Below are 72,089 nucleotides of genomic sequence, written 5' to 3'. Positions count from 1 at the left end.
AAGTAGGATTCTCAGCCACATAGGTAGTAGCTCACTGAAACAGGGCATTTTTACAGAGAGATGAGATACGCTATTATTAAACCATTGCATAAGAAAGGGGATAGATCTGATGCTAACAATTACCGCCCCATCTCAATTCTGAAAGCTTTATCCAAAATTCTTGAAATAGTAATGTATCCAAGAGTAGTATCACATATTTCTAAAAATGAAGTACAAACAAAATGTCGGTTTGGTATTCAGAACAGCTTTTCAACAGAAAATGCTTTATATGCTCTCATTGATCTGAATAATCAAATACCCCCACTGGGATATTTAATTATCTCTGAAAGGCTTTTGGTTGTGTGTATCGTGAAATTCTTCTAGATAGGGTTAAGTATTGTGGTATGAGTGGGACAATGCACAAATGGTTAAATTCATACTTAACTGGAAGAATTCAGAAGACTGAAATTAACAGTACAGAAAGTCTGCAAAACCCTCAGAGTCCTCTAACTGGGGAGGTATCTAGAATGGTGTCCTAGAGGGTTCAGTCTTGGGTCCCTTCATGTTCTTGATATATATTAACAACTTGCCACTCTATATTCATGAAGATGTAAAGCTAGATCTTTTTGCTGATACAAGTGTAATAATCACACCCAAGAAGGAAGAATCAGCTGAGTAAATTGCAAATAATGTGTTTCAGAAAATTATTAAGTGGTTCTCTGCAAATGGACTCTCACTAAATTTTGAGAAAACATAGTTTATACAATTCTGTACATTAAATGGCATAACACCATTGACAAATATAGAATATGAACGGAAGTCTGTTGCTAAGGCAGAATACTCAAAATTTTTGTATGTGTGCATTGATGAGAAATTGAATTGGAAGAAACACATTGATGATCTACTGAAACGGTTAGGTTCAGCTACTTATGCTATTACGGTTATTGCAAATTTTGGTGATAAACATATCAGTAAATTGGCCTACTATGCCTATTTTTATTCACTGCTTTCATATGGCATCATATTTTGGGGCAATTCCTCATTAAGAGAGAAGGTATGCATTGCACAAAAGCGTATAATCCGAATAATAGCAGGAGCCTACCCAAGATCATCTTGCAGACATTTACTTAAGGAACTCGGGATATTCACAGTACCTTCGCAATACATATATTCACTAATGAAATCTGTCATTAATAACCCATCCCATTTCAAAAATTACAGCGAAGTGCATAGCTACAACAATAGGAGAAAGGATGATATTCACTATTCTGGATTAAATCTCACTTTGGCACTGAAAGGGGTGAATTACACTGCCACAAAAATCTTTGGTCATTTTCAAAATAGTATTGGAAGTCTGACAGATAACCAACTAACATTTAAAAGCAACTTCTTCTCAATAGATGAATTCTTAGATATGAAGTAGTAGCTATAAGAAAAATTAATTAATTATTTTGTGTAAAGATAACTTATGTTAAAGTGACACATTCCACATCATTAAGAAATGTCGTATTCATGATGTATGGGACAAGAATTAATATAAGTATGTTAGCCATGTAAATCTTAGGTTCAAATGAAAACAGTAAAATAATTAGGTTCATGGGACACATATATCGCAGCAAACTGATTTTCACAACTGACCTACTTAAAAAATTTTTGTTAGTGTGATTGTAATATTGCTCATGCTGGAAGAAAGTCTCGGAACTCATACGTTTGAAATACTGTAAGTGTAAAGGGGTAATTCTGTAACACTGTTTCGTTACAGCGCATCATTGCAAAATAAATGGAAATGGTGCATAGCAAAAATGTGTTTCTGTAAATAATACTCAAACTGTGCTAATAGTTAAATACATTAGCAAGAAATTGTTTGTTAATATAGTGCACTGTAGTAATTGTTAACCACTAAACACCATGTATTTACAGTTAGCTTCTTGTATCTTTGCATGACGACGTTGAACAGTACTTGAAAACAGGTATGCGGAAAACTTACAAAAAAAAAAAGGAAAGGTTTCAGCAAAATCTGTATCAAATTACGACAAAAGTGTAAGGAAGTGCCAAAAACTGCAAATAGGAACTGCAGATAGTCGTATATTGGAGTACCAGTGTCGGAGAGCCAGGGAAGGCACACCATCATTAAATTATAATGTGTAGTTCCATCATCATGTTGCGGACTTCCAGGGACGATGGAGTGGAGTAAATGTATCAATTTTCTTTAAGGGCGTCTTGTCCAAAAATGACTAAGTCCAAAGTTTTAAGAGAAAATCATTCCGATACCTCTGACAGTGGACATCTTCAACCGCAACCTTTTTGCATTCCATATTTTCAGAGGAATCAATGGTATAGTAAACATGTGTTGTACAATGCATGCGGCAATAGCTACAAGTAATTGTTAAGTAGAAGAGACGTGTGGAAAATAAAAACAAGAGATCATAGCTCTTGAGGTATATACTTTAGTGCTCAGTTTTATTGACTTTTTTGCTGTTTTATCCTATTCAACGTCCTCCAAAAATATGGAAAACAAACAGCTTGTAATAGAAGAGGTTATCTGTGAAGGTATCTGATTGCGCCTCGTAACTTTTGACTTGATTGTTTCTGGACCAGGCTCCCTTACCTCAAACTGACACATTACTCTTGTAACCCGGCGGTAATCCAGCTAATAGGTTACAATCTCTAATACACAATTGGCCTAGAGTAATGAGGGAGAGGTTTTCTTAGTTTCCCACGTACACTCTAATGTCCAAGTGTCTGGCATGATTCAATTTTAGAAATTCAGCCCCCCCCCCCCCCCCAGTTTGGCTAGGGAAGTGGTTGGAGTAGCAGGGAGGTGGGGAAGACAGCCATCTTGGGTTATAAATTACAGCCAATAAGATTAAGCTAAAATTATATAGTTACAAATTAAATTTACGTAAACATAGCGTAAGGTCACAAGTGTGTAGTTTCTTTCCATAAAACTAAAAACATCTGGTGGCCATTTTGTTAACGTCAGGGTCACAGCATAGTAAGCCGCTTGTTTACAAACCGAGAAGAGTTTCTAGCTGTGATTTTTCTTAGATAAGAACCCCAGCCGAGAGCATAGTTTGTTTTCAGTAGAGCCATGGATTAGACTTATATGGACATAATGTAGGAGCACAGGTGAACAATTTTTTTTGAATAAGGATCATAAATGATCCCGTATCGTAATGACCCAGACACGTATGGGTTGGAAAGTGCTGCAGAACCTGCACATTTCCACCACTGTTCATCACTCCACGTCACCTGTTTCCAATCATCCACTGTCAGTGGCGTCACTCTTTGCACCAACTTAAGTGTCGTTCAGCATAGACTACAGAAATGGATGACTTATGAGGAGCTGATCGATTCTTTTAATTCCATGCCCAAAGTCATAGGGAGCTGGACTGCTTGTAGTACTTTGTAACTCACGAGTAATTGTTTCCTCATATTTCATGAGACTTTTTACAACCACCCTCCGCAATGCTCGACAGAAACTGTCCATCAGTACGTGAAGTCTTCCTGGTCTGCGTTTAGCTCAGCTTGTTTCTTCAAGTCACCACATCACAGTCGCATCAGCTGCAGTCCAATTGGGCAGCTTTAGAAGGGTAATAGTGTCAACATGGATCTGTTACCCACGTGACATCCAGTGAGTAGCTCACGTTCGGAGTCACCGAGTCTCTTGACCGATTCACTCTGCTGTTATTGCTCATATAATGACAACACAAGACCCCCCCCCCCCCCGCCTCCTCCTAGACTACGGTTCGCCACACTTGATGCCAACTGGTAAATTCCGCTTTATAGGGGTGTCTGAACACTTCTTAATAGATAGTGCAAGGCTAACGGTACTTCGCAACGCCGTTCGTCTGATTGAAGTGTTCTCCACCATATAAGAAATACGATGACGTCAGAGTTCTATGGGAAGCTCATTAACTCCAGTGGTAGCCAATCTGTTCATGTAGTACTTTGAAAACATCGCCCTGGACACGGCTCCTGGAAAGCATGTTTGCTTTTATCGTTACGTTGCCGACACGTTCGTCGTCTGGTCTCACGGCCGTGAAAAGCTGGTAGAATTCTTCGAGCACATCAGTGACATCCATGACAACATCAGGTTCACGATGGAGGAAGAGACAGATGGTGCCTTTCCGTTCCGTGATTTCCTCCTCCGCCGCAAAGATAATGGGTGTCTCAGTCACAGCGTTTACCGGAAACCGACCCACACAGATCGATATCTCCACGCAAACAGCTATCACCACCCGTCACAGAAACGTACTGTTCTGAAGAGCATAGGGCATCCCGCAACCCTCTTGGACTCCGAAAAATTGCCGATGAAACTGAGCCCCTTACGGAAAGTATTCAAGGGAAACAGCTACAACAACCGTTCGATTAAGCAAGCTATCTTTCCGAAAATACGTTAGCAAAAGACCCCGACGAGGACTCGAAGAAGTTTGCGTTCCTGCCGGTCTTTGGCTCAATAACAGGAAAGTTAAGCCGGCTCCTAAAGAGGCATAAAGTCGATTCGGTCTTCAGGGCTCCAGCAAAAATTCGACAACTCTTGAGGCCAGTGAAAGATTACGTACGCCTCAGAACGCTAGGAGTATATAAAGTACAATGTGGATGTGGACGGTTCTATATCAGACACACTGTGCGTGCCATTGAACACCTCTGTGTAGAACACGAGAGATGTTTTCGTCTACGGTACCCAGTGAAATCAGCGGTAGCAGGACATGCATTAGAAAAGGGTCGTCGTATTGCATTCCACGAAACATCTGTTATCACAAGGACTAACTGTTTTTGGGATAGTATAGTAAAAGAAGCCATCGAAGTAAAAATTTGTGACAACACGCTCAATGAAGACGGAGGCCTGCAGCTAAGCACAGCGTGGGACCTGGCCATGGGAAGGTTGAAGCGGGGGCCGCGCCCGCACAACGCAAACTTTACTGTATATGATGCTGAAGCACGTACCAGTGACGTCACGGAAGGGAGCGCTGCTACATAAGGACGGCGGCAGCAACTAGAAGACAGTCACCACTTGGCAATGGCCGAGGAGTCCTCAGCCGAAAGCTCGTGGATTTTAAACACTTGACGTGGCTGGAAGCCCAAGAAACCTTTATTAGTACATATCGCAGTGAAACTATGCGCTCCTACAGTATATTTTCCTCATAATGAAGGTAAGTTTTGCGTTCCCACCGAAAATGTTTGTTCTCGGGATTTCGTGATTTTTGTGAGTTTCAATCAATTCTTTCTAGCGTGAAAGAAACGTGCGGATTTTAAAAACGATCGGGTGTCGTATTGAACTACTGACGTACTTGTTGATTATTTCCTTCGTTACCCTGAATTTGAATTGTTATAATTATTTTCGGCCATAATGGCTATGTTTGTAAACCGTGACTGTGTGGGATATTTATTTATTTCTAATTTCTGCTACCAGTCACTTTTTTATTTTATGTTTAGTCTAACATAATACAACGAGTTTCGAACATGTTATGTTCATCTTCAGGCATTTATACATACATACATACAGAGATATCTTACTTAAAAAGAAACAGTCTTAAACAAGATTAATCTACAACTCTTTGTCCATTGTTTGTTACTGTAGCGGTTCGTGTGACATTTGGTGGGGAAGGGGGGGGGGCAGTATATGGCTACAAATCAAAATCAGTGATATCTTCTGCTGGTTTTCTTCCGTGTGGTCGACTATGTATCATATCACAGCGATATCATCTTGCTCCTTCACTTGCATCACTGATGTAATGACGGAGCTGTTGATTGACATTGCACTATTGCACGCTGTATTTTGTCACTGATTGCCAACGTAATTCACTGCACAGATTGCTTCGACGTTATGCTCACAACACAAGACTGAATTGTTATAGATGATTCCATATAAGTATAGTAGCGAGATCATTCAAAACAAGACAGATATTAAGTTCTCAATACGTCGTTCGAACCACTTTCGACATTGTGTTTGCTCTCAGTGAACGAAACTCTGCACAGAAGTTTTGTGCAAAATCCCTTTCACTCTGGCGAAGTAGGATTAGAAGAATTACGTGACCACGTCTTATGATGAAAATGCAATCCACTTTTAATGTGTTTTACGTGACCACGTCTTATGATGAAAATGCAATCCACTTTTAATGTGTTGACCGCTAATTGGGTTCAAAATTCAATTCGCAAAGAGTTATTTACTTCCTTTTTACACACGTTGACTGTATTAACGATCATACACTAGGATCAGTTTTAATACCACAGTTAATATTTGTTCGATGAGCGAAAATTACAGCGAACAAAAATAAACATAAGCTCTTTAATTAATTTTAGCTGTGAAATACTATTTAATAACATTACATACAAGCGACCAATTGGAGCACAGTAATTAGAAGTCGTCTTCTGTCATCGATATCCGTGTTTATTAGTTTACACAAATTAGTTATTTCCAGAAAATACCTCAACAGCTACGTCCGAGCAGAATGAAGAATTGCCGCTCCCTTTCATCTCTGTAGCACCTATAAATGCTGAAAGATTCTGATGCTTTGTAAGTGTTCGATTCTAATTTAAATGAAGATATTAAGTGCACCATAGGGATAGTAACATGCATCAGTGATGTATTTTTAAATGAAAGTTGCTTTACCTTGTAGTTTTAAGTGTGCTAAATCCTAATATAATTTAAATAATGTGTTTTAGCGGTTGTTAATGTGATACATTTAGTAGAACAACTGATAACCTTCGGAGAGCCGGCCGCGGTGGTCTAGCGGTTCTAGGCGCGCAGTCCGGAACCGCGAGACTGCTACGGTCGCAGGTTCGAATCCTGCCTCGGGCATGGATGTGTGTGATGTCCATAGGTTAGTTAGGTTTAAGTAGTTCTAAGTTCTAGGGGACTGATGACCACAGATGTTAAGTCCCATAGTGCTCAGAGCCATTTGAACCATTTTTTTTTTAACCTTCGGAAAGCCAGCCATGACAAAAGTCTTCCCTTTGGCATACAAGATGCATGAGAGATGAAATACCCTTAGACTTCAAGAAGAATAAAGTAATTCCAATTCCAAAGAAATCAGTTGCTGACAGGTGTCAATATTATCGATTTATCAGTTTAATTAGTCGTGGTTCCAAAATGGTAACACAAATCCTGTGCAGAAGACTGTAAAAACTGGTGGAAACCGAGCTCGGGGACTATGAGTTTGGGTTCCACAGAAATTAGAGAACATGTGAGGCAATATTGGCCCTATTACTTTCCTTAGAATATAGATTAAGAAAAGGCGACCCTAGGTTTATATTATTTGAAGACTTATAGAAAGCTTTTGACAATGTGGGCTGTAATACATTCTTTGAAATCCTTAAGGTAGTAGGTGTAAACCAGATTGACGGAAAGGTTATTTACAGCCTGTACATAAACCAAAAAGCAGCTATAAAAGTCCAGGGGCATGAAATGGAAGCAATGGTTAAGAAGGGAGTGAGACAGGTTTCTAGCCTATCCTCGATGTTATTCAATATGTACATTGAGCAAATAGTGAAAGAGACCAAAGAAAATTTTTAAGCAGGAATTAAAGTCCAGAGGGACGAAACGAACAATCTGCTGTTTGACGATAACATTATAATTCTGTCAGAGACCGCACAGGACTAGGAAAGCAGCTGAATGGAATGGAAACTGTCTTCAAAGGAGAATGTAAGACGAACATTAACAAAGGCAAACGAGGATAATGGAAAGCAGTCGAATGAAATGACGCGATGATGAGGGAGTTTGATAAGGGAACGAGACACTAAAAAGCGAATGAGTTTTGCTGTTTACGCAGCGTATCAACTAATGATGGACGAAGTAGGGAGCATATGAAATGTAGATTGGCAATTGTAAGAAAAGCGTTGCAGAAGAAGAGAATTTTCTTAACACCGAATATAGTTTTAAATGTAAAGACGTCTTTTCTGAAAGGGTTTGTATGGAGTGTAACCAAGTACGGAAGTGAAACAAGGACAATAAACAGTTTAGACAAGAAGTGAATAGAGGCTGTTGGTCCAATAGAAGAATGGTGTAGGTTAGATGAGTATCTCATGTAGCTAACGAGGAGGTTCTGATTAGAACGGGGGGAAAATAAATTTGTGGCACAACTTGACCAAAAGAAGCAATCAGTCGATAGGACACATTCTAAGACAGCGAGGGATAACAATTTTAGTATTGGAGGGAAGCGTGTGGGTGACGGGAGGGGGCGGGGGAGAAGGGTTAAAAATCATAGGACTCCAAGAGATGAACACAGGAAGCTGATTCAGAAGCCTGTAGGTTGCAGTAGTTATTTGCAAATGAAAAGAATTGCAAGGGATAGAATAGCATGAAGAGCTGCATCAGACCATTCTTCGGACTACAACCACAACAACTATAATTGGCTCTGAGCACTATGGGACTTAACATCTGAGGTCATCAGTCCCCTAGAACTTAGAACTACTTAAATCTAACTAACCTAAGGACATCACACACATCCATGCCCGAGGCAGGATTCGAACCTGCGACCGTAGCAGTCGTGCGGAACTATAATTAATAGACTAGTTGGTGAATGACGCAGCCAGCCACCATGCTTTTTAAATGTTTTATTTTAGTGCCATAACCAGTTTCGAGCTACCATGCCCATCTTCAGATGGCTGATATTTTTCGTTAGCCATCTGTAGAAGGGCATGGAAGCCCGAAACCACTTATGGCACTAAAGACGGGGTGTCTAGGAAACCTACTTTCTCGAATCGCTGGACAACAATTCAAGCAAATCGTATTACTGAGTTTCATTAGAGAAAATAAATGACAATACTTAACTTTGAGAAATACAAATGTGTCTCAAACAAAGAGCGACAGACAAAATAAGAAATTTCTTCAGTATAACAATTCCAAGTTTGAGCTACATAGAATGTACGAGCAAAGTAATGAGCTTTGACGCTTCAGTCTAGTTGCTAGTCTTCAAGCTACTGTAGAACTGGGCCGCGGGCAGTCGGGCGAGGCGCTTCTGTCCTCTTCGCATAGAGGCCGCTGCTGTCGATTTGTCATCCTGGAGAGAGGTCGGTCAGCGTGCAACTGGCTGACGTCTCCTTCATAGCCACCTCTGGTCTCTCGTTCCCGACTGGGATGCCGGCGCTTAGCTTTACACCGTAACAATATTGTCATTAACAGATGCGGCGTTCACGAGATCCCACATAGATAAAATAAGATTCAACATAATACTTCTAATAATTATAAAAATATAAAGTCGAAATTTTTGTAACAACTGGTTGCTCTGGATGATATATATCGTAACTACTACTCCACGCTCTTAGATTCTCTCACGGATCCGATAGAAAACTAAGATATCATTTCCACTCATTGATTTGTTGAAGCCTTATCGAAAGATGGCGGGTGTTTCAAGTATCTCTGTGAGAAGATTCATCAGAAACAATATGGAAAGACGGCATGTTTGTAGAAATTGACATTTGGAAAGTCTTGCTCGAGTGCAGCTTTGATTCAAAAAGACTGTGTGAGAGAGGGTCCATTGAAGGAGGTTTTTATTACGGCCTTTGATGCTGATTTGTTTCATGATCCTCAGCATTCACTTTTTTGCACAGTTTCCATAGCCTTTTTCCTGAATATTTAGATGACTGCAGTTACGGACAAGGTGAGCTAGTTTATCAAGACATCAGAGTGATGGAAAGACAGTATCAGGCCCAAAGGAACACCAACGTGATGGGACACTACAATAAGACGAAAAATGGGCAATTTAAATGAAAGAAAGCTGCATAAGCTACTTAAGGAGTAGAGAGATCTGAGATCTAAGCCATTAGACACATAATTCCGGCATAATAAAGAGTTAATTGAAACTTCTATTTCAATAACCTCTTTCTTCATACTAAAAAATTAAAATTCCTAAAATTAAGTTATTACCCCAATCACACGTACTTTAAGTGAATTTTCCGTCTGCGCTTCGCAGAACCTGACAATAAAATTAAAACTGAAAGCACTTCCTAATGTTCTGAAAAATTATATTTATTTGGTCATGATCTGCCATGCGGCTTCTTAGGCTTCTTCATGTGATAACTGAATAGCGCAAACACATATGAACATAATGGACGATGATATTATTTACGCAGAAGACAGATAAGCAACACAATGTTTACATTAAAAAACATTACATCGTTAGTCGCACAGAAGTAATTTTATAAACTAACAAAGGGACGAAATAAGACTTTATGTGGGAATACTTGTAACAGCTGATGAGAAATAATATGGGTTTACACTCAGAATCTAACATTTGTAACGAAGAACTAATTTAAGAAAGGGGAAAACCGGAATTGAGCCTTCCCGTCTTTGATACAAGTTGGCATTCTGCGCCATGAGTTGTTTGATTTCCAGTATTTTGAGTAACGTCAACTTTCTGCTTTTCCGCTTTGCTTCACACAATGCAAAACTTCACATTTTGCGTCATATGAATGGCTTTCTGGTAAAAGATGATCAGCAAAGGTGGAATACATCTTCTCTCATCTGTAGTTTGTTCCCTCATGTTCAGATAGTATAATTTACACAGATCTTCCCGACTGACCAATATATATGCAGTACTTCACACTAGAATTACAGGATTTGGTGGACACCATTGCAACTAACGGAAAAAAATATGGAATGAAAATTAACACAAATAAAACAAAAGTATTGGCAATAGGAGGAAATAAGGAAATAAAAATTGTGCTGAATGGAGAAATACTAGACCAGGTGCAAAATTTTAAGTATCTTGGAAGCAGGATAGACACCGACTGTAAGTGCTCCACAGAAATTAAAACAAGGATAGCAATGGCAAAAGAGGCGTTTTATAAGAAAAGGAGAATCTTCTGCAGCGGTATGGACAGAGAACTCAGAAAGAGACTCATAAAATGTCTTGTATGGAGTGTTCTTCTATATGGCGCTGAAACATGGACTATGAGGAAAAAAGACAGAGAAAGGCTGGAGGCTTTTGAGATCTGGACATGGCGGAAGATAGAAAGAATAAGTTGGATGGACAGAGTAAAAAATGAAGAGGTACTGAGAAGAGTGGGAGAGAAAAGACAGTTACTAGATGTAATAGAGAGAAGAAAAAGAAATTGGATTGGACATATATTGAGAAAGAACGACGGACTGATAAAAACAGTTTTAGAAGGTTATGTAGAAGGGAAAAGGAAGCGAGGAAGGAAGAGATTCCAGATACTGGATCACATGATGGACGGTACAACATACAGCAGCCTTATGAAGGAAGCAGTGGATCGCAGAAAATGGAGAGGCAAAGGACCTGCTAATATAGCAGATAACTGATGATGATGACTTCACACTGTTTGCATTTGACTTTGTACACGCCACTATGTGACAAGGGCTGTAGTTTGTCTTTCCAAGTGTGCAGTTACGAGACTTTAACCTTTTTCCAGCGTTGCTGAAAATTGACCAAATACGGGGTTTTGCGCCTGTGTTTGTAACTACTGAGTAATTTGCTATTGGCCTGGGTACAGAAGTGGTTTGATTTGGGAATTTCCTTCTTCTACTGCATTATCCATCAGGGCAGATCTAGAGCCACTGCTGGGAGCGACATGTTTGCTGCACTGTAGTTGTGTTTTAAAGCCCGATTCATATTAAGGAACAGATATTATATGATGCCCTATCGAACAGAAAACTCCCTGTTTGTTGCTGTGTGGATACGGGGAACCAGCATGGATTACCTTATCTGCAGCTATGTTTTTTTTCAGTAAATTCTGCAAAGCGTATTCTTGTTGTTATATTTACACAAAGATCCAAGAAGTTCAGAGAACATAGTCTCAGCTCAAATACAAACTGAATTTTTTATATTGAGAATTTTACAGTAACGTATCTAATTGTCTCGTGGTCCAAGACCACAATCACAGCAGAGTATTCATTTTGCAGCTCATTGGTCCTTTATTTAAGAATATGTGCTCTAAATTGCCCCTGAAAACTTCAAAAAGCATGGGGATAATAGGTGACCCAATGGTAGGCAATCATACTATGAGTTTAGAAATTGGTAGTGCTTGCATATGACTAATTTTATCAAGAGCCATATAGTGCTCAAACATTATGAACTACGTCGAAGAAAACCGTCTATTGACACACAGGCAACACGGATTTAGGAAACATCGTTCCTGTGAAACACAACTAGCTCTTTATTCACATGAAGTGTTCAGTGCTATTGACAAGGGATTTCAAATTGATTCTGTATTTCTGGATTTCCGGAAGGCTTTTGACGCTGTACCACACAAGCGGCTTCTTGTGAAATAGTGTGTCTATGGAATATCGTCTCAGTTATGTGACTGGACCCGTGATTTCCTGTTCGAGATGTCACAGTTCGTAGTAATTGACGGAAAGTCATCGAGTAAAACAGAAATGATTTCTGGCATTCCCCAAGGTAGTGCTATAGACCCTTTGCTGTTCCTTATCTATACAAACGAATTGGGAGACAATTTGAGCAGCTGTCTTCGGTTGTTTGCAGATGACGCTGTGGTTTATCGACTAATGAAGTCATCAGAAGATCAAAACAAACTGCAAAACGATTTAGAAAAGATATCTGAATGGTGCGAAAAGTGGCAGTTGACCCTAAATAACGAAAAGTGTGAGGTCATCCACATGACTGCTAAAAGGAAGTCGTTAAACTTCGGTTACATGATAAATCAGTCAAATATAAAGGACGTAAATTCAATTAAGTACCTAGGAACTACAATTACGAACAACTTAAACTGGAAAGAAAGCACAGAAAATGTTGCGGGGAAGGCTAACCAAAGACTGCGTTTTATTGGCAGGACACCTGGACAATGTAACAGATCTACTAAGGAGACTGCCTACACTACGCTTCTCCGTCCTTTTTTAGAAAACTACTGCACGGAGTGGGATCCTTACAAGATAAGATTGGCGGTGTACATCGAAGAAGTTCAAAGAAGCACAGCACGTTTTGTATTATTACAAAATAGGGAAGAGAGTGTCACTGAGATTATACAGGATTTGGGACGGACATAATGAAAACAAAGGCATTTTTCGTTGCGGCGCAAACATCTCACGAAATTCCAGTCACCTACTTTCCCCTCCGGATGTGAAAATATTTCGTTGATGCCAACCTACATAGGGAGAAATGATCACAATGATAAAATAAGGGAAATGAAAGCTCGTACGGAAAGATATAGGCGTTCGTCCTTTCCGCGAGCTATACGAGAGTGAAATAATAGAGAACTGCGAAGGCGTTTCGATGAACCTCTGCCAGGCACTCAAATGTGATTTGCAGAGTATTGATGTAGATGCAGATAGGATTTTTGATACCAAATTCGGGGCTAAAACTGGTTTGTTGTAATGAGTAGTATATCTCTTTTGCTAGAATATAATAAGGAGCAGAAAATGACGACATTACTGGGCATAACGGAACACAATCTTTATGTAGCTTAGGTAATCCGTATAATCTAGTAGCTATATTCATATTAACTAGCACACCGCTGTTGGCTTCAGATATAAACTTTTATATGATTTGGTGGTGATTTTTATATGTTCATTGAAAGGTGGAGTTGAATCTTTCTGTAGATGTTAAAAGACGGAAACATCGAGTATTTGGTTCACTTTGATAACGTAATGTTCAAAAGAGCTGAACTGTTTGATTTTTCAGCTTTGGTAGAAATAGCATTGTTGGAGATTATTTTCTTCTTAAACTTGCTTAACATACCAGTTTCATTGTGTGAGAGTTGGTCACTACGAGGAGCATCAGTTTTTGAATTGTGGTCCACCAATGGTTTCGCAGGAACATCGTCGCCTTACGTGTGCTCAGAATATACGGTTTCAGCACGTCTAGCCATTTTTCTGAGATTTTGGATCGTGAGGCATATTTACTACGTGTAAGACTTCGAGCAGATACACAGCAGGTATTACACTAGATAAGTTCTTTTTCTATCAGCAGTCAATAGTAAAGACAAATTACAATAATTGGCACGGAGCGATGTGTACAAAATCACATTCAACCAGTGTGAGAAAGTATACATCGGTCATTCAGGCAAAAATATGGCAATTCATGTCTCTGAATATGGGAGAAGTGGGAGATGAAGGCAGATTCTATCTTTGCTGACCACTTTTTAACATAAAACCATTCATATGATTCACAACGTGAGGTTTTACATTCTGTTGAGGAAAGAAGAAGTATGATCTTACTCTAAATAATGGTATGACACAGTACCATGTTAGTAATATGATCAGACTTATTTTCCTTTTTCCCATTTGTTAAATAAAGATTTCATTATTAATACCATACTCACACTGTAAATTCATTTTACTTCTCATGAGTTGTTAAATATATCGCCACATGAAATCTTTGTTTCCTCCCGCTTTTACATTACGTGATTATTTCTATGTCACAAAAAAATGTAATGTTTTCCTAAATGTTGTCCTACGTAAACAGTGTGTGTCATATGACTGTCTTCTGTACAAATAATATCTTTGTAAGTCGTACCTCATGTTTATCGGTGTTTGAAAACATTCAGTTGTCACCTGAATATGGCCTGAAAAACTGAAAGCCGGTCCGTGGTCGAATAAATATAATTTTTCAGAACACTTTTCAGTTTTAATATTGCTATCATTCTCTGATAAGCACCGGCAGAAGATTCAGTTAATGATGCCAACCTACATAGGGAGAAATGATCATCATGATGAGTAGGTCCTTCACAGACCTTCTTCCAAGCTTCTCTTTTCTTCCACAGTCTATTGTTTAGCAATCTCCTCCAGTTGCAGTTTTCTTCGATTCACATCGTCCTTTACCTTATCTATCTCTCTTGTTTGTGGCCCTCTGATCGGTATTCGTCCTGATTCTGTCCACTCTATGGCTAGCCTTGGAAGTCTTTCTGGTCTCACTGTTTTAATATGGCCAAACTTTGCAAGTCTATTATTCACGATAGTTTCTTTTAGGGAGTTCATCTGCACGATGATTCGTATTATTTCTTTCCTTATCCTGTCCCTTCTCGTCTTACGCAGGATGCCTTTTAGAAAGCGCTTCGCTTTTGCTTGTACTCTGCTTGGATCTTCCTTTGCCAAGTCCAACTTTCTGATTTATAGGTCAAAATTGGCAGATAATATTACTTGTAATTCATGATCTTTGTTTTGGCAGGTATTTTCAAATTCCCTATTATGTCCGATGTGCAATAATAAAATTTCGAACAGTTCTGTATCCTCTCCGAAATGTCATACTTCATGTTCCGTTTCTTCGTTAATTTACTTCCCAGACAGTTGAAAGCATCTAGTTCTTTATTAATTTTTACACTGCAAATCAAACCTGTTTTTCATATTTCTTGGCGATTTTCTTACTTCAGCTTTATTTCTGCAAGATATTTAGCTGTTCTTCAAATTATTGCCCACATCTGTTTACAATCAACAGTTTGCTGATCAAAATGTCACTCAGCCTTGGCAGCTTTCGTCGTATCGTTTCTCCTTCAGAGATCGTACCCTTTTGGTGTTCTTGATGCCATTGCGAGATGCGCGCACGAGAGAGGATCGGCCGAGCGAATGTACGGAGTGAGGGGGCAGTGAGTAATGGCGTGGGGTTGATAACGGAAAGCAGAGGCAACCTTTGCGGCGAGTATTGTCGCTATGAACACGTTCATTCGGGGTGGCGCCGGCTGTATTGGGCGCGTTTTGGGATGGACTGCACACCGAGGACGTCTGATGCTCTTTAATCGATTACATGTTATTGAGGGTCCTAACTCACGTCTTGTATTTCCTCATTCGTTGGAGACACATTTTCTGCCCTCCTTGTTGCTAGTGTGATGAACCTGAGACAGATTACTGGTTGATTCTCAATCAGGAAATTTTGTGCACAATTTATCTTGTGAATTTATCTTGTGGTTCATACTATCGAAACTTGTTGTGCCATTGTGACTGTAGTAATTCATGTTGGCATCTGATTGCGCCGGTATTCTGCTTAATACTGGAGGCTTACTGTGTATTCTTTCTTAATCTGAGGGTTCAGTCTGTTTCAGGAAGCACTGTGTGTCATTGGAGCGACCGATCCACCAATGTGTGGCCATTCCTCCAGATCTTTCTGCGGAGTCTTGAACGTTGTGTCCATCAAGGACGTGTAAATATTATAAGATTAATTTATCATTTTACGTCTTTGCTTGAGGCAGTCTTATGTTAATGTGATTTGAATTGCTTCTTTAAAATACTTGGGGTGTGAGTTACTGCTTGGAGGAAGTGACAATTTTCTTAATTTCTTTTGGTACTATTTTGATGTTGTTTTATTTAACGTTGTTCTAAGTGTATTGCCTTATGTATATTAGGCTATGATTATTTATTTAAGGAGTCTAAATTGTAGGGTGTTTGTTATCGTATTGGGCTGCACAAGTTGTTGTATAATAATTACTTACAATTTGTTGTATCTCTGACCTTGGGTTACGGGTCTGACGTACGCCTACAGGCTCTGGCGTGTCTTTCTTATTTAGTAGATTTTTAACGTTTTGTTGATGCTCCAGGTACACCCTGTAACAGTTTCCTATATGGAAGCTAATACCTTTTGACGGAGTGTATGTGAGACGAAGTCGGCCTGACACTCGCATACCTCGCACTATTTGTCGGGCAGACAATTGGTCGAGCGGGACAACTGGCCGTTGTCCACACTGCCTCTTGTGTACGGCGTTCGCGTCTGAACCTGGTTTACGCGTGGAGCTCAGATACATTTACGGGAATAGTTTTGTTGACTGGTCCAAGTTATACAAACATAGAAAGAATTTCTGTATACGTAATTATTCCCTGTCATTTTCAGGTGTTCGCTAAGTTGTGTTTCAGATGAAAGACTTTAACGTTTAAAGTTGCTTATTCTATTTGTTCAGTTATTAATGCGTTTGCCAAACGTGTCCTTTATAGTCTGTAAGACAATTTTGTCATTGGTCATTTGGTCTTCAGGCTAGTCCTCGAGATACTTAATACCGAAAGCAATTTATTGCAATCGCATTACTATAATCCCATAAAATTTACATACATTAACGTAAAATCTCTTCTGCCGTTTGATCTGCAACGATCGATCCGTATCATTCTACAGTTAATCATGGTACAATAATCCTATGAAAGCTGCATTAGGGTAAATCGGCTGCTGCCGTCTGATGTGTAACTAATCACTGTAACGACAAGCTGTCCAGAGAATTGTTATTTACTCCTAGCTTGTTTCTTTTACTGATTGTATCTATATCTGAATTGTTGTCTCAAGGTCGAACCTGTGCCTTTTTGGATACATGGTAACCACTCATGTGGCAAAATTTTTCTTTATATTTCTTATTTGAATTAACTGCTTACATCAATAAACTTTTGTGTGCAATAAAAGGTGACTGAGGTACTCACGCCCCAAAGTCCAGTCCTTTCACTTAGCACTTTATGGGTGTTTTATGAGGTGCCGATGTAACCCCCTATCAGTAACAATTACTATCGATGAGCTCAAAGTCCAGAAGCTACACCGTGGTCGTTACAGTGAAGTACATCGCTAGATATACACTTGCCATGAGGGAATCTATTTATTTTGTGCATACGCGTGAGTGTAGAGGATGTAGATCGAGAAGCATCATCTCCCTGAGTGATTGCAATATGCTCCGTTATACTACGGACGACGTGTTTTGTTGCAGATCATACACTATTTTTCGGGCTTTCATTGGTCCCATTACTGTTGCCATTACCATTCGTTTGCAACCCATTTGTGTAATTCTTCACTATGTTTCACTGGCTTTTTTACGGTAATTGTATCCGCTCTGCTTTCTCCTTTCACCCCATGTTAACCGCTCGGAGACAGATTTGTCTTAGTTGAAATTTAAAATTCCGAACAGTCATTGAGCTCAGTAAAGGACAATTACTTACCTGAAATGGTAATCTTATGTAAACGGCTCGGATTTTCTTTAGACTTGGAACAGAGAGAACAGACTGAAGATGTAGATACCTCGGAAACACATCTTATATCAAGTAGTTAGTGTTTCTACTAAGATTAACAGAAATCTTGTAATGGAGTAATATTAAATATCTGTTCTTTATATAGTTTGACACAGTACCGTAGTTGGCAATCACTAAACATTATTTATTTGCCACTGCCCACCAGTTCTGTAGCTTACTGCACATTAAGTCAATGTAAGTACGGAAGGGATACCTCGTACAATCAGCAATGAAGAAAAAAATTGTTAGAACAGAGACATGTTCGCCACTGGATACAATCCACACTAATTTCTAACAATACAGCAACTACACTGATCAGAAAGAACGTCAACATCACCGACATAGTACCGATATAAACCGTCCAGGCGATAGCAGCGTCAAATGGCGAGGAATGACTGCTAGTCACACGCCCGGTGCATGTAGCATCAGTGAGAATGCTGTCCTTGAGTATAATGAGGAAAGCGTGCTATCTGTCTCAGTTTGACCAAGAGCAGACTGTGGTGGCCCGGAGTCTCGGCACGAGCATTATGGAAACGGCACAATTTCTCGGGTGTTCGAGGAATGCTGTGGTGAATGTTTTCAACACGTGGTGAAATCAAAATGTAACCACGTCAGACGTCATTACAGCGGTCGGACGTAGTAGGCTGGACAAACTGGTAAAACACGACAGGTGGCGCACTAGATCAGAACTAACATCTGACATTAATGCCGGGTAAATTACAAGTGTGCCTGAAGACATATGGTGAAGTCCCATGCTCCGTGGAGCGTAGTGGACGATGCGGGAAACCCGCACCGCTGCACTGGGCAAGGTCCTTTCGGAGATGGTTTGCATTGCCGTCCTCCGACCGTAAATGGGATGAATTATGATCATGAAGACGACTCAACAACACCCAGTCATCTCGAGGGAGGGAAAAAATACCTGATCCCGCCGGTAATCGAACAGGGGACCCCGTGCCCGGGAAGCGAGAACGCTACCGCAAGACCACGAGCTGCGGACGCAGATGGTTTCGAACATTCCTAAAGACGTGTCTCCGCAGCTGACATCCCACACACGTGACACTGTTAACATCACGACATCGGCAACTTCGACTGAAGTGGGCACGTGACCATTGGCTCTGGACTTTGGCGCAGTGGCAGAGCGCTGCACAGTCTGATGAATCGCGAAACCTTCTTCATTATGCGTATGGCAGGCGCGAAATGTCGTCTTCCAGCTTCTTGATATCTGTACTGTGGGAAGGAGACAATCTGGCGGTAGCTTCCTTATACCCCAGGGAACATTCATGTGGTTATCCACTGGTCCAGTGGAGCTCGTGTAAGGCACCATGACAGTCAAAAAGCACGTCACACTGGTTGCAGACCACGTACACCCCTTCATGACAATCACGTTTCCTGCCGGCTGTGGCATTTTTCAACAAGTGATGCACCGAGTCACGAGGCCAGGAGTGTGATGGAACCCAGTGGCGAGATCCAGCTGATGTCCTGGCCCCCAGATCTGAACCCAGTCGAACATATCTGGGATGTGACTGAACGTGGCGTCAGAGCTCGTCGCCCGCGTTCTCGCAATTTACGGGAGTAAGGTGCCAGCTTCCTCCAGCGACCTATCAAGGCCTCAGTGCTCCCGTGCCACGACGCTTCGCACTGCTATCCGCGCCAAATGTGGACATACCGACCATTGAGTAGGTGGTCATAACGCTGTAGCTGATCAGTAAATGTACAGACATTTCATTTCTCTAAATATACCTTAAGTAAGGGACTGCCATAATCATGCACATCAGCATCTACATCTAGATTCGCTATTCAGCGGCTTATTAAAATACGATCAGACCAAAAAATTCACAACATTTTGACATTGACGCGACATCTACTTCTGATCCCACGGAGAAACGGTAAGTAAAATTTTTCGTAGGGATTTGTTGTCCCTTATGTTTTATGCATCGCCTGCCGGAGTGGCCGAGCGGTTCTAGGCGCTACAGTCTAGAACCGCGCGACCGCTACGGTCGCAGGTTCGAATCCTGCCTCACGCATGGATGTGTGTCATGTCCTCAGGTTAGTTAGGTTTAAGTAGTTCTAAGTTCTAGGGGACTGATGACCTCAGAAGTAAAGTCCCATAGTGCTCAGAGCCATTTTTGTTTTTGTATCATCCATCATAAGGGGTATGGTCTTCACAATGAAAACGCGCGTCCTTCTGCGTGAGAGAGAGAGAGAGAGATAGAAAGAGAGAGATACAGAGAGAAAGAGCGGGGAGGGAACACGCGCGCGTGTGAGGTAGAAAGAGAGAGAGAGAGAGAGAGAGAGAGAGAGAGGGAGAGAGAGAGAGAGAGGGCATCTCCATTTTTTTCGCATTTCAGAAATACTGTGATCCCCCATCATTTTCCTCTTTAGTGTAACAAGGGGATCAGTGGCTGCCGATCAGTGCAGAGCAGAGGGTGTAAGACTTTTCTGTGGTAGGTACTATCACTTCACCACAAGAGAACCTAATTAAATGAAAATGTAGAGTTCGACGCTAATCACACTATAATGAAGAAGATTACAAAGGACGAAACTGCAAGAGATTGAAGAAAAGAGCAGTTTGTGTCATTAAATTCAAAACTCAGCACTACGACTTCTTATAGACGACTCTGTTGAGAGGGTAATACAATTAAAGTCAAACGTTTGGCACATACGCAGTCTTGCCAAACCGTGGCAGTTTACGTCCTACTTTGGCCTTCCACAAACAGTTGTTATAATCCTCACACATTATGTGATGACAAGTTGAAGTTCCGTCTGAATATCAGGTAGTTTTCGTGTCATAATATAACAAACACCAAGTGCTTCAAATTCTCCGAATTGTGGATTTCTTAAAGATATAGTAAAGGCTTTACATCATTACTCGATGTTTGGTTCAAATTATTACAGTCTCTTTAAATGTAAGTGGTGACAGTCAGGAAAACATAGCCCTAAACGTCTCGTAAAAGAACCCTCCAAGTCTGTGGCATTCCAGTGCCTTAACTACTGTACCACTTGCGAAATAACATCGAAATGAAAATGGAACAAATGAGACGCGAATCGCTCCTGGAGTAAGGCTCATCGCATTTTGATGTTCGGATCTGCCTTCACAGTATTTTGTAACCTATGGCCTGATGTTGCGATTCAGAATGATTTGGTAACTGTCCGGGTTACGACATTTTCTACAGGTACAATCGAGTTTTTGTACTGACAAATAGTGGTTCGGGGAAGGGAAGTAAATTGTTCTCATAAGGTTCCCTACCTATTCTTACAGGGTGTTTCAAAAATGACCGGTATATTTGAAACGGCAATAAAAACTAAACGAGCAGCGATAGAAATACACCGTTTGTTGCAATATGCTTGGGACAACAGTACATTTTCAGGCAGACAAACTTTCGAAATTACAGTAGTTACAATTTTCAACAACAGATGGCGCTGCGGTCTGGGAAACTCTATAGTACGATATATTCCACATATCCACCATGCGTAGCAATAATATGGCGTAGTCTCTGAATGAAATTACCCGAAACCTTTGACATCGTGTCTGGCGGAATGGCCTCACATGCAGATGAGATGTACTGCTTCAGCTGTTCAATTGTTTCTGGATTCTGGCGGTACACCTGGTCTTTCAAGTGTCCCTACAGAAAGAAGGCACAGGGGTTCATGTCTGGCGAATAGGGAGGCCAATCCACGCCGCCTCCTGTATGTTTCGGATAGCCCAAAGCAATCACACGATCATCGAAATATTCATTCAGGAAATTAAAGACGTCGGCCGTGCGATGTGGCCGGGCACCATCTTGCATAAACCACGAGGTGTTCGCAGTGTCGTCTAAGGCAGTTTGTACCGCCACAAATTCACGAAGAATGTTGGGATAGCGTGATGCAGTAATCGTTTCGGATCTGAAAAATGGGCCAATGATTCCTTTGGAAGAAATGGTGGCCCAGACCAGTACTTTTTGAGGATGCAGGGACGATGGGACTGCAACATGGGGCTTTTCGGTTCCCCATATGCGCCAGTTCTGTTTATTGACGAAGCCGTCCAGGTAAAAATAAGCTTCGTCAGTAAACAAAATGCTGCCCACATGCATATCGCCGTCATCAATCCTGTGCACTATATCGTTAGCGAGTGTCTCTCATGCAGCAATGGTAGCGGCGCTGAGGGGTTGCCGCATTTGAATTTTTTATGGATAGAGGTGTAAACTCTGGCGCATGAGACGATACATGGACGTTGGCGTCATTTGGACCGCAGCGGCAACACGGCGAACGGAAACCCGAGGCCGCTGTTGGATCACCTGCTGCACTAGCTGCGCGTTGCCCTCTGTGGTTGCCGTACGCGGTCGCCCTACCTTTCCAGCACGTTCATCCGTCACTTTCCCAGTTCGTTGAAATTTTTCAAACAGATCCTTTATTCTATCGCTTTTCGGTCCTTTGGTTACATTAAACCTCCGTTGAAAACTTCGTCTTGTTGCAACAACACTGTGTTCTAGGCGGTGGAATTCCAACACCAGAAAAATCCTCTGTTCTAAAGAATAAACCATGTTGTCTACAGCACACTTGCACGTTGTGAAAAGCACACGCTTACAGCAGAAAGACGACGTACAGAATGGCGCACCCACAGACTGCGTTGTCTTCTACATCTTTCACATCACTTGCAGCGCCACCTGTTGTTGAAAATTGTAACTACTGTAATTTCGAAAGTTTGTCCGCCTGAAAATGTACTGTTGTCCCGAGCATATTGCAACAAACGGTGTATTTCTATCGCTGCTCGTTTAGTTTTTATTGCCGTTTCAAATATACCGGTCATTTTTGAAACACCCTGTAAATATCACGAACCATTTGCCACGATTGTAAGTACTGTGATCTGAAGGAGTGGCTGATAATATTCCCAAGCGAGAATTACCGTTTAACGCACTTCTTTTTTTTGCTATCTATGTTACAGCAGGCTTTAAGGCTGCAACGCTAATGGGAAATTATTAATAATTCTATGGATACAAGAAAAATATTAGAAAATTACTAAATATGTGAACCTGCCACATATGTTATTACTTAATTGTGCATTCTCCATCTTGTAAACATCGTATCATGAAACTCTGACAAATTGTGTTTTTACCCCAGCTTCCATGTCGCCTACTCCAGCAAGTTTCTCCAACCGCTTACATGTTTTCCTTTGAGTAACGTATGTCTTTCAGTGAAAATATTTTTTTTTCTAATTTCAAATACCGTTCACTAGAATACAAGCAGTTGATGACGTTCTTGACCAGGAGGAGAGATGTTTGAGAATTACACATCCTAACTGGAAACATTCTCCACGGAAATATACAGCGACAGATAAATTGTATGGTGAATGAAGCGTATATGTATTGTAAGCATTACAAGACGAATGCATGTAAGGAACACTGCGGTACTTGAGCTGAATAGAGAATGAATACCATGGAATTCAGAGTCGGTGACGATATGCTGTTCTTGAAAAGCATAGGGGGGAGGGAAGGGGCATGGAGATTGATGTTCCAAATCCATGGAGAGAATACTACCAACTGCGTTGCGCGACATTAGTCCGCAGAATTCTGTGAAGACATAGCTAGATATCCACCCAGGAGGAGTCTGGCGACAACTGTTAACATTTGTATTCACGATTACAGGGACAGGTAACGTAGACTAACTTTTAAGTAATGACGAATATTATTTACACTAATATATTACAGAAAGATGTAGGACCCGTTCATCGGACCTCGTCATACATATAACGTATAGAGAAGTGTATTCCAAATATCTTTCTGCTTATCTTCAGGATTTCATAGGAAATACATTCTACAATTAAATTTTTTTAATGTTTAAGACAGTAAGGCGTTTCACAAGCATATAATCGCAGCGATAAATCTATAGAGTCAAGGAGGGGGTCATAAAGGGAGCGTAGGTACTTATCCATTCTGTTGGAGAACTGGGTTATGGCTGGTGCATTTAATTACTCTCCTGGGAGCAGTTTTTCTCTTATATGGGACCATTACATTTAACTGTCTTGTGTATTTTCTCCCAGCAGCACATTAATGAGGTATTAAGATAGTAAGGTAAAGACACTGGTTGCGTACGTGCGGGTATTCTTGTTTAGATCATATTTTGCTGTTATTTTACACAAAATGGTATCACACGCTTAGTACCTAGGTGAAGCGAGTCGTGCTAAAAATATATGAACTATCACAGCAGCAATGCGAAGCTGTCATGCAGTTCTTTGATTACATGACACTCAAATCCAGAGGAACGTTCAGCTGTGGAAGGCTGTCGAAGATTATGCAGCTTTAATAGTAAATTACATAGGTCCTCCATGATATACCTTATTTATTCATTAACTCTATTTTAGGGCACCCACATATGCTCCATAAAACGCAACCTCATGTCAAACAACAATAAAGGCAGTCGAAGTTGGCGGAAACTACTTATGGGCGTAGCTAGTGTGCGCATTCCTTCGCGTTATTGTAAAATCAGTCGCTAAACTGAAGTACCAACCAAAGTAACTCGTGTATTCCTGGGTACACTATCAACTAGGTCTGAGCTTTCGAAACTGGTTGTGGCGACACCCTGGGGTGTCCAGTAATAGTATCATGGCTATCATAAGACAAGTAAATTCAGATTGTGAAACGAATTAAAAAAATTTTATAAAATGGAATGCAACTTCCGTCTTCTAAAGCAGTTTAACCATAGATCACATACGAATTGAGTCACTGGTATTTTGAATTCCACTCACAATCGATGCATGTCTTAGCGAGCTCCTCAAGTAGCAGTGGTGGAAGTATGCACACTTTTCGTTCAGTCTGTCTTGTTTGTGGCATATGTCCCTATTTCACTTCTTTGAAAGTGACAAAATCGACGGGAGTCATCAGAAATGGGTAACTTTGTTGTCAGAAAGTGACGTTCGGCATTTCATGAAGCATCAAGTGCACAGCAACAGTTCAGCTACGTGTTTCATAAAGATACAGAACAAAAATCTAATTGTGTGACTCAGACATCTGTTCCGCGCCATGAGGTGATACAGTCCGGTAGCTGTGGCGGCCATGTGCGCACGTTCTATTACGACGAGAGACTACAAGTGTCGCGTCGATGAGAGTGTTTTGGGAGCTGAGGAGGCGTGGAGACTGAGTCTGACGCAGCTCAGTAGCCATGAGAGCAACGCTTTGCATCAATAGATGGTGGTACCATTTGAGCCTCAGTGATTGGTGAACACTGAGTACGAAAAGTACCAAGGCTCATGCTCTGGCCATGTGTTCGTGAAACCCCCGGCGCCCGCACGTATGCATGAAACATGGAGGGGTTAACCCCTTGGTTGAACTGAATATTTAGAATAAATATCAGATATGATTAAATCCAACAAAAAGCGACCCAAATAATTTCAGAGATGTCAGCAACATGGTTACGAAGACTACATTAAGACGAGTGCTTGGGTGAAAATGCACCCTCCATCCAAGAAGTAGTTTGTAAGTTATTTCATGTTAATTGTTTTATGTTTAAAATGAATTTAGAAAATTAATGTCTCGACTAGACCTTAAGCGATTCCCGTAAACGGAGTGTCTACGGCTAGGTGTCACTGATCATTACTTCCTCTTCTTCGTGGATGGATCACTTAGGACCAGGCGTAATCAACATTTTTTGGCCTTCCTTTTCGCCCAGTATCCCTTCATACGCAACGAATGGGCTAGTTTTCATTGCGCATGTCGGTTACATTTTTTGTCTTCTTCCTCAAAATCCCGTGTGTCTGTGATTTTTCTGATTTCATTTTTGTCATTTAGATTTGGAAACTCTAATTCTCTGAGTTCTTTTTCCGTCTGTACCAGTTCGGTCTTGTAGTTTTGTTCCTTAAAATTGTATGGATTTTTTGTGTTAACCTGTTTGAGTCCATTCTTTATAAATGCCACATAAATCAGATTTTTCTCATGCGCATTGTGTCTGTTATTTTGGAGATATTTTTATATATTTCTGCATTGGGTTTTGGATAATGCACACCATCTTTAGTTCTTGTTTCTAGGATTTTCCTCGTTATTTTACGATCCTTCCCTTCTAATTCCCCTTTTAGTGTTCTGTGTTGAAGATATAGTGTCTCAGTGATTAATTACTGTTGCATAGTGTCGTATTTTGCAGTTCCACGAGAGACTGTTTTTGTTGTAAACGTTTTTTACAAACTGAAACGCCATCTCCATTTTCTGATCTGACAGATTTCTTTTCATTACAATTTTCTGCAATCCATTCACCTTAATATTTAAATTCTTTCACTCGACAGATGTGGTTATTACTAATTGTGGGATCAGAAGTTGCATCGTTGATGTAAGTCACAAATTTTGTTTTTTCAAATGAAATTTGTAATCCTATTTTTTCCGCCTGCTCTTGTAATAATTCTAGCTGTTTCTGTGCATCGGTAATGTCTTGGGCGATGAGTGCCATGTCGTTAGCAAATACTAAAGAGTCTAATCCTATGCCCTTACGTTTTGGTCCCAGTCTATGTGCTGGTGCACCTGCTTTTCTCCATTCTCGAACAACTTTTTCAAGGGCACAATTGAAGAGCACTGGGTACAGTCCATCCCCTTGATTACTACTATTCTACACTCCTGGAAATTGAAATAAGAACACCGTGAATTCATTGTCCCAGGAAGGGGAAACTTTATTGACACATTCCTGGGGTCAGATACATCACATGATCACACTGACAGAACCACAGGCACATAGACACAGGCAACAGAGCATGCACAATGTCGGCACTAGTACAGTGTATATCCACCTTTCGCAGCAATGCAGGCTGCTATTCTCCCATGGAGACGATCGTAGAGATGCTGGATGTAGTCCTGTGGAACGGCTTGCCATGCCATTTCCACCTGGCGCCTCAGTTGGACCAGCGTTCGTGCTGGACGTGCAGACCGCGTGAGACGACGCTTCATCCAGTCCCAAACATGCTCAATGGGGGACAGATCCGGAGACCTTGCTGGCCAGGGTAGTTGACTTACACCTTCTAGAGCACGTTGGGTGGCACGGGATACATGCGGACGTGCATTGTCCTGTTGGAACAGCAAGTTCCCTTGCCGGTCTAGGAATGGTAGAACGATGGGTTCGATGACGGTTTGGATGTACCGTGCACTATTCAGTGTCCCCTCGACGATCACCAGTGGTGTACGGCCAGTGTAGGAGATCGCTCCCCACACCATGATGCCGGGTGTTGGCCCTGTGTGCCTCGGTCGTATGCAGTCCTGATTGTGGCGCTCACCTGCACGGCGCCAAACACGCATACGACCATCATTGGCACCAAGGCAGAAGCGACTCTCATCGCTGAAGACGACACGTCTCCATTCGTCCCTCCATTCACGCCTGTCGCGACACCACTGGAGGCGGGCTGCACGATGTTGGGGCGTGAGCGGAAGACGGCCTAACGGTATGCGGGACCGTAGCCCAGATTCATGGAGACGGTTGCGAATGGTCCTCGCCGATACCCCAGGAGCAACAGTGTCCCTAATTTGCTGGGAAGTGGCGGTGCGGTCCCCTACAGCACTGCGTAGGATCCTACGGTCTTGGCGTGTATCCGTGCGTCGCTGCGGTCCGGTCCCAGGTCGACGGGATCGTGCACCTTCCGCCGACCACTGGCGACAACATCGATGTACTGTGGAGACCTCACGCCCCACGTGTTGAGCAATTCGGCGGTACGTCCACTCGGCCTCCCGCATGCCCACTATACGCCCTCGCTCAAAGTCCGTCAACTGCGCATACGGTTCACGTCCACGCTGTCGCGGCATGCTACCAGTGTTGAAGACTGCGATGGAGCTCCGTATGCCACGGCAAACTGGCTGACACTGACGGCGGCGGTGCACAAATGCTGCGCAGCTAGCGCCATTTTACGGCCAACACCGCGGTTCCTGGTGTGTCCGCTGTGCCGTGCGTGTGATCATTGCTTGTACAGCCCTCTCGCAGTGTCCGGAGCAAGTATGGTGGGTCTGACACACCGGTGTCAATGTGTTCTTTTTTCCATTTCCAGGAGTGTATTATAGAACATTTGTTATAAACATTACCTGATATGAATTAGAGGCCGGAGTGTGCATTCCGCGCGTAAAAGCGTTAATTTTCACGTAATTAATAAATGAAGATTAGAAAGTAGCGACAGTATAACTAAGGAGACATAGATTGGAAAGTCTGAAGGTATTTAGTTCCAATTGTTTGTATGTATTAGTAATGACACAGTGTAAAATAGTGTTTATTTGGACAAAATTAGTAATTGTGAACGAAGTATTTAACTCATGGAAAAACAAATAACAGCAGTAGAAGTATGAGGAATTTTACATATTAACTAATGTATGATACACGTAAATAAGATTAAATTTATTGTTATTAAGTATGTCGCGGAAGTCTGGAGTGTGTGCGCTTCACTCACGTGGAAATGAGGGCTTAAACAGAGGACACACTTTGGTTGGCATTTTTCAGTAATCGGGATTGGAGTCTGGAACAGACAGTACATGCGTTACAACAAGTCGTGTTTTGTGTGAGTCGACATTTGTCTTAAGTGTTGAGTCATAGATTTTAGAATTTCGCATGTATCGAGAGCAAATACTCCGAAACAGCAATTCAAAACCCAACCACGCATTCGCGGGGCCTACAAACAGTGATTTTCCAACTTGCTGTTTATTACTTATGCAGATGCATGTGGGGGCTCACGAGCACCATGTTGACTAAACAATTGTTTTGTCTAATCAACAAAATATCTACAAGTGTCAGATACTCTATTTTTATCCATACAGTCGAAGCGATGATGCTTTAGCAAGAACACAAGTGACTAAAGAAGAAAATTATGTTCATGTTGAACCAATATGAAGGATGCCTTACGCTGGAGAAAAATTTTGCACTGCAATGACAGTACTAAATAAATCTCCAAGCCATATATCAGCAAAACACAAACAGGTGCTACAGGAAAGTTTCGAAAAATTCGCAGAAATTCTAAGACAACCAGCAGGCTTCTTTGTTTACCACGACCTCTCAGAAAGCTGAAGAGGTTACCTTTCATTTAACTGTGTTAAGATAACAGTACAAGCTGATATAGAATTTTTTCCCGTATTAATATATTTTCTTTTATTTCTCTCTAGGAGGCTTCTTTGTTTACCAAGACCTCTCAGAAAGCTGAAGAGGTTGTAACCTCCCCCTCACTTATCGACCTTAATGACAGTGAAAAATTAAACCGCGTGTACCTAATGGAAATTTGGGAAAAGCAATCGTCACCGAAGTTAATCTGTCGGTAAAGAGGGAGGAAAGGGTTACATCTAAATGAAAGGAAAATTGCAAATGAAACTGGTGGAAATTAATTTTGAAAAGGGGTAAAGTTAATGAAGAAAGTAAATGTGCGGCCGTTACGTTAACAATTAACTAGCGGTAATTAGATATTTGAGATTTGGGGGAAATTACGGTCGCCAGTCCTAAGGACAATTACTATAGTAACTGAAAAAGAAAGGTAATTACACATATAATTAGCACTAGAAGCATGGCAACTGAAGGTTGACACGTGTAGTGTGAAAACTGAAAGTTTGTCAGAAGTAATAAATTTCGCTACACTCTGACTTAATTTAGAAAAAGAATTAATAAAACTGGAAAATCGAAAGTTAATTTAGTGACTGAAGTTAATAGTGAGCTTTCTTTCTGAAGCACATCGACATTCAGTAAAATAAGGTTAGTCTTGGACTACGTCAACAATCATTTCAAAAGCTACTTGAATCTACGCAATTTAGAAATAAGAGAATTAACTTTGAACTTGAATTAAATGATTCTGAACAATTAACAATAGTAAAATTTAGTACGTACCAAGCCGAGCTGCAGTCACAGGTAAGCTAAAATACGGTAACAAAACTCGCACTCTTAATTTGTGCTTGTGTAATCTAACTATTGTAGCCAGCTAATGCTCAAATTGAACTTTGAAATTAAGGCAGTGAAATGGAATTATGCTGGCGTTTGAATTTCAACGACACTCGGGTTCATTTCGGAAAAGGAAGGGACCCTGCTTGGCAATGCAATTGGGACAATGAGCAACAAAGGTTCATGCTAAGTTGCTGTAATTTTGCGAGGCAAATGGAACAATTTGAAAAGCTGAGGTCTGCCATACAGTTCTGAAACTTTATGTGCTTTTAGTGTTCCTTGTTGGTTGATTGAAGGTTTGAAGCCGTCGATCGAGGAGGTGGCGACAGTCACTCATTGTCGGCCGTCGCTGTTGCAGAAGCTGGATGTTGGCGCGCCTTCTTCTCGACACGGTCACCAGGCGAAACGGGCTCTTGATGTGCGCCAGCTAATGCTTCCCGTCCGCGACACCATGTCAGAAACTATCATCGTGAGTCGAGCGCAATTACATGCTGCCAAACCCCGAAAGCGCGGCAACTCGCGGGAGCGTCACACAACACCTGCTCCACTCGCTACTCCCGCCAGACTCTCACTGCTCTGCCCGCGCTCCACGCGGCAGAGTTAACACTACCAAAGATCCTACACACTTTGATTCTTCACACGACCCATCGATGTAATCGTTCGATAGCAGTTTTCCCTAGGCAAGACCCAGCGTAAAAATACAAATAATATTTACGAAACAAACCAATTATACATCGACATAAGTGCATAAATATATATATATATATCCAAACAGTAAAGCAATTACAATGTATAAAGAGACAGAAATGTCATATCTTGAGGTAACAAAACAAGGAAAAAAAATAATAGTACAATAGATGGAAATAGGAGGATATGCATTTCCGGCGTTACACGTGCCCCACATTGTCTGAGGATGTTCGTGTAACGTAAACAGACTCAGAAAATGTCCCAAAAAAGAAACAGCGGAAATGCATATGCTCAAAACATCAACAAGATTTAGCATTCGTCTAATTAATCATAAATCAATTTTTAGACCATAATAATTGAGTGGAGACACTCCTAATCTTATTCCACTCTGTCACCTTGCACAAAATAAAACAGGTTGACAACATATTAAAATTCATAGAAAATATAGAAAATGGTTTAGCTATTCCAAAATCATTAAAATTCGTAACACTATGAGAAATGGAATACTATTTGCAAAATTAATTAGATTGCATGGTCATAAAAACAGGTAGATCAAAATACGCAAATAAATAATTAAATAGACTACACATTTTATATAACCTTTTCATAATTAATATTCTCGTCACGAGAATCTACTTAACGCTAAACAAGAAAATAATATTCAGTAGATCGAAAAAAACATAAATATTGACAGCAGAATTCTTTCACATCAGCTGTCCGGGAAGAAAAACTATTCCGCCTTTCGTACTCGCAAGTACAAAGAATGCCGACAGCGGCACAAGAGCCGACAGCGGCACAAGAGCCGACAGCGACTCCGCCTCGCCAGTATTGTTGCGCCCGCCTGTGCGGCACGCTTGATCTCACTCGCCCGTACACTCCCGAGTAATCTCAAGGAGTCCCTTAATACTCTCACAGTGGATAACTCAACACTGTCCATCATCACACGCATGTACTAGCCTGAAACTTAAAACAGCGTCTAAGTACATCGGCAGTGATTAATAAAACACACATTCATTAAATCTTACAGCAAGTTACAAAATCATATTTACATTCCTTAATCTACTGTGACTCAGCTGAAAACTTAAACTAGCAGCTTGGTTTTTTCAGTTGATTAGATCATGATTAAATTGATTAAAATTAAATTGATTGATCAAAATTAATTACTTATTAATTACAACTTCTTTAATGACCTTGGTCAGTCAAAAGCATGGCAATCTAGCAAATCGTTAAATCTTACACTCTATTTTACATACTGTATAAATTACCCATTGTGTGGTATTAATCGATCCTAGGTCGGTACAATTTCAAGTCTACAATGTTCCGTATACCTAATAGTTTTCCAGAGCTTGGATACTCTGAGCAATAAGCATTTGTGTGAGGTATACCAATGACTTTATATGGTCCATTATAAACATACTTAAATTTAGAGATTTCATTGTCTATCTCGCTCGATTTCTCATGAGCTTTTACAAGTACTAAGTCTCCGATCGCAAACTTAGCAAAACGCGCTTTAGCGTCATGACGACGTATGCGAGCATCGGCTTTTAGCTTCATTACTTCTCGCAAACGATCTTTTTTCACACCAATACTAATGTCAATCCGTGGAGGGAATTTGATTATCTCTTCCAATTCACTTTCTACACTTTTGTCAATGCCGAAATTCCTCACATTACAGTAGTTCAAACTCATTCCTACGCCAATGTCATCCGGCCAGTTAACAATGTGTATAGGCTGGTATTGCCTATGCACACCGTCTCCTGCCTCGTCAAAACCAACTACCATTGTTTTATCTAGTGACATACATGTCAAAGTTTTGCTTTCGCAGTTAATCACTGCACGGTACTTTAATAGCCAATCTAACCCGATAATTACTTCCGTAGTTAAGTCTGGCACGACGACAAACTCTTGTTCAAATCGTGCCCCACATATCTCGAAGTTGACAAAAATCTGTTTTGTGACCGGTTTACTGGCCTTCCCAGTAGCACCGATAATTTTCACTCCTGTTACTGGCATAACTACGATGCCAGGTCTGTCTTTCAGTAACTCAAATATTTTCCCAGATACAGCACTCAGTTCTGCACCGGTGTCCATCTTCACGTTTAGTTGTAGGTCGTGCGTATTAACAGACACTACTATCTGTCTAAACTTGTCCTCGGCTGTTTCTTTATTTTCCCGCAGTAAATCCTCGTCTATATCCAGGTCATTCCAGAAAAAACCATCCGGCTTTGATCCTAAATCCGGTTCATCTGGCGGCTTTTTCAGCCTCTGTTCACATACAGTTTTAATTTCAACACGTCTGTCCTGAGGCTTAGTCTGTAGCTTCGCCTCCAATACCGAAACCTTTTCCTGTAACTCGTCAACTAGTGAGTGCTGCTTTGCTATCACTTCACTAATTGTCACCTTCGTTGATTCCTCTTTGGTCAGATTGATCTCATCTGCCAATCTACCTGGAAGAATGTGCCCAGTAGCATCTGAAATTACTTCCTCTGGATCTGCGCAACCCACACTGTTACCGTCTGACCGTATAACGTCAGCTCTAACCTCATACACGCTGTAATCTACGTGCTTTTCTACCAATCGTTTCCGGCTATCACTAAAATTTTCGTAATCTTTCTCCTTAATACTCTCGCAATGTTTAAACTGGATGTTCGCGTCGGATGGGTCGGCTACTTCTACCACTACAACTTTCGGTAAAGTCTGCCGGTTAGGGCCAGAGCTTTCCGTTACTACTTCAACATTCAACTCTTGCGGGACGAAACACGACGCATCTTGCTCGTGCTCCCCATTAACATAAACTATTTCTGGTAAAGTCTGCCGATTAGGGCCAGAACTTTCCATCACTTCACAATCACTATCTTCCTGCGGGACGAGACGCGGCAAATCCTGCCCGCGCTCCCCATAAACACTTCTCCCGTACAGGCCCCTATATTCTCTTAGTTCGTCGTATAAGCGACCGAACTGCCTTAACCAGACCTCATCCCTCTCTGCATCCCCTCGCTCGATGACGGACGTTTTATCCGACATCTGATCTTCTTTCAACACTTGCGAATCATTCTTAAACTCAATCTCCAGTTCCGCTGTGGGTATTACAGCTGCCACTTTATAATCGATTTCCGGAACACAACTTAAATTGTTCTTACTGACAGTGAATGTACTTCCTACTGCCGTGTCTACAGCTGATCTACTACTTGTGGGCGCACTCCTTTCTCCTAACACTGGCACACTCTCCCGCCGTTGATTATTCCATACGGAATTTTCATAACGACGACACCTGGGTTTTCTCCTGTTATTGGGCCGCCAAAATTTCTCCACGCCCGGTCGGCCCCTCACCGGCGCGGCTAATGGTTTCCCTGTCTCGTCCCAGCAGATACGCTCCCCGGATACTGCTGAGGCGGCTGGTCACACCCTCTGGCGTTATTACTATTCTGCGCAGCCCGTATCATGCTAGTATGATACTGGTGTCCGTCATTCCGGTTATTATTTGCATTGTACCGATTGTCATTATGGCCCGAACCATTATTGTTATTGCTGCCAAGATTGCGGTATGCATTATTCCCATAGTTATCGTTGTTGTGGTTCCTGTTGTTGTTACCACGGCCTCCACCACTGTCGCGATTATTGCGCCAATTGTCCTCGTCCTCAACTCTTTCCAGGAAATCATTGATTGTCCTGTAATTGCTTCCTACGTAGCGTTTTGTATCATCTGGAAGCTTCTTGTAGAGTTCCCAGACTATTTCGGATTCCGTGCGGCGATCACGCAAATATTCCAACTTGCGGATCCAGCCCTCACAAAACTCCTTCATCGAAACGCGCGAATTCGCATCGAAAGGCCTCGATACGACAAATTCGCGCCAGACACCTTGCTGTTTCTGCTCTGACCAGTATTCAGCCAGAAACAAATTTTTAAACTCGTCAAAAGTCAGGTTCGTAATGTTGAGGTTTAAGCCCCAACGCTTGGCATCACCAGCCAACACATCAATAACCGCATTAATTTTTCTCTCATTAGTCCATGATCTGGGTAAAACTCTTTCACAATTTTTAATGAAATCCGTCGGGTGTATACCGCCTTTTTTCAAGGGGTCGAACCGCTCCTCTTTCGTCAACAACTCCGAACTATGTGCACAGATTGGCACATAGCTCTGTTTTTCGTCAAGTTTCCTTTCTAATTCCGACACCCTCGTAATCACTTGGCAAGTGGTTGTCGCAAGCGTTTCCACTTCCCTCTTTTTCTCTTCGCAGGTATTAGCCTGCTTCGTCACTTTGGTATCTACTTCGGATACTAAAGCCTTTAAAGTTTCCACCTTCTGATGATCCTCTTTTCTCACTAATTGAATTTGTTCCGTCACCTTATTCTCGATGATCGGAGCAACTGCGTCTCCTACACTTTTCTCGATTCTGCTAATTTCGGAATCAAAACGAGTATTTATGCTCGCAATTTCCGCCTGAACGCCTATTATTTCCTGTTTAAGATTACCGATTTCGGTGTTAATTACAACAATATCTTCTTTGATTTTATCAACATTTGTGTTAACAACTCCAACATTGTTGATAACAACGCTAATAGCTTTGTTCTGATTGTCTAGCATCCGTTCAAATTTTTCAGACTGAGCTTCTTGCTTGGCAGCCTGAGCTTCTTGTTTGGCAGCCTGATCTTCTTGCTTGGCCGATTGACTCTTGATTTCGTTAATCAAAACATTCAATAAATCAGTTAAATTCCCGGAAACTACCGGTTTTTCTTCCGTAGCGGCTTCCTCTTTAATTGTCCCCCCGTATTCGTCATCAAGGGATTCAGATTTGATTTTCACTTCTGATTCCGAAACATTTTCTAAACTTTGGAATTCCATTTCTGCTCTTTGTTGCGTTTCGGCGGTCGCGTCTTTCATGCTAGCCGCCTGCCCCTGAACAATGGGTACCGCGGCGCGCGTTTCCCACTGTTCGACCGATTGTTCCGTATCCAAGTTTACCAAATTTTGGCAATTGTTGCCTTCACTCATTTTAATAATTTTCAATATAACTGCCAAATCTCAAATATAATTAGGATTACTCCCACTACTTATTCTCGCTGACGTAACGGCCTGTACGTAACCAGTACTTTGTTACAAGATTTGCAACATACAAAATTCGTGTCCAGAACAACCTCAAATCTGAAGATTGTCCTGTCACGGTCGCCACGTGTAACCTCCCCCTCACTTATCGACCTTAATGACAGTGAAAAATTAAACCGCGTGTACCTAATGGAAATTTGGGAAAAGCAATCGTCACCGAAGTTAATCTGTCGGTAAAGAGGGAGGAAAGGGTTACATCTAAATGAAAGGAAAATTGCAAATGGAACTGGTGGAAATTAATTTTGAAAAGGGGTAAAGTTAATGAAGAAAGTAAATGTGCGGCCGTTACGTTAACAATTAACTAGCGGTAATTAGATATTTGAGATTTGGGGGAAATTACGGTCGCCAGTCCTAAGGACAATTACTATAGTAACTGAAAAAGAAAGGTAATTACACATATAATTAGCACTAGAAGCATGGCAACTGAAGGTTGACACGTGTAGTGTGAAAACTGAAAGTTTGTCAGCAGTAATAAATTTCGCTACACTCTGACTTAATTTAGAAAAAAGAATTAATAAAACTGGAAAATCGAAAGTTAATTTAGTGACTGAAGTTAATAGTGAGCTTTCTTTCTGAAGCACATCGACATTCAGTAAAATAAGGTTAGTCTTGGACTACCTCAACAATCATTTCAAAAGCTACTTGAATCTACGCAATTTAGAAATAAGAGAATTAACTTTGAACTTGAATTAAATGATTCTGAACAATTAACAATAGTAAAATTTAGTACGTACCAAGCCGAGCTGCAGTCACAGGTAAGCTAAAATACGGTAACAAAACTCGCACTCTTAATTTGTGCTTGTGTAATCTAACTATTGTAGCCAGCTAATGCTCAAATTGAACTTTGAAATTAAGGCAGTGAAATGGAATTATGCTGGCGTTTGAATTTCAACGACACTCGGGTTCATTTCGGAAAAGGAAGGGACCCTGCTTGGCAATGCAATTGGGACAATGAGCAACAAAGGTTCATGCTAAGTTGCTGTAATTTTGCGAGGCAAATGGAACAATTTGAAAAGCTGAGGTCTGCCATACAGTTCTGAAACTTTACGTGCTTTTAGTGTTCCTTGTTGGTTGATTGAAGGTTTGAAGCCGTCGATCGAGGAGGTGGCGACAGTCACTCATTGTCGGCCGTCGCTGTTGCAGAAGCTGGATGTTGGCGCGCCTTCTTCTCGACACGGTCACCAGGCGAAACGGGCTCTTGATGTGCGCCAGCTAATGCTTCCCGTCCGCGACACCATGTCAGAAACTATCATCGTGAGTCGAGCGCAATTACTTGCTGCCAAACCCCGAAAGCGCGGCAACTCGCGGGAGCGTCACACAACACCTGCTCCACTCGCTACTCCCGCCAGACTCTCACTGCTCTGCCCGCGCTCCACGCGGCAGAGTTAACACTACCAAAGATCCTACACACTTTGATTCTTCACACGACCCATCGATGTAATCGTTCGATAGCAGTTTTCCCTAGGCAAGACCCAGCGTAAAAATACAAATAATATTTACGAAACAAACCAATTATACATCGACATAAGTGCATAAATATATATATATATATCCAAACAGTAAAGCAATTACAATGTATAAAGAGACAGAAATGTCATATCTTGAGGTAACAAAACAAGGAAAAAAAATAATAGTACAATAGATGGAAATAGGAGGATATGCATTTCCGGCGTTACAAGGTTACCTTTCATTTAACTGTGTTAAGATAACAGTACAAGCTGATATAGAATTTTTTCCCGTATTAATATATTTTTTTTTATTTCTTTCTGCTTTATTTTCGTCATCCATTGAAAAGGTTATTTCAGAATGAATCTCGTCCTTTAATTCTTGGTGTAATTATGATTCTGTTTACATAATGTTGATGTTGTGAATGTGATGGTCATTTTCACTTATTATCATACTGTGTACTTTCTTATTTTTTAACACATTATTTGAACTCATTTTCTATGGACAAAGTATTACGAAATTGTGGTTCTGTATAAAAATGTAACTCAAGGCAATCATAATTTTGGAGAGGGTTACGTGAAGCAACGTGTACGAGCGATGTAGAATCATATCGCTAGGTCGAAAAAGAAGGCATCAACAAAGAGTCGGGATGAAGAAGAAGAGAGTGCAGGTGATAGTTCGTGCCGTGCATGTACTGCAACACATTCTGTTCGTGGTCGATTAAAAAATTCAGTGTTTGTACAGTGCTACAGTTAAGATCTAGATGTGAACCACCATTAAAGAACTAGTTACTTTACGTGTTACGTTTCCTATCAGCCGGAACTTTGTTTTGGCTCATTAAACACAAAACTTTAATATGGAGACCGGTAAGCTATATGAACGCCGTAAAGATACTGTTTTCGACTGTAGCCAACACAAACTGTTTAATGTATACCACGTACTGTCGAATGTAGCGTACAGTGTAGTAACACAATGGCGTGTCGTATACTGTTACGAATAACTTTGACTGTAAATATACGGTGTGCTGATCGCCGCGTGATTGAAGTGACTGCGTACACAGTTACACACGTCACTTGTTGCTCGATTTAAACCACGGACTAATGATTTACAGTACAATCGAGTTGATTTACTTTCGTAAGGCGGACTGGTATACTGTGAAAAGTGCCAAGGCCGCGATCGTAAACAGTAAGTGAGAAAATTGTGGTAATGTGTACAACGTCAGGCTACATCACGCGTTAATGGAAAGTAGCGTGTTTCATTTTCGTCGTTATGTATGCAGATACGCAGAGTGGAATGAATTTTGCAAACACCGAGCGTACTTGTTACATTCACAACTGGTGGTCACGATCAGTGAGATCAACAAAACGACAGCAGTTATTGGATTACACGCTCAAGGGTCATGGACTAACGACGCGGATGTCAGCGACTCGGCGGCAACATCAGCTATGTCGAAACTGTTTTGAAGGGACATTAACTGAGAGACACCACGAATTACATCGTTCTTAACAGTGGTGTAAAAACTCTTTATATAGGAACAACATAACCTTTCTTGTTCATTCATTTTACGTAATTATAAATTGTCGTATTGTAATACCATTCAGGTCCTTTTCAGTAATATTCAGAACAGTAGTTAAAACTTGGTTTCATTCGTTAAATAATTTCTTTTCATAACCATAACACCTTTGCAAATCCACTAATTTCCGACACAGTCGTTTTCAAAAACAGTAGTGACTAATACTAATGAGATAAGAGTTAAACCGTTTTGATTTCTTTTCATTTGCTTTTATTTACCAGTGTTTCTTTATTTATTTGGCCTGTAAGTGTAGACCTACATGTTACCTGTGGCAGTCTGTTTCATTAGGGTTAATGGGTGATCATTCATAATGTTATAGTTTTGGGTACTTACTTGCACGTGGGACTGTAACGTTGCATTACACTGAAGAAGTAGAGTATTCCTGGGTTCAAGTAACTTAAAATTTCCGGGTGCTTAAAATTTTGGGGAGACGAATTGGAGTATTGTCAGTCCGACTTGTTGAACACGGTCGGTTCCAGCTCAGTAGAGGTTCGAGGAGGTGTTGTCTCGGATGATACAGTTACATTTTGTGATTTCCTCTGAACCATTATCGCCACAGCTGAGATTATTGCAAACAACGCGTAACCTCGCATAGCTGCAGAGATAGCTGTCATTCCAAGTTGTTATGCTATAGTGAAAACAATATTTGGCCCTGAGTATGACCGCAATGTGAAAAAAATTGGTTAATAATACAGTTGGGAGACGTATTCTGGCGACGTCTGAAACACTGAGCATTCTGTAAAGACTCGAGCCGCTAAAGCTAATTTGTTGTTTGTAATGCAGCTGGCTGATGCAAGTGGCCTGCTCAACTAGTTCCTTTTATTCGTTTCACTGCTGAAGCAAACATAGTTGAACAGTACCTCTATAAAAAGAAATTTCCGATGATTTCTAACGACAATGACATTTTTGAAGTAAAAAATAGGTCCGTAGAGACAAGGATATGTTGTGGAAGAAATGTGTCAGCATATGCACACATGGTGTTCCATAAAAGAATTCATTGCTCTATCCAAACAATAAAACCTAACCTTGATTATTGAGCACTGATTTCTGCACAGAAAAGCGCTCGCAGTAAAAGCCGTTGGAAAGGATTTGAAATCACTTCCATGTAAACCTGTTAACATTATGTATTATTTCAAAGACAATGTTTTGACTGAAATGCGTGACGAACTACAAGTACAGAATTTTTACTCCTTCACACTTTTTACTCCTTCACACGTAATTCCACTGCGTATCTAGAGGAAGACTACTTAGTCATGCGTACAAATTTTCGGATAAAATGCTGCAGTTATTGGAGCAAGAAAAGAAGACCGATTGCGTTGTTGCATTAAAAGACGAACTTTCCATTCTGACTAATTTGAGGTATTCAACAAGACGTTAGTTTACAAGGCAATTCTGCACATTTTCATACTGCAACAGAGAAAATTATGAACTGGTTGAGAACAACAAAAGAGAGCAATTTTCAAATTTTTCATTGACATTTAAAGGTGATATTAATAATAAAATGGCACCGTTGAGTCACGACCATTCAGGCTTTCCAGTCCTTGCGAACTTTAACTTGTGGAAGAGGTCGAACTGATAGACCCGAAGAACAACTGTATTTTAAAACTTAAGGACGAATAATCAGAGTTATGGTAATTCTGAATTTCCATTCAGCAAGATCACCCTAACCTATGTATAAGAGGTCTTTCCTTTTACTGGAGTTCTCTGTAACATATTCGTAGGAAATTACATTTTATGTTATGACTAATATAAAAACAGCTATACGCTACAGTCTGGGAAAGGTATGTAAGGAAATGCATGTGAATTTGTGCCGCGCGCGAGGTAATGTACGACAGATTTCTAACAGTGGTCAAGCCCCGTGATCCACTGAATCCACAACAAACCTAAAATTTATGTGCCTCTGAAAAGGTGTTTAAAGTATAATTTCAATGTACCTAGAAATGAAATATAAAAACTAAAATTTTTGAAAATGGCATTTCTTACAACAGAATCTATTCTATGAACATTAGTATGTCTCGTGAGACTGAACGTAATAGAAGTGTCTCGCCGTGACAAAAAGTTTTCAAAGCCCTTCCCTAGATACAACACCCTCCCCTTGTAACAACAACGACGCTGTACTATTGTACATATAAGTAATTTTTTTCTTCTGATTTTTCGATAAACTAGTGTAATTGATCTTCTGATTTCATTTCTTTTTCGTTTCATGTCACTGTGTTAGGAAAACTGTAAACGAGTTCCTATGTGAATATTAATGTTTATGTCAAATGTCAAGCAATATTGTAACAGAAGTGAAATGTAACAAACGTTGAAACTGTTGTAAGATGTTTAAAATTGTAACTGTGCGTCCGGTCCATACGTAGGCAATGTGTTAGGATATGTAGAATGCAAAACCTCGGGTAAATACCCTGTCTCTAAGGGAGCGGTAAAAGGTGGATGGCAGGCGAGCGTGGGAAAATGCACGCGGGCACTGCACGGCACAACGGGCTCAGCAGTAGTAGTTGGAGTTTGGCACTGGTCTGAGCAACACCACCAGGAGCGAGGAGGCTCTCCTAGAAGACGTAGCTTCACTAAGCCTCGGGTATGCCGTTCCAACGCCCACACAGCATGGCAAAAGTCCATAGGCACTAAATGGAAAAGTGTTGCGACGTTAAGAAGAATTAAAGTGCCGATACGTCAAGAGCCATAGCTGTGGTTGTATGTGTGCTCTGTGCCTCGCCATCTCGCCGCCCGCCAACCGCCGCATCGACACAAGCAGGTTGAAACTTTTAGTACTGTATTCGTATGGACCATAGAGTGAACTGTTCAATAATAACCTAAATTTTACCAGAACTTTCCCCTCATTTAATCATCCTCACAAATATCCTAGACAGAGTCCTTTCCAAATGTTGTGCAATCCGAGTGTCCCGAAATGAAAAATTAAATTTTGTGTTAATAATAATTACATGCAGACCTAGTTATGTTAGAATGGTGTTTAAAGAACTGTTTTGTTAATGAACCAGTAAATGAATAACGAAGGTATAACGAAGTTGAAAGATAACTTTAATATTGATGTAGTAATGAAGTTTAATTATTTCGAGACAGATATAAAGGTATTTAAATGAGAAGTAAATAAGATAAAAAGAGTAGTAGCTCATATACTGGAAATATTGAACGCATGATAATTTCAGTAATCATTTTTTTTTAATATAGCGATCATAGCAGTTTCAGGGTCCCCCCCCCCCCACCCCCTTTTTACTCATTTGAATTCTGAAGTGTTCCACATTGGTTTGACCAGCAAAAGTTAAAGTCAATATAAAAGCCAAAATTTATCAGTGTTTTTTCTTTATTAAAATTGACATTTTGTGTGTGGCTCGAAAGTACTATTTCTTGGGAAACCTATGCCCGATTTTAATCAGATCAATAGACAGTACGAAGTTTTATAGTATACATTATAGTGTAGTGTTATGTATTCATGGGTTTTCCATATCAGTACAGAACGTGAAACTATCAGTTCAATAGATTTTCTGGTTCTAAAATTTTACTATATTATGCAGTGTTACTACGTGTTGTTTTGCATGAATATACACCAACTTGTACAGGGAAGAAACTCAGTTAATGCCTAATTAGGCTGGCGACCGTATTATTATCATATTGGTAGCATCTTCAGTGTTACTTTTGTTCCATACTGACGTGTAATTGCATTTTGAACTTACTTGACGGATCATTGTTATTACAGAGTGGGTGTAAGTCTGATTTGCCACCATTCAGGTACACGCGGTCAATAGCTATACGAAAATCCTGTCTCGTAAGGTGAACCCCGCTCACTTACCATAGTACAGGCTTTGATGAGTATTGTGTGCCCCACGCGTACGTTACACCCTCCGTACAAAAAGATCTAAACAGTGTTAGTTTTTTAGCATAATGAGCAAGGGCAGAAGATTGCATTAATATCAGTACGATTATCGTGAGATAATTTATAATTTCAAGGATAAAAATTTTAGATCAGTTATGGCTGCCGGTCAACAATGAAGTTATTGTAAACGGAAATCAGTCTCGGGTTCGGGAAGGAAGTCTTCTACGACCTTCCAGGGGAATTGTCGTGTCATTTGTCTCAAGTGGTGACTTATGGAAATCACGAAAATCATATGTATTCATGGCTTGATGCGGAACTGAACCTAGTTCCTCTGACTGTGAGTCCAGCGTCATCAGATTGACGTGCTCCTGTTTTTGTCAGTGATAGGTATCCCCGCAGTGTATTACATCTGAACATCACCCAGTTCTACCGTAAGCGACCATTACAACACAATTATGTTGTTTCGATTGCGCTTTGTTCCTACCATTATACAAATAAAGTCATTGTTTTCTCCAGGCAACACCATGCTGCCCTTCCGCAATGTAAACGTTGACTCATTGGATCACAGTACATTTTTCTGGTGGTCGATATACACCAAGAACTGCTCCTAATAGCACTGAAGAAAAATTTTCTCTTAGTTTGTGTTAAGTTATGTGGTGACAGCTCTAACAATATTTCTGCAGCTACTGCAGCTCTGATCTTAATGACGTTATGTTCCTTAAGTGCATGCATAAATCAACAGCCACTTTTGTTGTCTGTGGTAACACATCTCTATTAACCTGTCTCAAGCCAAGACGTTTAACTATTCATGCAATGATGTTGTCAGACGATATTTTCACGTAAGTGTCGTAAGCTCTTATAGGTTTACATGTAATAGCTCTACATAATTCTAGTATAACTGTTGTTATCGACCTATCAACTAAGTGTCAACAACAACTTTCACTCGGCAGATGTCATGACGTTAGGTCAAGACCACTATCTGTGCCTTCTAGTGACTCCGAACACTCCTAGAGATTTTTAACATCGGCGGAAAAAGAGAAGAACATTAGTCTGCAGCAGATAAATTATAAAACGTAACGTTGGAAAACATTTAACTAAAAAAGATATATTAAAGAAAGTCAAGAAGGAATCGTACAGTATAGTACTCCTGGGATGTGTTCGGCTGCAAAATCAGAGAGCGTTCTTTTATTCCGTGCAGAGTGACTCCTTTCCTTGCGATGTGTGAGAACTGTATCTGAAAGGTTGCTGTGGAATACAATATACTGTAACTGATGTGAGTGTGGCATATGGTGAGGATTGTGTTGTATGACGTTTAAGGAAGAAGAAACCTATTGCCATTACACAGCTTACATCCCTAGAACAGCATCAAGGGGACCAATGAGCTTAACGCCCCTATTCCTTCTGGATTAACTGTGTTGCATGCCCTCCCGCTGTATGGGCGGCCGTGTGGAGATGATTGGAATGTAGTCCAGGACACTGGCACCAAGAACTTTACGTTATCATTTCGTCTTCCTGCGCAGTCTAGATATTAGAGATTAAATCACCTTCCACCAACAAGATTCGACCCGGGTAGAACTGAATCAAGTGTCACCGTACAGGCGTACAGTGGTGGCGTCGGATATATAGGCAGGTTTGTTAATATAATGGAAAAACGTATTTCATAAAATAAAGAAATCTCGTGAGGTAAAAGTTTTCCCGTATTATATTCTTCATTTGTTTTTCTCACCTGTTGAGTGGTAAATTCGAGGGCGAATTTCTCCGAAGGGTGGAGGAATGTTGAGTGTTAATTAAGTAAATAAATTAGTGAAATCAAAGTGAACTAAGAAATTAGAATATAAATGGAAAACTTGGTTTAGTTTAGAGAGTTACATACTGGCATTCAGCGGGCAGAACAGAAGAAACAATGACCGTGGAGTCAGCGAGTTCCACATAAGCGGGCGCTGTCGATTCAGCCGTCAGGGCATCGCCCGACCGGCTCACGTGTTTCTAAGTTGTCGCATGAGCAAAGGCCCTCGCCTACATTCCAAGAGCCAATGACCGACGTTAAAAAGATTCTTCGAGAAGCCTTTCAACGTGACGGAAGAAGCAATGACCGGCTCACGTGTTTCTCAGTCGTCACCTGCGATCAGAGGCCCCCGCCTACATTCCAAGAGCCAATGACCGAGGTCAAGAAGATTCTTCGAGAAGCTTTTCAACGTGACAGAAGAGGCAATGGCCGTGAAGTCGTTCACCCCCAGTGAACTGAAGTGAATAAATACGCGAGACGCGGTGGGCCCGACAGATGAAGACAGATGAAGACAGACGGAGACGAAGACGAGAGACGAAGGAAGAAAAGAAGAGTAGCAGTAGTTTTCAGTCAGTTTCGGTGCTGAAGACCGTCATGCAAGAAGAGACTGCATCATGCACAGACGCACCAAGTCCGCCGCTGTAATGGAATAGCAAGCAGCAGCCGCGGCGCCAGAAGACAGAAGTTAAAAGGTATTGGAAGTCTGGTTTTTACATACCCGGGTGACTCGTGAGGACGGGAAGGAGACGGCCTCACATCAGTAGTTACCTGTGAGCTGGGATGAAGACCTGACAGCCGAAGACTGGCAAGCGGGAGTCCGTGGTTCGAGTTCGGGACACTGGCCTTCCACCGCCGCGCCGCTCCGCTGGTCGACGCACAACACACGCGGCCGCTTAGAGAAGAGAAACACTGGGACGCCACATTCAAGGTATCACCATCCGACGCACGACGTCGCTCGCAATAATTAAACGGGCCACCTCGCGCTGCGCGTCTCCGGTCAGCTGGGCGAGACGGCGACACGAGATACACACCGCTACGCGTAATCAGACGCCGCCGCCGCCGCCGCCGCCGCCGCTGTCGCAGCAGAAGGCTACGCAAACGACACGGCTGCCGCTCTCCGTACCAGAACGTCCCAGTAAGATACAGTTGTACGAAACTTTCAATAAAAGTTAACTTATGTAAGAATGATGTTTCATTCGACCTCATACCCGAGCCAAGGAAGAACCCACCCTGCCCACATGTTGTTAAGAGAGAAAAGTTAATTTATTTAATATTTTCACCCTGACAGAATGCTTTAGAATGCTCATCCTGCCAATTGACAGCATCAAAAGAGAAAACACAGTTACATTGAGTGACAGAAGTGTCACATTTAGTAACACAGTTGTTACATTTGATGCCAGAAGCCGTCTTAGTTGTTACACACCAGACGCATTTCGCTTTATTGAGGTAAAGCATTATCTGTGGTCTGTAATTAAAATATTTACAGTTTGATTTGTTTTTAAGATCAAAAACACTTCCTTAACATTTTGTTGGCTTTTACTTGCAGTGATTTGTGCTTGGTTTATAGCCTACGTCAGGAAATACCGCCTGCTAGCACGTCTTTGGTGTCTCTTCACTAGACATTGATACTTGTAGTCTAAGTTTTCGTTGCTCAGCAAAGCTATGGATTTCTCACGTTTTACACAGCACACTTTTTCGTAGACCACTGCTTCCTGCTTGTTTGTACACTTCGAAGTGCGTATTTTGGTTTCTGGTTTTTCCCCACACTTTGACCTATACTTCTTTTATTTTAGTTAATTTTATTTGCCTAATTATTGTATTTCATTAGGTTGCTGTGTATTTATGTACTGCGTAAGAGTAATAAGGGAATAGCGAAACAGTGTTTCTTTCAATAGGTCCGGGAGGGAAAAACAAAGACGAGCGGACCTAAGTGCATGGTAGTGTGACTTGGCGGAAAAGCTGGGGAGAAAGCAGTGAAATCACTAACCATTACAAATTCAAACATAGAATAGATAATATATTCAAAAAACTAGGAGGTATAAACATTGCTTACAAAACAAACAACTCAATACAAAACACATTCCGAAACTGAAATAAAAACCAGACAGATACCAACAATCAGGTATCTCTTGGCTCAGGTGCAGAGATTCTGAAAAAGCATATACACTGGAATGTCTGGTAGGACATTCAACGCAAGATACAAAGAATTCATCACAGCACTGAAATACGGTACAAACCATTCAAAAATGGTTGAAATGGCTCTAAGCACTATTGGACTTAACATCTAAGGTCATCAGGCCCCTAGACTTCGAACCAATTAAACGTAACTAACCTAAAGACATCACACACATCCATGCCCAAGGCAGGATTCGTACCTGAGAAAGTAGCAACACTAACTGAAAATGAAAAGGTTTAGGTCAAAGACAGACTAGAGGCAATGTTATGTAGGCAACACTACAAAACACAATACACACTTAGTAGTGTACAAATAAACAGTAAAAAGTGGTGTACAAAAAATTGTGTTGTGTAACACATAAAAAATGTTAGTTCTGCAGAGTAACAAAAAATTAACCTACAAGTATCAGCGTCGAAAAAAAAAGATTCCAAAGATGTGCTAGCAGGTGGCATTTTCGGATGCAGGTGAGAAACCAAGCAGAACTGACCGTTAGTAAAACCGAACAAATTGTTATGAAAATTTTTTTCGATCTCAAAAACAAATCAATCTGTAAATATTTTAATTACAGACCGCAGATGATGCTTTACCTCATTAAAGCGGAAATTATCTGGTGTAAAAAACACTCATTCTCTCATAGATGTAACCACGGATCGAAAATACCATCAGGAATTTCCAATATTAATCCATGGACCCAGCATGTCAGCAGAGGACTTCGGCAATTCCAGCAGAACAATGCGACACCTTACACTTTCAGAATTTCTACAGAGTGGCTCCAGGAACATTTATCTGAGTTTAAACACTTCCGCTGGCCACCATACTCCACAGGCATCAACATTATTGAGCAGATCTGGGATGCCTTGATACGTGCTGCTCGGAAGAGATATCCATCTCCTTTTACTCTTTCAGATTTATGGACAGCGCTGCAGGATTCATAATGTCAATTCCCTCCAGCACTACTTCACACATCAGTCGAGTCCATGCTAAGTCATGTTGCGGCACTTCTGAGTGCTTGTGGGGACCGTAAACGATATTAGGCAGGTGTACCAGTTTCTTTGGCTCTTCAGTGTATATTTGATGTGTATAGTAAGAAAGAAGCCTTCTTTATTTATATAAAAGCACGCAGCATATACATTGAATGATAGTTCAGCGCAGAAATTTTGCCCATTCCAAAATACTGCAGGATGAGGACACAAGAACAAAGTAATAATAAAAAGTAATAGCGACTTAAGTTTCTTACGGTAATAGTTCCGTAGTTCGCATAAAGATCTTCGCTCCGACTGGTAAAGAAATTGTATTCCAATCCAGACCAGATTGCGCCCATACCTTTTCACTGCAGCAGGTATCTTTAAACGCCCCACTAACATCCTTTACAACTGAACAATCGACTGTTGCGGCATCGTACATGTACGAGGGCAAGTCAATCATCATCCGCAAAGTAGTTATAACATTTTATTGTAGTTAAATAAGAAACAACTACTTGGCAGGAACGTCGAAAAATTTGGACATTGTTGTTAAGAAGGTGACTGATTTAAGCACCAAGGACAATTTAACCGACCAGGATTGCGGCTATAGTCTCAGTAAGGCGTCGAAATCTGCGCTGCATTTAATTTAAAAGAGACTCGGCTAACAATTGATTTGCGTGCACCCACACCGCTGCAGCCGGGCACCCTTTTGAGGTGTCAATTTGTCAGCACGCCTGAAGATGGCAATAGATGGCAATATGACTGATAGCCGAAATACTGTGTCCGCAGAATATTATCTACGAGCGAGGAAGCAATTAAACATTATTTTTAGTTATCAATCTTTTGATTAGCTTGATGCGGACCGCCACGAATTATTCCTCGGAAACATTCTTTTATTAGCCATCAGACTCCTTCAATGGCTTGATGTGCTCCGCCACGAATTACTCTCCTAGCCTAACTGCTTTATCTGAGAGTGGCACTTGCACTCTACGTCTACAGTTATTTGTTGGATGTATTTTAATCTCTCTCTTCCCGTACAATTCCTATCCTCTCCAGTTCCCTACTGTACTACGGAGATTGTTCCCTGACGCCTTAACACACGTCTTATCATCATGTCCTTCCTACACTCCTGGAAATTGAAATAAGAACACCGTGAATTCATTGTCCCAGGAAGGGGAAACTTTATTGACACATTCCTGGGGTCAGATACATCACATGATCACACTGACAGAACCACAGGCACATAGACACAGGCAACAGAGCATGCACAATGTCGGCACCAGTACAGTGTATATCCACCTTTCGCAGCAATGCAGGCTGCTATTCTCCCATGGAGACGATCGTAGAGATGCTGGATGTAGTCCTGTGGAACGGCTTGCCATGCCATTTCCACCTGGCGCCTCAGTTGGACCAGCGTTCGTGTTGGACGTGCAGACCGCGTGAGACGACGCTTCATCCAGTCCCAAACATGCTCAATGGGGGACAGATCCGGAGATCTTGCTGGCCAGGGTAGTTGACTTAAACCTTCTAGAGCACGTTGGGTGGCACGGGATACATGCGGACGTGCATTGTCCTGTTGGAACAGCAAGTTCCCTTGCCAGTCTAGGAATGGTAGAACGATGGGTTCGATGACGGTTTGGATGTACCGTGCACTGTTCAGTGTCCCCTCGACGATCACCAGTGGTGTACGGCCAGTGTAGGAGATCGCTCCCCACACCATGATGCCGGGTGTTGGCCCTGTGTGCCTCGGTCATATGCAGTCCTGATTGTGGCGCTCACCTGCACGGCGCCAAACACGCATACGACCATCATTGGCACCAAGGCAGAAGCGACTCTCATCACTGAAGACGACACGTCTCCATTCGCCCCTCCATTCACGCCTGTCGCGACACCACTGGAGGCGGGCTGCACGATGTTGGGGCGTGAGCGGAAGACGGCCTAACGGTGTGCGGGACCGTAGCCCAGCTTCATGGAGACGGTTGCGAATGGTCCTCGCCGATACCCCAAGGGCAACAGTGTCCCTAATTTGCTGGGAAGTGGCGGTGCTGTCCCCTACGGCACTGCGTAGGATCCTACGGTCTTGGCGTGCATCCGTGCGTCGCTGCGGTCCGGTCCCAGGTCGACGGGCACGTGCACCTTCCGCCGACCACTGGCGACAACATCAATGTACTGTGGAGACCTCACGCCCCACGTGTTGAGCAATTCGGCGGTACGTCCACCCGGCCTCCCGCATGCCCACTATACGCCCTCGCTCAAAGTCCGTCAACTGCACATACGGTTCACGTCCACGCTGTCGCGGCATGCTACCAGTGTTAAAGACTGCGATGGAGCTCCGTATGCCACGGCAAACTGGCTGACACTGACGGCGGCGGTGCACAAATGCTGCGCAGCTTGCGCCATTCGACGGCCAACACCGCAGTTCCTGGTGTGTCCGCTGTGCCGTGCGTGTGATCATTGCTTGTACAGCTCTCTCGCAGTGTCGGGAGCAAGTATAGTGGGTCTGACACACCGGTGTCAATGCGTTCTTTTTTCCATTTCCAGGAGTGTATTTTCAGCTCTCCCCATATGTGCCTTCTTTAGCAAACTCTGTGGGGAACCTCGTAATTCGTTATAAATCCACCTGATTTGCAAGTTCGGCGCTTTACCTCCGAGGATGTCTCCCGCAGTCGGAGACGAAACGTCAGGAGAGAGTTTCATACTTCGACCACGGCCAGTCAGCTCGGAAGTTTTAAGTGAAGACAATACCGGCCGTTAAAGCTTACATTGTATAATTTCAACACTCTTTAATGGCATGAAATCTGAAACACATCAATTCCCATCGGCTCCGGTTCTCCCATTGTCCTTGATGCACTACCACACAATGCTGTCCTCCAATGGTACATTCCCAGAAATGTTTTCCTCAAGTTAAAGCCAACATTTGGTACCAGTAGACGTCTCTTGGCCAGAATTCCCCCTTTGTCTGTGATAGTCTACTTTTCGTGTCCTCCTCGCTTTCTCCGCCATGGGTTATTTTGCTTCAAAGGTAGCAGAACTCCTTAACTTCGTCTACTTACCGAGCGAGGTGGCGCAGTGGTAGCACACTGGACTCGCATTCGGGAGGACGACGGTTCAATCCCGCGTCCGGCCATCCTGATTTAGGTTTTCCGTGATTTCCCTAAATCGCTCCTGGCAAATGCTGGGATGGTTCCTTTGAAAGGGCACGGCCGACTTCCTTCCCCATCCTTCCCTAGTCCGATGAGACCGATGACCTCGCAGTTTGGTCTCTTCCCCCAAACAATCCAATCCAATCCAATCGTCTACTTTGTGATCACCAATTTTGACCGTAAGTTCCTCGCTGTTCTGAATTCTGCTGCTTCTCATTACATTGGTGTTTTTCCGCTCTACACTCAATCCATATTCTACACTCATCAACTGTTCACTCCATCCAACAGATTACATTATTTTTCTTCACATTCACAGAGGATAGCTATGCCATCAGCGAATCGTATAATCGATATCCTTTCATCCCGAATTTTAAACCCACTCTTGAACCTTTCCTTTATTTCCGTCATTGCTTCTTCAGTGTACAGATTGAGCGAAAGGGGTGGGAGTCTGAACTGAGTTACAGTATTTTTAAATCGAGCACTTCGTCTTTGCCTTCCAATCCTATTGTTCCGTCTTAATTTTTGTACATATTCTATAATACTCGTCTTTCCCTATAGCTTACCCCAGATTTTTCTGAGATTTTCAAACATCTTGCACCATTTCACATTGTCGAACATTTCTTCTAGGTCGACGAGTGCAATGAGCGTGTCTTGATTTTTCTTGTTCCATTCATGTGTATATTATTATTGCCTGCAGCTTGGATGCATGAGCTATTAAGGTGATTCAGCGACAGTTCTTGTATTTCGGGCGTATTATAGTATTTGAGAGTTGTAGCATCCCGTTTTAGTACCTGAGTAGTGTAAAATCGCCGCCGAGCAGTGTGTCAGCAGTCCACAAGTAGCAGCATTACTGCATTTACTAGGCAATCTTGTATTTCAATAACCGTTAAAATTTTGTGTCGATTTGTTTGCGCTCTCTGTCGATTAGTTCAGACGTTCTTTGCACAACAGTTTCTAGCGTGGATGGGGACTGCAACTGCCGTGTTCGGATGCAGGCTGAGTTGGCATCCCTTCGCTCCCAGCTTCAGGCAGTGTTGGCTTCGGTCACACAGCTTGAGGCTGTTGCCAATGGGCATCACTGTGGGATTCCGGATGGGGGTTTGTCGGGGACGGCCAGCTCGTCCCACGCATCCCCCGATCGGACTGCGACTGTGGTTGCCTGGGATACTGCCTGCATTGAGGCTGATCCCTCACCTGTGGTAGAGTGGGAGGTCGTCTCAAGGTGTGGCAGGGGGCGAAAGACATTCCGGAAGGCTGAACGGAAGGCCTCTCCAGTTTGTCTGACGAACCGGTTTCAGGCTGATACTGATCTTCGGCCTGACATGGCTGCTTGTCCTGTTCCAGAGGTTGCTCCTCAGTCTGCAACATCCGGGCGGCCGCAGAGGGTGGGCTTACTGATAGTTGGGAGCTCCAACGTCAGGCGCGTAATGGGGCCCCTTAGGGATATGGCAGCAAGAGAGGGGAAGAAAACCAATGTGCACTCCGTGTGCATACCGGGGGAAGTCATTCTAGATGTGGAAAGGGTCCTTCCAGATGCCATGAAGGGTACAGGGTGCACCCATCTGCAGGTGGTCGCTCATGTCGGCACAAATGATGTGTGCCCCTATGGATCCGAGGAAATCCTCTCTGGCTTCCGGCGGCTATCTGATTTGGTGAAGACTGCCAGTCTCGCTAGCGGGATGAAAGCAGAGCTCACCATCTGCAGCATCGTCGACAGGACTGACTGCGGACCTTTGGTACAGAGCCGAGTGGAGGGTCTGAATCAGAGGCTGAGACGGTTCTGCGACCGTGTGGGCTGCATATTCCTCGACTTGCGCCATAGGGTGGTGGGGTTTCGGGTTCCGCTGGATAGGTCAGGAGTCCACTACACGCAACAAGCGGCTATTCGGGTAGCAGGGGTTGTATGGCGTGGGCTGGGCGGTTTTTTAGGTTAGATGGCCTTAGGCAAGTACAGAAAGGGCAACAGCCTCAACGGGTGCGGGGCAAGGTCAGGACATGCGGGGACCAAGCAGCAATCGGTATTGTAATTGTAAACTGTCGTAGCTGCGTTGGTAAAGTACCGGAACTTCAAGCGCTGATAGAAAGCACCGAAGCGGAAATCGTTATAGATACAGAAAGCTGACTGAAGCCAGAGATAAATTCTGCCGAAATTTTTACAAAGGTTCAGACGGTGTTTAGAAAGGATAGATTGCACGCAACCGGTGGTGGAGTGTTCGTCGCTGTTAGTAGTAGTTTATCCTGTAGTGAAATAGAAGTGGATAGTTCCTGTGAATTATTATGGGTGGAGGTTACACTCAACAACCGAACTAGGTTAATAATTGGCTCCTTTTACCGACCTCCCGACTCAGCCGCATTAGTGACAGAACAACTGAGACAAAATTTGGAATACATTTCACATAAATTTTCTCAGCATGTTATAGTCTTAGGTGGAAATTTCAATTTACCAGATATAGACTGGGACACTCAGATGTTTAGGACGGGTGGTAGGGACAGAGCATCGAGTGACATTATACTGAGTGCACTATCCGAAAATTACCTCGAGCAATTAAACAGAGAAACGACTCGTGGAGATAACGTCTTGGACCTACTGATAACAAACAGACCCGAACTTTTCGACTCTGTATGTACAGAACAGGGAATCAGTGATCATAAGGCCGTTGCAGCATCCCTGAATATGGAAGTTAGTAGGAATATAAAAAAAGGGAGGAAGGTTTATCTGTTTAGCAAGAGTAATAGAAGGCAAATTTCAGACTACCTAACAGATCAAAACGAAAATTTCTGTTCCGACACTGACAATGTTGAGTGTCTATGGAAAATGTTCAAGGCAAACGTAAAATGCGTTTTAGACAGGTACGTGCCGAGTAAAACTGTGAGGGACGGGAAAAACCCACCGTGGTACAACAACAAAGTTAGAAAACTACTGCGAAAACAAAGAGAGCTTCACTCTAAGTTTAAACGCAACCAAAACCTCTCAGACAAACAGAAGCTAGACGATGTCAAGATTAGCGTAAGGAGGGCTATGCGTCAAGCGTTCAGTGAATTTGAAAGTAAAATTCTAAGTACCGACTTGACAGAAAATCCTCGGAAGTTCTGGTCTTACGTTAAATCAGTAAGTGGCTCGAAATAGCACATCCAGACACTCCGGGATGATGATGGCATTGATACAGAGGATAACACGCGTAAAGCTGAAATACTAAACACTTTTTTCCAAAGCTGTTTCACAGAGGAAGACCGCACTGCAGTTCCTTCTCTAAATCCTCGCACAAACGAAAAAATGGCTGACATCGAAATAAGTGTCCAAGGAATAGAAAAGCAACTGGAATCACTCAACAGAGGAAAGTCCACTGGACCTGACGGGATACCAATTCGATTCTACACAGAGTACGCGAAAGAACTTGCCCCCCTTCTAACAGCCGTGTACCGCAAGTCTCTAGAGGAACGGAGGGTTCCAAATGATTGGAAAAGAGCACAGGTAGTCCCAGTCTTCAAGAATTGTCGTCGAGCAGATGCGCAAAACTATAGGCCTATATCTCTGACGTCGATCTGTTGTAGAATTTTAGAACATGTTTTTTGCTCGAGTATCATGTCGTTTTTGGAAACCCAGAATCTACTATGTAGGAATCAACATGGATTCCGGAAACAGCGATCGTGTGAGACCCAACTCGCTCTATTTGTTCATGAGACCCAGAAAATATTAGATACAGGCTACCAGGTAGATGCTATTTTTCTTGACTTCCGGAAGGCGTTCGATACAGTTCCGCACTGTCGCCTGATAAACAAAGTAAGAGCCTACGGAATATCAGACCAGCTGTGTGGCTGGATTGAAGAGTTTTTAGCAAACAGAACACAGCATGTTGTTACCAATGGAGAGACGTCTACAGACGTTAAAGTAACCTCTGGCGTGCCACAGGGGAGTGTTATGGGACCGTTGCTTTTCACAATATATATAAATGACCTAGTAGATAGTTTCGGAAGTCCCATGCGGCTTTTCGCGGATGATGCGGTAGTATACAGAGAAGTTGCAGCATTAGAAAATTGTAGCGAAATGCAGGAAGATCTGCAGCGGATAGGCACTTGGTGCAGGGAGTGGCAACTGACCCTTAACATAGACAAATGTAATGTATTGCGAATACATAGAAAGAAGGATCCTTTATTGTATGATTATATGATAGCGGAACAAACACTGGTAGCAGTTACTTCTGTAAAATATCTGGGAGTATGTGTGCGGAACGATTTGAAGTGGAACTATCATATAAAATTAATTGTTAGTAAGGCAGGTACCAGGTTGAGATTCATTGGGAGAGTCCTTAGAAAATGTAGTCCATCAACAAAGGAGGTGGCTTACAAAACACTCGTTCGACCTATACTTGAGTATTGCTCATCAGTGTGGGATCCGTACCAGATCGGGTTGACAGAGGAAATAGAGAAGATCCAAAGAAGTGCGGCGCCTTTCGTTACAGGGTTATTTGGTAACAGTGATAGCGTTACGGAGATGTTTAACAAACTCAAGTGGCAGACTCTGTAAGAGAGGCGCTCTGCATCGCGATGTAGCTTGCTCGCCAGGTTTCGAGAGGGTGCGTTTCTGGATGAGGTATCGAATATATTGCTTCCCCCTACTTATACCTCCCGAGGAGATCACGAATGTAAAATTAGAGAGATTAGAGCGGGCACGGAGGCTTTCAGACAGTCGTTCTTCCCGCGAACCATACGCGACTGGAACAGGAAAGAAAGGTAATGACAGTGGCACGTAAAGTGCCCTCCGCCGCACACCGTTGGGTGGCTTGCGGAGTATAAATGTAGATGTAGATGTAGATATCTACTCATTCTTCTTAAAAATACTAATAATTGCCAATACATTACGTGATATATGGGAATAAAGTGCCTACTGACAGCACATAAGCAGCGCAATCTAAAGAAGATATCGGATTTTTAGTAACGCAATAAAATTTGAGCAGTAGTCTATAGTGTAAAGATAGACAAAGGATCTATTACAAGTAGAGGATTATATGATATTGCAGAAGGAAGGAGATAAGAAACTGTTCTGTGAAGACTTCCAAGAGCAAGCAGACCATAACCAGGAAGAGCATGTGATAACAATTGGAAACGTTGGGGCACGTGTATGGAATCTGCCAATATTTAGAAAAAAAGGAACGTTTGGAAAACAGGTAACAAACAAAAGTGCACTCGAATTACGTCCCTGAGTAATATACTCCGAAATGAAAATTACTAACAGTTTATTTGGAAAGAAGGGTATTCATAAATTTAAATGCATTTCAATGGACTATATATCGATTATTATGTCACTTTTTATTACGAATATCTCATAGAAAACAGAAAACTCTTAGGACTAGTACAACGTGGAAGAGTAAATGCAGATGGCGACACTTGTCAGATGTTTCCCTGGTGACAGCCCAGGTATTATCAGATGGAAGAAACATATAACGTAGGGTAAACTCTAATATGAATGTATTTGTTTAGGCAGTCGCAGCTAGTGTCCGTGATGTAGAATTTTTCTGTGTCTCCAGTTTTGTACAACATGACGTGGTATCATGCCCAAAGATGTAGTTTTCAGAATCTACTTTTTGCAACAAAACAGTGAAATAAGTCTATTTCAACGGCGACTAACGTATTATGCGCAAAATAAATTTACGGAATATAAATACGGAACCGTAAAACATGAATCTCAAAATATGGAATGAAGATATAGCAAATGCAATTAACTTGAAACGAGAGCTCTACATTACAAAATCTAAAGAACAATAGCGAGGAAATGAAGGCGCAGTTAATCGAAAAAGTTACCTATGCTCAGCAAATAGTGAGTGCAGCACATCAAGAGTCCTGGAATGTAATGATATCAAACACTGGAAATGCTTTACATGGTAGATTAGAGATGGCTCTACAACGCTTCAGATCGCACATACACAATTTTAAACTCCAGAAACAACAACCAAAAAAACATTTTGCACGATTACTCGTAATAACAAAGATCCTGAATAAATTGCGATCGAGGTTTAAAAAACAATGGTAAGATTGACCTAACGAAAATACACCCGAACGAAGAACATGACGATGAACTATGCCAAGGAGCCAATATTATATCGGAAAAGATACAATTAGCTTTAAAGCAGATGATGAATAAAAGTCTATTATTTCTCAAGTAAGATTTCGAGCGCAAAACACGTATGACACTACTGCTGCAATGCCCTTTAGGATTTAAAAAATTATACATGGCCCTCATATGGGCACTCCCGAGCGTAGTTTGCTCTTGGTACCACGCATTAATATCAGGACTAAATTAATCAAACCACAAGAAGTTGCTTCTATAACGCTGCAAAGCTCACACACACACTACTGCTAATATTACTTGCAGCATGAAGTGCATTTGTCAAAGAGACCTATCAAAGTAAACAATTTTAATCACATTTCTGATTTCGTGGAAAACTTGTCTGTCAAACCAAAATCAGAGCGACCCAAACACTATAGCTTCCTTATTCTAGGGTACAAACCTCGTCATTTAGTTCAGAACATTGTTAACTTCTGCTGTTACGAAGTGAAGTAGCAGAGGTTGTTAGTGTTAAACCTAAAGTACTATAATACATAATAATGTTAAGTGATTGAATAAAACAGGTATTAAATTAAATGAACCGCATCCTGGAATTCCTTTCCCGTCTTGACATACATGGAATACTTACAATATAAAAAGAAAAATATGTCAAACTTGGCAGCCACAAGATACCAACTTAATACAGTCATTTTCTTATGGATATCAGTATATCAATTCGACATTAACGTCAATTTTGTGGTCTTTTACAGCACTCTTCAAGAGCCCTGTCAACGCTTTGTAGTGTTACCCGAAAAGCGATTGTATGATATGGAGACAGAAAGAGCCTGCTTGTTACTGTTATAAAACTTTCTCTTTGTAGCAGGGAGTACGTCATAATGAAACTTCCTCGCAAACTAAAGCTGTGTACGAGGCTGGCTAATACACAGTGGCAGAGGGAAAGTTCCCTCCTGGAAATAGCCACTGGACCGCGACTAAGCAGTTCCCCACCGTGTTGGATACCTAAGGCTGTTAGTCCACGAGGTCAGGGTAAGAGCGAAATGTCATCCTCTCGGAGTAGCACCTACAACCGTCATCAATTATTAGTTGGGAACTTTCCATTCTTTGTCTTTCATTACATTTTGTGCCATCTCATTCTAGTATCAGGCAAGTTATAATACGATGTATTAATACCTGCCCTATCACCCGGTCACATCTTCTTGTCAGTGTTTTCGAGATATTCCTCTGCTGGCCGATTCCGCGGAGAACATGCTCACTTCTAATACGTATTGTCAATTCATCAAATTTTCAACATCCTTATACAGCACCACGAAGACTTCGATTTTCTTCTTTACCAGCTTCCCTACAGTCCGTGATTCACATCCATGCAGTGCTGTGTTTCAAATATATATTTTCTGATGTTTCTTGCCGAAAGAAACATCTAGTTATGATAGTACAACCTGTTCAAAATGACTTAACGATTGACAGCCGCCGGCCGCGGTGGTCTCGCGGTTCTAGGCGCGCAGTCCGGAACCGCGCGACTGCTACGGTCGCAGGTTCGAATCCTGCCTCGGGCATGGATGTGTGTGATGTCCTTAGGTTAGTTAGGTTTACGTAGTTCTAAGTTCTAGGGGACTGATGACCACAGCTGTTAAGTCCCATAGTGCTCAGAGCCATTTGAACCATTTGATTGACAGCCGATAAGAAGGAAGTGGGTTGAACCTCAACAGGAAGGCACGTCATGTGTTTCACCCAATACGTCGAGACCTGTAGACGCAGCAACCACTCGCGGTTGCCAGACTTTCACCTCTATCGCTATAACACATGACTTTGCATAGATGTTCATCACCGTAAAAACTTTCTAAAGCCTAGATCACATAAATATTCATTTATTATTAAAACAACTGTTCCGACAGAGCGAATCCTCTGGAATTCGGTTGTTTGAAATAAAGAAATGTTTTGCGATCTTGGCTTTAGAAAGTTTTTAGCAAGAAAAACTTATCGCCCCTACTGTCTCCTCAAAGCGAGAAAATTTAGTTCACCACAGTAGCATGCGAGCCTCAAAACAGCTTCTCCCTTTGTGACACGCTCGATCCCAGACGCAGGGCCAGAACCTTTTGTCAGTCCATTTACCCACTTGCGACGCGTATTGTTGCATGAGTATTTCCCCGTTCATCTCTGCTCCGTGTATTGACTTTCTTTGTCGCGTCACGTATTCGTAACGCCACTGTGCGGCACTTAAATAGGCGGTGTGCAGTGATCATGGCATTTTAGTTCCTCAGTATGTTAGTATTATCGACTACTTTGTCCGTTCCGGGTGAGTAATAACATTAAAATTCGATTATAGTTCCCTTCAGCAAATGGTCTCCAACTGGGTGCTACGTTTCCATGTAGAAACTGTTACACAGAAAGAAAATTTCCTACAGAAAACAACCGTAAACACCAATGATCAACTTGTGTTAAGACTTTCTAAGACAGGAACCACTGCATCCAACCACATCTACATATACTGTACACTTACGGTGTGTGAGTGTCACTTCCATTCTCCCTAGATGCATTTGCGATTGGAAGGAATGACTGTTGCTAGACCTACGTACGAACTCTATTCTCTCTACTTTTAGCTTCATTGTCTTTTGTGCGATATATGTTGGATAAAGCAAAATATTCATCGGCTCTTCAAGGACCGTATAATAGCAGAACTTTAACAGTGAACCACAGTACTGTGCCGCTGCTACCAGGTTAAGAGTAAAATCTGTGAAAGGTTGAAGTGGAACAATACATTAGCCATTAGTGGCCAGTGTTCGTGGTGTATCAATATTTGGGTTGTATACATTGTATTGCCGCCCGGGCTGGCCGAAAGGTTATAGGCGCTGCAGTCTGGAACTGCACGACTGCTACGGTCGCAGGTTCGAATCCTGTCCCGGGCATGGAAGTGTGTGCTGTCCTTAGGTTAGTTAGGTTTAAGTAGTTCTAAGTTGTAAGGGATTGATGACATTAGAAGTTGAGTCCCATAGTGGTCAGAGGCATTTGAACCATTTTGTATTGTACTGTATGTTAACCGGGGACCTAGAAACGACGGAGAGGCTACGTCCCCGCCGTAGCCGCAGTGGTCCACAACCCCACGACGACTACCGCAGTCCACTTCACCCCTCCGCCGCCCCACGCCGAACCCAGGGTTATTGTGCGGCTCGGCCCCGGTGGACCCCCCCACACCCGTGAAACGTCTCACACCAGACGAGTGCAACCCCTATGTTTGCGTGGTAGAGTATGGTGGTCTACACGTACGTGGAGAACTTGTTTGCGCAACAATCGCCGACATAGTGTAACTGAGGCGGATTAAGGGGAACCAGTCCGCATTCGCCGTGGCAAATGGAAAACCGCCTAAAAACCATACACAGACTAGCCGGTTCACCAGACTTCGACACAAATCCACCGGGCGGAAAGCCATGCGTTAGAACGCACGGCCAACCGGGCGGGCCAATATTTGGGTTAGTTGGTGGTGCCTTTATTTACCCTCCATATTTTGGCGAAAATACATGTTAAATTCCGGAGGCAGACATAAAATATCATCCGATATTGGGCTAAACGCATTCTCTGAAAATTATTTCGAGCAGTTAGTTCATGGACCCACGCGAATAGTAAACGGTTGTGAAAGCACACTTGACTTCTTAGGAACAAATTATTCTGAGTTAATAACGAGCATCAAAACCGATTCAGGGATTAGTGAACACACGGTTGTCCTAGCGAGACTGAATATTGTAATCCCCAAATCCTCGAAAAATAAGAGAAAAATATACCTATTGAAAAAAGCAGATAAAAGTTCACTTGACGCCTTCCTGAGGGACAATCTCCACTCATTCCAAATTAATAATGTAAGTGTAGATCAGATGTGGCTTAAATTAAAAGAAATAGTATCAGCAGAAATTGAGAGACTTACACGAAATAAATTAACAAACGGCGGAGCTGATCCTCCTTGATACACAAAACGCGTTAGAACACTGTTGCAGAAACGATGAAACAAACATGCCTAACTTAAACAGGCTCAAAATCCCCAAGATTGGCGATCTTTTACAGACGCTCGAAATTTAGCGCAGACTTCAATACGAGACGCTTATAACAGTTTCCACAACGAAACTTTGTCTCGAAATGTGGCAGGAAATCGAAAGAGATTCTGGTCGTATGTGAAGTATGTTAACGGCAAGAAACAATCAATATCTACTCTGCGCGATAGCAATGGAGATACTATCGAAGACAGTGCTGCCAAAGCAGAGTTACTAAACACAGCCTTCCGAAATGTCTTCACAAAAGAAGACGAAGTAAATATTGCAGAACTCGAAACGAGAACAGCTGCCAACATGAGTAACGTAGAAGTCAATATCCTCGGAGTAGTGAAGCAACTTCAATCACTTAATAAAAGCAAGTCTTCTGGTCCAGACTGTATACCAATTAGGTTGCTTTCGGAGTATGCTAATGCATTAGCTCCGTACTTAACAATCATATACAACCGTTCGCTCGACGAAAAATCCGTACCCAAAGACTGGAAAGTTGCACAGGTAACACCAATATTCAAGAAAGGTACTAGGAGTAATCCACTAAATTACAGGCCCATGTCGTTAACGTCGATATGCAGTAGGATTTTGGAACATATACTGTGTTCGAACATTATGAATTACCTCGAAGAAAACGGTCTATTGACACACAGTCAACATGGGTTTAAAAAAACATCGTTCCTGTGAAACACACTTAGCTCTTTATTCACAAGAAGTGATGGGTGCTATTGACAAGGGATTTCAGATCGATTCCGTATTTCTGGATTTCCGGAAGACTTTTGACGCGGTACCACACAAGCGGCTCGTATTGAAATTGCTTATGGAATATCGTCTCAGTTATGTGACTGGATTTGTGATTTCCTGTCAGAGAGGATATAGATCGTTGTAATTGACGGAAAGTCATCGAGTAAAACAGGAGTGATTTCTGGCGCTCCCCAGGGTAGTGTTATAGGCCCTTTGCTGTTCCTTATCTATATAAACGATTTGGGAGACAATCCTAGGTTGTCTACAGATGACGCTGTCGTTTATCGACTAATAAGGGCCCGCATCTCGTGGTCGTGCGGTAGCGTTCTCGCTTCCCACGCACGGGTTCCCGGGTTCGATTCCCGGCGGGGTCAGGGATTTTCTCTGCCTCGTGATGGCTGGGTGTTGTGTGCTGTCCTTAAGTTAGTTAGGTTTAATTAGTTCTAAGCTCTAGGCGACTGATGACCTCAGCAGTTGAGTCGCATAGTGCTCAGAGCCATTGACTAATGAGGTCATCAGAAGATCAAAACAAACTGCAAAACGATTTAGAAAAGATATCTGAATGGTGCGAAAGGTGGCAGTTGACCCGAAATAACGAAAAGTGCGAGGTCATCCACATGAGTGCTAAAAGGAACTCGTTAAACTTCGGTTACACGATAAAGGAGTCTAATCTAAAAGCCGTAAAATGAACTACATACCTAGGTATTACAATTACGAACAACTTAAATTCAAAGGAACACATGGAAAAGATAGTGGTGAAGGCTAACCAAAGACTGCGTTTTATTGGCAGGACACTTAGAAATGTAACAGACCTACTAAGGAGAATGTCTACACTACGCTTGTCCGTCCTCTTTTAGAATACTGCTTCGCGGTGTGGGATCCTTACCAGGTGGGACTGACGGAGTGCATTCAAAAAGTTCAGATAAAGGCAGCACGTCTTGTATTATCGCGAAATATGGGAGAGAGTTTCACAGAAATGATACAGGATTTGGGTTGGACGACATTAAAAGAAACGCGTTTTGCGTTCCGACGGAATCTTCTCACGAAATTCCAACCACCAACTTTCTCCTCTGAATGAGAAAATATTTTGTTGACACCGACCTACGTAGGGAGGAACGATCACCAAGATAAAATAAGAGAAATCAGAGCTCGTACGGAAAGACACAGGTGTTCATTCTTTCTGCGCGATATATGAAATTGGAATAATAGAGAATTGTGGAGATGGTTCGATGAACCCTCTGCCAGGCACTTAAATGTGATTTGCAGAGTATCCAAGTAGATGTAGATCAGTTACTGACGGCATAGAGACAGAAGCAGGAATTGGGGACGCTTAGAAAGTTGTCGACTTCGTGCAGGGTGTATTGATTAGCGGTATAGAAGGAGTGGCTATTTGAACCCGTCTTGTTGGTCAGAACTTTGTAGCATGAGCGTAGGAGGCGCAGGTACAAATCGGGTCCGCTAACAAACTTTTCGGAGGGTGTGCAGAGCAAAACGTTGCGTGATTTGTCTCGTGCACCTCAAGGCAGTCCGTGGCGCGGGTCGCATCCACGACATAGAAGCTCTGTGGAAACGTGGGGAAGGAATGCTTCACTCGGTGAAACCTGCCTGGATAGAATCCGCCACACAGAATTTAATCATCAACGGATAGTGGCATTAACTGTAGGCTGCGCTACAGCGGAAACCAATAAGTTAAATACTACGATTATGGGTAGCGCAGGTTTAGGCATCCGTTGAGCACGATTGCAACCATTTTCTGCTTGTGTCAACTCTTACTCTTCAGTGTGGATGGGGCCACGTCTACCAAGAAGAAGTATACGGAAACCATTTTGATTTAGTGGTTCCTGTAATAGCCCAAATGCTTAAATGACTTACCTAGCTATGTCTATAGGGGCCTGTCGATTGTGCCAATTAGGCAGCGAAACTGGGTAGTTAAATAAAATTATTGAGTACAGTTAAGGCTGTTGGCCTCTATTCTCTTTAAGTCTTCGACCAGTCGCAGTCCAATTCCATTTAAGAAGATGGGATAATAGAAAGACTATTCCAAATGTTACAGCGACAGCGATTTATTGTAAGAAGTTACCAGATCCGCAACGAATGTTCACGTTACTGTTGAGTACGACTTTGCATTTCAAAATCAAATGACTCCAAGCACTATGGGATTTAACATCTGAGGGTATCAGTCTACTAGACATAGAACTACTTAGACATATTGTAAGACATCGTGGTCTTCTGACATTCATTGCTTACATATTCCGCCCTCACAATCATATTCCGCACTTCAAGACGCTTCATTCGAACCCGAACTCGATAAGATAAAGTCAATGTGGTATGAATTCATGTAAACGATATGCAAATAACAACTGCTCACTGGGGTTGAAATACTCAAGGCTGGCATATACACATACATTCCAGACACGACGGTCACAGGAGCTTTTAGTTCGAGAGAGGCAGATCACACACCGGGAGGCGGGTCCCTTCAGAGGACGAGTCAACCTCGGCCACCCGTGGAGCAGACAGTGTGTGCCCGAGTGAAAGGGGGAACGACCCCGTGTTCAGGTTAAAAGCAAATTCCACTACATTGTGTGGGAGCGTCCAACCTACGCATTCCTTACACATAGCATACAGTTTAAGAGATTTTCACAGGGAGACAGCAAACGCCAAACGCCAATACTACAGATTTCCGGATTGGTCGCCTTCAACGAATCGTCATTCTGCAGTTTTAGAAGAGCAATGCTGATTGGCAGACGATATTTCTGACGCCTTGAGTTGAAGGAGTAATGGAAGAGACCGAAAGATATACCCCTTCACGTCTGGTGTGGAGAGGCGACATTCCGTTGTCGTTCTTGGAGCGAGGAACAAATCTCTCCTGAATACTTCACTGGGAGAGCACCTCTGTCGAGAGCGAATTGAAGTGCGACTCTATATTGAGTCCTTGCAATTAAGCATTGTTCACTGTGTTGGCCGACACACTTATTGCTTATTGTGCGGTGTGAACGGACAGAGTTATAGTTAAACGCCTGCGAGCGAATTTTTGAGTGGCATCGTGGTGGACTGGTTATCTGACCGGTGTACCACGGCAATAGTTAGACTAGGGGCGAATAGGAATCCTTGACTTCATCAAGGTGTAGGGAGAGTTTGATTGGCGAAGGTCAATCCAGATAGAACGAGAGTTATCTTATTTGTCAGCAGCGAGTGGCGCAGACAGCAGTCATCGCAGCTTACGGTATTGTGCACTACAGCTATTGCGAGCCCCATATTTCCGCCACAACAGTACACTTCATTTCACACGTGACAACCTCGACCGTACCTAGCATCATTCTAAAGGATAAATATTCAAGTTGAGTAGGTGCGCCTCTCGGCCATTCTGCCAAGTCAATAACAATCTTAAACTTTGTATAGAAATTTCATTAGGAAATCCTATCCTTGAGAGGTAACTTCACATTCCGAAAAGAACCAGGATATAACTTGTTCAATTCATAACTAAAAGTGCCATTGTTATTTCTCAGATTTTTTGCAAAATAAATAATAGTTTTCGTTAGTTTCATGTTTTTCTTATACTAACTAGCGCTACTCCAGTACCCAAGTATCCCAGTAGTTACGTAAGAAATTTTGTGAATTTTTGTGTCATTTCATTGCAGCGGACGACTCCTGAAGGTGTTTATTGCTGAAAGTTTTTCAGGCATTTCTCTTTAGAACGTTAGGAGCGTCTGTCTGACTTCTGTAGTAGTGTGGGGTTGGAAATTGCATCTTACAGGAGCCACAGGGTAAAAGGGTACATCTCAGATTAATCCGTTGAGCAGAATAGCAGATCAACCCCACACACACTATCTGACCTAAGGACATCACACACATCCATGCCCGAGGGCGGATTCGAACCTGCGACCGTGGCAGCAGCGCGGTTCCGGACTGAAGCGCCTAGAACCGCTGGGCCACAGCGGCCGGCTCTCTGCATTTCAATTCTCTTGTCAAGGGCGCTAGGAACGCCACAGCTTTAGCTCTATCCGCGTGCTGTGACGGTCGGTGGCAGCAGACGAGAACGTCGCGGCCGTGCGTTTTCTCATTCGTGCAGTCAGTTAACGACAAGCGGCGGCTGGCAGAGGCAGGCAGCTCTGGTAGACGGGACGCGGGCCGTCCCCGGCCTGTCCAGCGCCGCCTTTGTGCCCGGCCATCGGCAGCCAGGCTGGCGGCTAACGCGGCCTTCCGCCGAGACAAAGGGCGCGCGCGCATGGCGGTTGGCGGCTGCGGTGAGCGGTTGGCAGCCGCTTTCTCTGCTCTCCGTCTTCGCTTCAAACGCTGCGGATGTGCTGCGAACGTGTAAGAGAGCCTGCATCCGATGACAGAATCCGATAACATGCATTTTCGGTTGACATACGTCCACTGCTTCTGCCGACTGTTAATATTCTTCGCCGTGTTTGCACGAAACTCGCTCGCTGTGGATCTTTCTTTTATTTCACTGTCGGAACGTTCAATCTGACGAAGCTACTTTTATAAACTACGCTGAATTTGATCTATATCCTCTTTCTGTGTAACGTGTTAATATCTATGTGATGTCATTTTTAATAAAAAAAAAATCATTCAAATGGCTCTGAGCGGAATGGGCCCTAACATCTGAGGTTATCAGTCCCCTAGAACTTACAACTACTTAAACATAACTAACCTAAGGACATCGCACACATCCATGCCCGAGGCAGGATTCAAACCTGTGACTGTAGCGGTGGCGCGGTTCCAGACTCATGTTTAAAAACTGCGGTATGTTTGTGGTGGAACTGTGGAATGTATTAAATATTGTAAGCTGTGTCTCCTACTTATAATATAAGTATCAGTGTAGGTGGTGGTGGTGGTGGTGGTGGTGGTGGTTAGTGTTTAACGTCCCGTCGACAATGAGGTCATTAGAGACGGAGCGCAAGCTCGGGTTAGGAAAGGATTGGGAAGGAAATCGGCCGTGCCCTTTCAAAGGAACCATCCCGGCATTTGCCTGAAACGATTTAGGGAAATCACGGAAAACCTAAATCTGGATGGCCGGAGACGGGATTGAACCGTCGTCCTCCCGAATGCGAGTCCAGTGTGCTGACCACTGCGCCACCTCGCTCGGTTATCAGTGTAGGATCTATAACCTTATGGAGGAATACTGTAAAGGGTATCACAGAAATGTTGCGGCAACTTTGAGAGGTTGTAGATAGTGTCTTGACGAACAAATCGAAGACAGAAACCTGTGACCGGAAATGTCATCTAAGGACGTTACAAAAGAAATTATAGCCGCTGGCGCCCGTCAATAGGGCACCCATTCGGCACAACTGACTGAGGAACGTCTCGCAATGTTGTTTGTTTCTGGACATTGATGAGAAGAAAGGAAAATGAGGAACGGATGGCATGACCATCTCTGGACAAGGAAGACATAAAGAAAGACATAATCTCAATTTCGGGAACTGCAATGAATGCAAGATTTGACTGCACGCAACACGCTGTAGTAGCGGAGTGTGATAGCACGCAGCAGGTGACAGAGGAACATTACCAAAATACATTGGTCATAGTAGCTAAAGATGGCAACGGGAATTATGGAAAATATACAAACAATGATGGGCATGACATGCAAATTGGAGGGAGACTATAGCTGGACGCACGCCCAGTTTACAAAATGTGTAAAAACGGAATGAGACTACCTAAATTGGAGGATATGCTTATGTTAACCAAAGCAATAAGATACCTAGTTAGCCTCATTCATTGAAAAGGCTCTACCATAAATTTTCGTGGCAAGGAAGACGTAGGTCATATACAGTTCAGTCTTAACTACTTGCCCACAAATGGAATTAAAGGTGAGGAAGAAGACGCTTGTTATTGGGCATCTGTACAGGCAATTAGTGATGACAAATGGGCAAACTGTATATGATTGTCGGTTAGACTGGCCCCTTAGTTATGTGCTCATAGATTTCCTTAGCTTTCACTTATTGTCAAATCCAACCCCAACGCCAATGGAAAGAGAAACAGATGGTTAAAATCGGCCAATTATATGGGATGCACAGTGTTATGGTGACGCAAGAGCTAGGAGAAGTGCTAAAGGAGTTGGACCTACACATATTATACACTCCTGGAAATGGAAAAAAGAACACATTGACACCGGTGTGTCAGACCCACCATACTTGCTCCGGACACTGCCAGAGGGCTGTACAAGCAATGATCACACGCACGGCACAGCGGACACACCAGGAACCGCGGTGTTGGCCGTCGAATGGCGCTAGCTGCGCAGCATTTGTGCACCGCCACCGTTAGTGTCAGCCAGTTTGCCGTGGCATACGGAGCTCCATCGCAGGCTTTAACACTGGTAGCATGCCGCGACAGCGTGGACGTGAACCGTATGTGCAGTTGACGGACTTTGAGCGAGGGCGTATAGTGGGCATACGGGAGGCCGGGTGGACGTACCGCCGAATTTCTCAACACGTGGGGCGTGAGGTCTCCACAGTACATCGATGTTGTCGCCAGTGGTCGGCGGAAGGTGCACGTGCCCGTCGACCTGGGACCGAACCGCAGCGACGCACGGATGCACGCCAAGACCGTAAGATCCTACGCAGTGCCGTAGGGGACCGCACCGCGACTTCCCAGCAAATTAGGGACACTATTGCTCCTGGGGTATCGGCGAGGACTATTCGCAACCGTCTCCATGAAGCTGGGCTACGGTCCCGCACACCGTTAGGCCGTCTTCCGCTCACGTCCCAACATCGTGCAGCCCGCCTCCAGTGGTGTCGCGACAGGCGTGAATGGAGTGACGAATGGAGACGTGTCGTCTTCAGCGAAGAGAGTCGCTTCTGCCTTGGTGCCAATGATGATCGTATGCGTGTTTGGCGCCGTGCAGGTGAGCGCCACAATCAGGACTGCATACGACCGAGGCACACAGGGCCAACACCCGGCATCATGGTGTGGGGAGCGATCTCCTACACTGGCCGTACACCACTGGTGATCGTCGAGGGGACACTGAATAGTGCACGGTACATCCAAACCGTCATCGAAGCCATCGTTCTACCATTCCTAGACCGGCAAGGGAACTTGCTGTTCCAACAGGACAATGCACGTCCGCATGTATCCCGTGCCACCCAACGTGCTCTAGAAGGTGTAAGTCAACTACCCTGGCCAGCAAGATCTCCGGATCTGTCCCCCATTGAGCATGTTTGGGACTGGATGAAGCGTCGTCTCACGCGGTCTGCACGTCCAGCACGAACGCTGGTCCAACTGAGGCGCCAGGTGGAAATGGCATGGCAAGCCGTTCCACAGGACTACATCCAGCATCTCTACGATCGTCTCCATGGGAGAATAGCAGCCTGCATTGCTGCGAAAGGTGATATACACTGTACTAGTGCCGACATTGTGCATGCTCTGTTGCCTGTGTCTATGTGCCTGTGGTTCTGTCAGTGTGTTCACGTGATGTATCTGACCCCAGGAATGTGTCAATAAAGTTTCCCCTTCCTGGGACAATGAATTCACGGTGTTCTTATTTCAATTTCCAGGAGTGTAGATTCACTAGCCATATTCCAAACACTCTGCGTTGCCCTACATGCCAGGTACAGTATATATCATAGCATTAGGTCGTCATCCAATGGTCGCCATTGTGGTGCCAGATAAAGACATAACAGTGGCGGACACACAATAGCTCTGTGTCGAACACGTGGTGATAATAAAAATAAATACTGACTTAGGAATATTTTACGTAACTGATCAGTATTTTCATACTGTCAGGAGATACAACCACGTACAGTAAACTTAAAAAAGACAACAATAGCGGGTATTCACGACATACACATTTTCGTAACAGACACAACCACAAATCAATATTGTGGCATAGCAGGGTAGCGGATCAAAGAGGACTCTGCCTTCAGGACGTTATATAAGAACTTGGCCTTCTTGTCATGAATAGGCCTCCCAACCCATTGTTGTTGTTGTGGTCTTCAGTCCTGAGACTGGTTTGATGCAGCTCTCCATGCTACTCTATCCTGTGCAAGCTTTTTCATCTCCCAGTACCTACTGCAACCTACATCCTTCTGAATCTGCTTAGCGTATTCATCTCTTGGTCTCCCTCTACGATTTTTACCCTCCACGCTGCCCTCCAATACTAAATTGGTGATCCCTTGATGCCTCAGAACATGTCCTACCAACCGATCCCTTCTTCTGGTCAAGTTGTGCCACAAACTTCTCTTCACCCCAATCCTATTCAATACTTCCTCATTAGTTATGTGATCTACCCATCTAATCTTCAGCATTCTTCTGTAGCACCACATTTCGAAAGCTTCTATTCTCTTCTTGTCCAAACTATTTATCGTCCATGTTTCACTTCCATACATGGCTACACTCCATACGAATACTTTCAGAAATGACTTTCTGACACTTAAATCAATACTGGATGTTAACAAATTTCTCTTCTTCAGAAACGCTTTCCTTGCCATTGCCAGCCTACATTTTATATCCTCTCTACTTCGACCATCATCAGTTATTTTGCTCCCCAAATAGCAAAACTCCTTTACTACTTTAAGTGCCTCATTTCCTAATCTAATTCCCTCAGCATCACCCGACTTAATTAGACTACATTCCATTATCCTTGTTTTGCTTTTGTTGATGTTCATCTTATATCCTCCTTTCAAGACACTGTCCATTCCATTCAACTGCTCTTGCAAGTCCTTCGCTGTCTCTGACAGAATTACAATGTCATCGGCGAACCTCAAAGTTTTTATTTCTTCTCCATGAATTTTAATACCTACTCCGAATTTTTCTTTTGTTTCCTTTACTGCTTGCTCAATATACAGATTGAACAACATCGGGGAGAGGCTACAACCCTGTCTTACTCCCTTCCCAACCACTGCTTCCCTTTCATGTCCCTCGACTCTTATAACTGCCATCTGGTTTCTGTACAAATTGTAAATAGCCTTTCGCTCCCTGTATTTTACCCCTGCCACCTTTAGAATTTGAAAGAGAGTATTCCAGTCAACATTGTCAAAAGCTTTCTCTAAGTCTACAAATGCTAGAAACGTAGGTTTGCCTTTCCTTAATCTTTCTTCTAAGATCTACTTTCTAAAATGGCACACATGCGGTAACAAATATAGATACCGCCCTCGCAAACTCGAACGTCAATGACAACATTTCCCAATGGAAGAGCTCTGCGACATAATCTCATTCACTTCGTAATTATAAACGCAGATAATGACTTAGACACAAAATCGCGCCTGAGTGACAATACAATCTGTGCAAGGCAAATTGGTAACTTATAAAGCCAGACTGCAAGATACACCATCGCAAGGAAGCCGATGTATGTTGACGCTAAAGCAGGCGAATTGGTGCAAGCGTTCCAGACGGCGAAAGATAAGGCCATACCAGCGTTTCTTAGGAAGTCAGAAGGGGTTAAAATATCCTGATGTCCCGCAGTACAGTTCTTAACACTCAGATCAAGGCAGGCGAGGAGACACTTCGAAAGATCCTTTGGGGAAACAGAAAGACAAAGAACGCAGAGTCTCTATCAGACAGTCATACAACAACATAAAGAGCTACTACAGAAAACAAGATTACAAAAATGGGAGTCGTACCTCACGGACCAAATGGCAACAGATGTTTGGGGATTTCCATATAAACTTGCTGCAGGCGATGTTCCATCACCACTATATTATCAGCCCTGAGACGATCTGATGACACGATGACGACAGAACACTCAGAACTTTGTTGCCGGAAGACATAACAATGGAGCGACAAAGTACCATCAGCATCTAAACTATGAATTACTAGAGCAGCAAATGAATGACAGTGTTGTGATTAAATTTGCCCTAGAGGAAGTAAGACTAGAAACTATGAAGTTAAAGAAGATTTAAGTGCTAGGACTAAACAGAATAATGGCAAAAGTGTTGCATCAGCTGGTGAACCAAATTGTGCCATATATATATATAATGGCCTGGTGTTACCTGTCGGAAGATTCAGGTGGTACCTTGGAGATATTTTCGCTGGTGGCTCAGAAGTCCAATGCGAGAGCGGACTTGGCGCCCACAAGCCAGGCAAATATGAGTCGCTCCAGCTGGAGGGTTAATCATAAGCTCATGTCTGCGCGGTCGTTTTACAGCTAAGTTATTAAGCCACACTTGGTCGTGCATCATGGTTCCAACTGCAGTCAGTTTCCTCCATTTGCTGCGACCGTCAGCAAATTGTTCCTACTTGTCACTGTCAATATTAAATGCGCACACATCCCGCTTAACGCAATCCCTAAAGCGTAGTAAGGATCTTCCACGAGGTCTCTTTGGTCCTGATACTTAACTGTGTAATGTGCGCTGGGGCAGACAGGAGTGGTCCATACCATGTAGATGTTCTAACCAACGCAGGTGACGTTGCTTGAGTGTGGCAGTGATTATTGTTTTGCAATTTTCAGAACCACGTTATTTGCCATATGTTCCTTCCATGATATTCCCAAGATGTTCCGTAAGCATCGCAGGCGAAAGGCGTTGAGCTTTCGTTCCTGCTTGGCATACGACGTCCAAGTCTCAGCTCCATACAGGTGAGTACTCAGCGCACATGACTGATACACAAGTATTATTGTCGACAATGTTTGTTGTCCCATGCTCGTATGCGGAACTTTCCGAAAGTGCTGGAAGCCTTTCCTATTCTTGCATTGATCTCTTCATCCAGGGAGAGATCTTCTGTCATTATTGAACCAAGATAGCAGAATTATCGACTACCTTCAACATCGATCCGGACAGTTTGATGATAAGCGGATCTGTGTATCCTTGTGCCACGACAGCCGTCTTTTTTACGTTTATAGACATGGAGAAGAGCTTGCATTCAGTAGAGAATTTATCCACAAGCTCTTGTCGATCGTCT

Source organism: Schistocerca piceifrons, chromosome 2 (assembly GCF_021461385.2).
Source record: "Schistocerca piceifrons isolate TAMUIC-IGC-003096 chromosome 2, iqSchPice1.1, whole genome shotgun sequence".
In the NCBI taxonomy this organism is placed as follows: Eukaryota; Metazoa; Arthropoda; class Insecta; order Orthoptera; family Acrididae; genus Schistocerca; species Schistocerca piceifrons.
This window is presented reverse-complemented; position numbering follows the sequence as displayed.